This window comes from Nyctereutes procyonoides, unplaced genomic scaffold (genome assembly GCF_905146905.1).
Source record: "Nyctereutes procyonoides isolate TBG_1078 unplaced genomic scaffold, NYPRO_anot_genome, whole genome shotgun sequence".
Lineage (NCBI taxonomy): Eukaryota > Metazoa > Chordata > Mammalia > Carnivora > Canidae > Nyctereutes > Nyctereutes procyonoides.
The window spans coordinates 20,411,636-20,483,724 of NW_026575034.1; the positions used below are offsets into that span (position 1 = coordinate 20,411,636).

Sequence of the window (72,089 nt, forward strand, 5' to 3'; positions counted from 1 at the left end):
AGCCAATTCACAGAAGAAACGCAAATGTCCAAGAATTAGATAAAGAATGTTCATCCTAGCTTACAGAAATAGGAAGTAAAATAGTAGCTGTTGTATCTCTCAAGTTAGATTAGCAAAGGTGAAATAGATTGAAATCATCCACTGTATTTTTGGAATGGGACAAACAAGTGTGAAAAAATATAGGCAGGTCACATTTATAAAATCTCTCTAGAAGGTGATCTGAAAATATTAAAAATTTACAAAATGGACTTGCCTTTTTTTCTAAAAATGCTAATTTTAGGACTTTACATTTTAGAAATAATTACAGGTATGCATGAAACTTTGCTTTAAAGGATATTCACAAAAAACTTTGCTTTACAGGGTATTCCAGGATAAAAGAACTTACAGTCTAACAGTAGGTGATATGCTAAAGAAATTATTGTTTTCCTATAGAATATAATCTAAACCATATAGAGAAATGGGTAACAGTAAAGAATTGTGAGTAATACAGACATAGGTTGAATCCTTTCCCACTATTTCTTAGCTCTGTGGCCTTGGCCAGTTGATTTAATTCCTTTATTCCTCTTTTCCTAGTGTTAAATGGACATAATCACTGAAGTATTTAATATTCTTATATATATACCCTCATGGCCACCATATCTTTCACAACAACCAAAGATGTCCCAGAGTGGGTACTGAGCCAACTGGATACTGACCAAAGTTGTGGGAACCCACAAGACTGACTTGTATGTGCAAGATATCACACTATGGGATGTTTGCGCGAGGGCACCTGTAGTGGGCGCCAGTATCCTCTTCAGGGCTAGAAGGCCAGCACTGCCTGTAACTGGACTCACACCCTACTGTCTACCCTAACTCACCAGAGGCTTGGAGGCAGCAGTGCTGGCCTTCCTAGAACGCTGTACCACACAGTCCTGCTTCCTTCACATCTCCTAGACCCGGAGAAGATGCAAGAGCAAGGAGCTCTTGACGGGATTTTTTGAAGCAAGATTCCTGTTTCCTTCTAGCCTCTTGCCTGTTCAATGGGAGAGGGTGGGATAAATGCAAGTTGAGGCAAACATGATGCTGAAGGCCTGACCAAGGAGGCAAAGGGAGTATCAGGCAGTTGTTTTTCAACAGCAAGAAGCACAACCTCTGTGATCTATCTGGTAGGAGCCCCATACCTGAAGAAGAAAGTCTGGGAAAGCATTTTTGGGCTGGGATCCTGGAGAAGAGTGGGAATAGAATTGTTGTCTCTGGGTGTCCAGCAAGGAACATTGATGTGCAAGAAAGCAAATGTCAAAATTTACCTTTCCCAATGCCATGCCCACCTCCCAACCCCCAACGGGTACTAAGATTCCTACAGCCTGAGGCCCATCACCAGCTTGTCTACTCTCACCTGGGGGCAGAGAGGAGGCAGAAACTGGGATGCAGGGTCCCTAGTGAAGGATCAAGGATCAAGTGTGGGAGGCAATGATATCTCCAGCCTCCAGATCCAGTCTGGAAGGACAGCACCGGTTGTGTGTTGGCTCCTGAGCAATGCCTCCCGGGGCTGCACTCCAGTCATCCTAGGAGTCTGACTCCACTCCAAGCCTTTCTGCCTTACTGAATTCCAGGTACAAACTCCAATTCTCCTAGGTCCCACTCCTGAACAGGGAGCATTTTTCCTTCAAGGATCTATTTAAAGCTGAGGTCCTGAGAGTATGTAAACAGGGCATTCCCTGGAGCTTGAGAAGCCCTCAACCTGATTACCTTTCCATCCTCTGAGACATCCTAGGGCACTTGTTGTTCTATTTGAGGTCACAGACTGAAGTCTCCTACTCATGCTACTGACACCCTTCATTCAAACCTTACACCAATACATGATCCCAGGGTCCTGGGATCGAGCCCCGCATCGGGCTCCCAGCTCTGGGCGGGGAGCCTGCTTGTCTCTCCTCTACCTCTGCTTGCTTGCTCACTCTCTCTGTCAAATAAATAAAATCTTAAAAAAAAACCTTACACCAATAGCATTCCAGATAGCATCAGCAGATATATCTCGGGGTTCTCAAGTCATCAAACTTTTGTTTTCACATTTATGGTAATTACACATAGAAATGAAAATAAACAGATATTGGATTGTTCGGATCTATCTCTCTGAGTACTACAAGCTTAATTAATTGCAGGGCTGGTGCTTTCATTTTGGTTTTTAGTTGCTTTGTACCATGTGATCACCCTAACATGGTGGAGTTAATTTGGTTAGCAAAGTCTTAATATCAACACGATAGCAGAGGTTTTAGGTGGGCTCTCTTATTAAAGTTGTTAATTTACTGTACATAAAGTCAAAGCTTTCCTTTTGTGGGAACAATTCAAAAAGGACAGTCTTAAAGAATGAGACTTATAAACTATTAAATTAAGACTTTGGCTACATGAAAAAGGAACTACTATAACTCTCTCAAGCTAATGAAAACATTTTTTATTTCAACTACAGTTGTTCACAGGAGAGGACAGCAAGTATACCTTTTCCTCCTCTCATCTTAAAATCACTCTTGTAAACAGACCATCACTCACTGCTTGTGATGATCTATAAAGCATTAGGAGTAAAATCTGGTGAAAAACACAGAGAAATTGAAAATCCAATTGGAGTAGGTCTAACATTTGTGCTCTATGTTAAAAATAAAGGCACTTTACCACTAGGCAAGACTATATCTGTGACCAGTAAAATTTAGTTGGTTAGTATCAGACATGTGACAGTCCACCCTTTATTGAGTCCTTGTGACATGTTAGGCACTGTGCTTAGCCCGAGACAGAGCAGTGACCTCAAGGATCCCACAGTCTGCAAAAAGTGCTGAGTAAGAGACTTACCAGCTTCTGATCTTACAAATTGAACAAGAAAATATAGGGTACATGATATCACTTTCATTTTCATCTACAACATATGTATTATACAGTTTTCCGAGGACCTTCCACATACCACCACCCCCAAGGACCTTCTTTACCGGGAACTTACTAAGAATCCGCCAGTGAATAGCCTGCTTTCTTACAAGTATGAATCATTTAACCTGTTGATAACTTAAAGAACACCTTATGTAAGGAGTCATGTATTCTACTCTATAGAGTTTTTTTCCCATAGGTTAGCCAGGTAGATATTACTAAAAGTTCTTTTAGATTGCTAAATTGTACACAGTTTTGGACACCTTCTGCTCCACTACATGGAGCAAGGAAGAAAGTATTAAAGCTCACTTCATCCTTCTGTATGTTTTTCAAAAGCCTGTGTAAACATGTCTTAATAAATGTTGTTGAAAGCAGTGTAAATAGTTGAAAATATAAATTTCTTTTTTTTAATATTTTTTTTACTTATGATAGTCACAGAGAGAGAGAGAGGCAGAGACACAGGCAGAGAGAGAAGCAGGCTCCATGCACCGGGAGCCCGACGTGGGATTCGAACCCGGGTCTCCAGGATCGCGCCCTGGGCCAAAGGCAGGCGCCAAACCACTGCGCCACCCAGGGATCCCGAAAATATAAATTTCTATTACAGTTTAAGAAAACCTTATGAATCATCACTAGCCACTGTTAATATCTATTTGTATTCTTATACCTTTTTCAATATATTTGAACAAATATATAGTTTCTGGCACTATTTTTGTACTAGGATAATATATTATGTTTAGCTTTTAAGTCATTTTAACTAATTGTGAATGTTGATTTCTTGTCTTTCCTCTCCCCCACCATGAGAACCATTTCAGATGACTCTTCTATTACAAAATCACTTTCAAGGAACACTTTCCCACCTATCATGCTCATAATATCAAGATATGGTCAGGGTGGTCTGTTGTGCAAACTCTTTACCTGTCCGTTGTTTACTCATTTTGCTATGCTTTGTAAAAATAAAAAGAATGAACAAAAAAAACCCACATTTTTAAAGGTATATTTCAGATCCAAAAGATGCATTCATATTAGGCAAAGGTCAAAAATTGTAAGAGAAAAAAGTAAAAGAGTCAGGTTATTATATGATAGTATGGCCTTGTAGGATGCAGGAAAATGCCCCGAGGCTGTTAATCTCCAATCATATTTCCAGTGGCAATTTTATTTCAGCAAAACATCATTCATCACATTAAGGAAATGCTAGTAATTTGAATTTTATTGTTGGGATCCCTGGGTGGCGCAGCGGTTTGGCGCCTGCCTTTGGCCCAGGGCGCGATCCTGGAGACCCGGGATCGAATCCCACATCGGGCTCCCGGTGCATGGAGCCTGCTTCTCCCTCTGCCTGTGTCTCTGCCTCTCTCTCTCTCTGTGACTATCATAAATAAATAAAAAAACTGAATTTTATTGTTTTATTGGTTTTGTGGCTTGGCTTACACATTAGTCATAGTTTAGTTTTGATTTCACAGCACATATCAATCTAAACCATTAAAACTAAATGATTATGTTGCATGGTACAAATATGCTGTAACATCTCATCATATCCATACTAAAGGACATATGATTTTTTCCCCAATCTTCAGATATTAAAACAGTGCTACTTCATTGGACAAATATCTTTGTGTCCTTGCCAACTCTATTTGAAATATATATTCCTGAAGTTTAATCGCAGGATCTAATGGTATATTTATTTAAATGTCAATAGATACTGTCAATTGTCCTCTCACAAATTTGTGTCATCTTATGCATCAATATTGCATAAAAGTTCCTATTTAGTTAGAACTCTACTACCATTTGGTAGTGTGAAACTCTTCAATTTGGTTATTTTGTTAATCCATTAGATCAAAAAATGGTATCTCCCTGTTAATTTATGATACTTTAATTATAGTTGAGGATGAACATAATTTTATATGTTTACAGATCATTTTCATTTCCTATTTCTTCTGTGATGTTCTGAGTATTTCCTTTGCTACTTTTATTGGGCTCTTCAACCTTCTTTCACTGCTGTATAAAACCCTTGAATATTTTGATGAATGGGATCTTTGATTTTGCATTAAAAATAAGTCTTTTTCAACTTTGCAAGTTGACTTTATGGATTTTTATATCACACATGTATAATTAATCATCCTTTTACCTTATCACTTGATTTTGTGTTAAGATTTGAAAAGTCTCTGTTGTTAAAAGGTAATGCTTTTTTAAAAATCATCTTTTTCTACAATTTTTAGTTTTGCTTACATGCATGACTTCATTTACATTTTGATACATCTACAATTTTTTCTGATGTAAGGAATGCTGCAGAGATCCGACTTTTTTCCTCACAATGGTCACGTAGCACCATTTATGGGAAAATTCTTATCAATTTTAAGTGTCCTTTAGAGGAGATAGTAAACTCTTGCTAAATTTGATCAGTTTTGCACTCTGTAGATGGTTCCTTTACTGACTTTGTATTTCTGTACAAGTACCATGCAAGCTTAATTTCTCCTGGTTTTTGTGCCTGTTCTCAGGTGTGGAGAATGGAGTTAATTATATTCCTGGGGAGGACGGAGCAACATGGCAGAGGAGTAGGGTCCCCAAGTTACCTGTCCCCATCAACTACCTAGATAACTTTCTTATCATCCTGAAAACTTACGAATTTGGCCTGAGATTTAAAGAGAGAATAGCTGGAACGCTACAGACAGAAGAATTCGTGCTTCTAACAAGGTAGGAAGGTGGAAAAAAAAACAAAATAAAAAAGAATCCAATGGGGGCGGGGTCCCCGTGAGGAGCCGGGCTAAGGCCAGGCGGGGAGAGCCTCCAGGACAGGAAAGCCCAGCCCCAGAGAAGCAGGAACTTTAAATATCTGTGCCGGATTCTTCCCGGAGGGAACGGCCTCGCAGGGAACTCGGGCAGAACTGCAGGAGGGGCAGTGGAGCCCCCAGGTCCCCGGGTTCACCAACAGAGAAAGTGCTCCTGGGGGAGAGCGCGCCACACACCGTGGGCAGAGCAGGTAAAGCGCTGGAGTGTGCGCCACGCGGGGCCTCGGGAGCAGCTCAGGCGGGGGCTCCAGGCGGAGAGGGCTGTGCCCTGCTGCCTTGGGGAGCTGCAGCCCAGGAGTGGGATTCCAGCAGCACAGGCCCCGGACCCCAGGGTGTGGGGGACACAGCCCAAGATCCTGCGCTGCCCGCGGGACAGGCTGAGGCAAGGAGGGCACAGGACAGTGAGGATGCTCCTGCCATCCGGCAGCCCCAAGCTGTGCAGTCCAGTGCCCACCCTCCCCCCCACAAACATCCAGGCCAGTGTGGACTGGAAGACTGTGGGTGCTTACTGGGGTAGCTGATTCCAGGGCAGAGAGCTGGCCGAGGCCAGTGTTGTTGTTCCTCCTGGTGTCACACTGTACCTGGGATGGAGGGGGGGGACCAGGGAACAAGGGCCTCACAGGATAAACAGCTTCCCCTGGGCCCTGCACCTGGCAGGGGGCGGGGAGGCACACCCAGATGCACACACCTGAGAATCAGCACAGCAGTCCCCTCCCCCAGAAGATTAGCCGGAAGGACAGGAGAAGAGCAAGTTCTTGGCCAGGTAGTGCCAGAAAGCTCCAGCGGAGTTGAGGGATTTACAGTATATAGAACCAGAAGGTACCCCTCCTTATTTTCTGTTCTTGTTTTTTTTTCTTTGTTTCTTCCTTTTTTCCAATACAACTCATTTTTAGCCGTTCTGCACTGAGCAAAATGACTAGAAGGAAAACCTCACCTCAAAAGAAAGAATCAGGGATCCCTGGGTGGCGCAGCGGTTTGGCGCCTGTCTTTGGCCCGGGGCGCGATCCTGGAGACCCGGGATCGAATCCCACATCGGGCTCCCGGTGCATGGAGCCTGCTTCTCCCTCTGCCTGTGTCTCTGCCTCTCTCTCTCTCTCTCTGTGACTATCATAAGTAAATAAAAAAAAAAAAGAAAGAAAGAATCAGAAACAGTACTCTCTGCCACAGAGTTACAGAATTTGGATTACAATTCGATGTCAGAAAACCAATTGAGAAGCACAATTACAAAGCTACTGGTGGCTCTGTAAAAAAGCATAAAGGAATCAAGAGACTTCATGACTGCAGAATTTAGATATAATCAGGCCAAAATTAAAAATCAATTAAATGAGATGCAATCCAAACTGAAGGTCCTAACGATGAAGGTTAATGAGGGGGAAGAAAGAGTGAGCGACATAGAAGACAAGTTGATGGCAAGGAAGGAAGCTGAGGAAAAAAGAGAAGAGAGAACAATTAAAAGACCATTAGGAAATGTTAAGGGAAATAAATGATAGCCTCAGTAGGAAAAATCTATGTTTAATTGGGGTTCCAGAGGACGCCGAATGAGACAGAGGACCAGAAAGTGTACTTGAACAAATCATAGCTAAGAACTTCCCTAACTTGGGGAGGGAAACCAGCATTCAGATCCAGGAGATAGAGAGGTCCCCCCCTAAAATCAATAAAAACCATTCAACACCTCAACATTTAGTAGTGAAACTTGCAAATTCCAAAGATAAAGAGAAAATCCTTAAAGCAGCAAGAGACAAGAGATCCCTAACCTTGATAGGGAGAAATATGAGATTAACAGCAGACCTCTACACAGAGACTTGGAAGGTCAGAAAGGGCTGGCAGGATATATTCAGAGTCCTAAATGAGAAGAACATGCAGCCAAGAATACTCTATCCAGCAAGGCTCTCATTCAGAATAGAAGGAGAGAAAAAGAGCTTCCAAAATAGGCAGAAACTGAAAGAATATGTGGCCACCAAACAAGCTCTGCAGGAAATATTAAGTGGGACTCTGTAAAAGGAAGAGGAAGCCCAGGGAAATAGTCCACAAAAAAACAGGACCTGAATAGGTATTACTATGACACTAAATTCATATATTTCAATAGTAACTCTGAACATGAATGGGCTTAATGACCCCATCAAAAGGCACAGGGTATAAGACTGGATAAAAAGCAAGACCCATCTATTTGCTGTCTACAAGAGACTCATTTTAGACTAAGGACACCTAAAGAGTGAAAACAAAAGGTTGGAAAACCATGTACCATTCAAATGGTCCTGAAAAGAAAGCAGGGGTAGCCATGCTTATATCAGATAAATTATAGTTTATCCCAAGGACTGTAGTAAGAGATGAAGAGGGTCACTCTATCATACTTAAAGGATCTATCCAACAAGAGGACCTAACAATCATGAATATTTATGCCACAAATGTGGGAGCTGCCAAGTATATCAATCAATTAATAACCAAAATTGAGACATACTTAGATAATAATACACTTATACTGGGAGACTTCAACAGGATGCTTTCTGCAGATGACAGCTCTTCTAATCACAACATCTCCAAAGAAACAAGAGCTTTAAATGATACACTGCACTAGATGGATGTCACAGATATTTACAGAACTTTACATCCAAATGAAACTGAATGCACATTCTTCTCAAGTGCACATGGAACTTTCTACAGAATAGACCATAAAGGGTCAGAAATCAGGTCTTAACCGATACCAAAAGATTGGGATTGTCCCCTGCATAGTTTTAGACCATAATGCTTTGAAACTAGAGCTAAATCACAAGAAGAAGTTTGGAAGAAATTCAAACACGTGGAGGTTAAAGACCATCCTGCTTTAGAATGGAGGGTCAACCAGGAAATTAGAGAATTAAAAAGATTCATGGAAACTATTGAGAATGAAGATAAAACCTTCAAAATCTTTGGGATACAGCAAAAGCAGTCCTGAGAGGGAAATACATCACAATACAAGCATCCCTCAAAAGATTGGAAAGAACTCAAATACACAAGCTCACCTTGCACCTAAAGGAAGTAGAGAAAAGACAACAAATAGATCCTACACTCAGCAGAAGAAGAGAGTTAATAAAGATTCAAGCAGAACTCAATGAAATAGAGACCAGAAGAACTGTATAACAGATCAACTAAATCAAGAGTTGGTTCTTTGAAAGAATTAATAAGATAGATAAACCATTAGGCAGCCTTATTAAAAAAGAAGAGAGAAAATACACAACTAATAAAATCATGAATGAAAAAGGAGATATCACCACCAATACCAAGGAAATACAAATGATTTTAAAAACTTATTATGATCAGCTATGTTCCAATAAATTAAGCAATCTAGAAGAAATGGACTCATTTCTGGGAAACCACAAACTACCAATACTGGAACAGGAAGAATAGAAAACCAGGGAGAAAATTGAAGCAGTCATCAAAACTTCCCAAGACACAAAAGTCCAGGGTCAGATGGCTTCCCAGGGGAATTCTATCAAATGTTTAAAGAAACAATACTATTCTACCAAAGCTGTTCCAACAGACAGAAAGGGATGGAATACTTCCAAACTCGTTCTATGAAGCCAGCATCACCTTAATTCCAAAATCAAAGACCCCACCAAAAAGGAGAATTATAAATCAATATCCCTGAAGAACATGGATGCAAAAATTCTCAACAAGATACTAGCCAATAGGATACAACAATACATTAAGAAGATTATTCACCATGACTAAGTGGGATTTATCTCTGGGATGCAAGACTGGTTCAACATTCATAAAGCAATCAATGGGATAGATCATATCAGCAAGAGAAAAACCAAGAACCATAAGATCCTCCCAATAGATGCAGAGAAAGCATTTGACAAAATACAGCAACCATTCTTTATCAAAACTTTCAGAGTGTAGGGATAGAGGGAACTTTCCTCAGCATCTTAAAATCCATCTATGAAAAACCCACAGTAAATCTCATTGTCAATGGGGAAGCACTGGGAGCCTTTCCCCTAAGATCAGGAACAAGACAAGTATGTCCACTCTCAAAACTGCTATGCAACATAGTACTAGAAGTCCTAGCCACAGCAATCAGACAGCAAAACGACATTAAGGGCATTCAAATTGGCAAATAAGAAGTCAAACTCTCCCTCTTTGCAGAGGACATGATACTGTACATAGGAAACCCAAAAGACTCCACCCCAAGATTGCTAGAATTCATACAGCAAATCAGCAGTGTAGCAGGATACAAAATCAACGCCCAGGAATCAGTGGCATTTCTATACACTAACAATGAAACTGAAGAGAGAGAAATTAAGGGGTCAATCCCATTTACAGTTGCACCCAAAAGCACGAGATACCTAGGAATAAACCTAACCAAAGAGGTAAAGGATCTATACCCTAAAAACTATAGAACACTTCTGAAAGAAATTGAGGAAGACACAAAGAGATGGAAAAATATTCCATGCTCATGGATTGGCAGAATTAATATTGTGAACATGTCAATGTTACCCAGGGCAATTTACACGTTTATTGCAATCCCTATCAAAATACCATGGACTTTATTCAGAGAGTTAGAACAAATTATTTTAAGATTTGTGTGGAATCAGAAAAGACCCCGAATAGCCAGGGGAATTTTATTTTATTTTTTTATTTACTTATGATAGCCAGAGAGAGAGAGAGAGAGGCAGAGACACAGGCAGAGGGAGAAGCAGGCTCCATGCACCGGGAGCCCGATGTGGGATTCAATCCCGGGTCTCCAGGATCCCGCCCCGGGCCAAAGACAGGTGCCAAACCGCTGTGCCACCCAGGGATCCCTAGCCAGGGGAATTTTAAAAAGGAAAACCGTAGCTGGGGGCATCACAATGCCAGATTTTAGGTTGTACTCCAAAGCTGTGATCATCAAGACACTGTGGAACTGGCACAAAAACAGACACATAGATCAATGGAACAGATTAGAGAATTCAGAAGTGAACCCTCATGTCTATGGCCAACTGCTATTTGACAAAGCTGGAAATACTATTCACTGGAAAAAAAGGACAGTTTCTTCAATAAATGGTTTTGGGAAAACTGGACAGCCACATGCGGAAGAATGAAACTAGACCATTCTCTGACACCATACACAAAGATAAACTCAAAATGGATGAAAGATCTAAATGTGAGACAAGATTCCATCAAAATCCTAGAAGAGAACAGAGGCAACACCCTTTTGGAACTTGGCCGCAGTAACTTCTTGCAAGACATCCATGAAGGCAAATGAAACAAAAGCAAAAATGAACTATTGGGACTTCATCAAGATAAAAAGCTTCTGCACAGCAAAAGAAACAGTCAACAAAACTAAAAGACAACCTACAGAATGGGAGAAGTTTGCAAATGACCTATCAGATAAAGGGCTAGTATCCAAGATCTATAAAGAACTTATTAAACTCAACAGGAAAGAAACAATCCAATCATGAAATGGGCAAAAGACATGAACAGAAATTTCACAGAGGAAGACATAGACATGGCCAGCAAGCACATGAGAAAATGCTCCGCATCCCTTGCCATCAAGGAAATACAAATCAAAACCTCAATGAGATACCACCTCAAACCAGTGACAACGGGGAAAATTAACAAGGCAGGATCAACAAATGTTGGAGAGGATGTGGAGAAAGGGGAACCCTCTTGCACTGTTGGTGGGAATGTGAACTGGTGTGGCCACTGTGGAAGACTGTGTGGAGTTTCTTCAAAGAATTAAAAATAGATCTGCCCTGCTGGGGGATTTACCCCAAAGATACAGATGCAATGAAACGTCAGGACACCTGCATCCCGATGTTTCTAGCAGCAATGTCCACAATAGCCAAACTGTGGAAGGAGCCTCGGTGTCCATTGAAAGATGAATGGATAAAGAAGATGTGATTTATGTATACAATGAATATTACTAAGCCATTGGAAATGACAAATACCCACCATTTTCTTCAACATGGATGGAACTGGAGGGTATTATGCTGAGTGAAGTAAGTCAACTGGAGAAGGAAAAACATTATATGGTCTCATTCATTTGGGGAATATAAAAAAATAGTGAAAGGGAATAAAGGAGGAAAGTAGAGAAAATGAGTGGGAAATATCAGTGAGGGTGAGAGAACATGAGAGACTCCTAACTCTGGGAAACAAACAAGGGGTGGTAGAAGGGAAAGTGGGTGGGTGGTTGGGGTGACTGGGTGATGCACACTGAGGTGGGCATTTGATGGGATGAGCACCGGTGATATGTTATATGTTGACAAATTGAACTGCAATAAAAAATATACAGCAAATAAATAAATATAAATAAATAAATAAAATTACATTCCTCAGTATATGATATCTTGCATGATTAATCATTTTAAAGCACTCCTTTTGTTTATTTATGCATTTATTTGCATAAGATACACCCATATATTATTCCCAATGACTTCATAACCATTCTAGCTTATGTGATGTGTTTATTTTCATCAAAAAATGATTTTAAGTTTGTGCATATATTTTTACTTTACATAAGTGATATTGTGTTGTATGCCTCTTTGTTTACCTTTTTCACTTAACTCTGTCTTTAAGGTCATTTACAATGCCAGGTGTTCATCTAATCCTTGTCCTAACTGCGCTGCAATATCCTTGGTGCACATCCCTGCCATTTCCATTTCTCTCTTCTCCCAGTGAAGGATATCCAAATCACACAACACCTTGCCAACACAAATAACTGAACCACACACATTACAGGAATATACCATATGACTGTGAGCTCTCTATTTAAAATAATTCTTATATCATAGAAAATGCACTGGCATAAGGTGACCTAGTAATATCAGATACCTTCCCAGGATGGCTGTACTTCTCTACATTTTACCAAATGTAAATGAGTATTCCTCTCTTTTCTACTTTTTGCCAACACTTTACACTATCTGACTTTCTAATATCTGTATGCTTAATAGAGGTAAATAGATATCTCTGTTGTTTCAATTTGTATTCAATACGAATGAATTTCAGTATCACCTTCTATTCTTATAGGCCTTTAATGTTAATTTTCATGAATTCCCTTCTATATACTCTGTGGTTTCTTTTTTCTATTGGAGGTTTCTTTCTTTTCTTATTTCTAGTTAATGAATGCCTGATATTAAGGTCTTATTTCTTATTTCTTTCACATATTGCAAATATCTCCTCCATTTTCTCCTTTTTTTTTACTTTGTTCATAATGTTCTTCATTGAAGACAGGTCTCAATTTTTGAGGAAATCAAATTCATCAATTTTTTCATTATGGTCTGTGCTTTGAAGGTTCCTTGCTCTAGGTCAGAAAGATGTTACCTTATGTTTTCTTGCCTAATGTCACTGTTTTATTTTAAATTTTAGTTATTTAATCCATTTAGAGTCTACCTTCTGTGTCATACTAGGTAGAAATCTAGTTTTATTTTTCTCTAGATAGTAAGCTAGCATTTAGCAACACTTTTTACTACACTATTTGTCCTCTTCCCAAGGATTATTGGAATTACCTTTGTTGGACATTAAATTTCACATAAGTCTATCTATGAACTCTCAATTCTGTTCCACTTATTAGTCTTTTGTTGTTGTTTTTCCCCAGAACCATCTGGTTTTTATTTCCGAGGCTTGGCAATATTGCCAATAGAAAAGGTAGACGTTCTATTTCTAACTGTGGTTTTAATTTGCAATTCCCGAAATGCCTGGTGATGTGCAGCATCCTTTCCTGTTCCTGTCAGCCATTTGTTTATATTCCTTGGAGATATGCCTTTTCAAGTCCTTTGTTCATTTTTAAATTGTGTTGTTCATCTTTTTTGTTTTTGAGTTGCAGTTCTTTATATATTCTGGATACTAGATCCTTCTCAGATATATGATTTGCAAATATTTTCCCCTATTCTGTGAGAAGTCACTTCAACTTCATGAGGAAACTAAGGTAAACACAAACATGGTTTCAGTAGTCTTTTTCTTGATTAAACATTCAGTTGGTTGCTGTAAACTTCTATTTTCCAAAAACATGATAAAGTTAGTACTGACAGTATTTGTCATGTTTTTTGTATTTCTTTGGAGGGAGGGCCACTTGCAGTTCCCTACTTTAGCATTTTCCCTCTTATATAGAATTTTTGATATGGTTTGACTATGTTGGTGATTATTATAAAGAAATATTTGGTATTGTGTTAAAACTATCATATTTATATTTTGGTTTTTTTTTATTTCATTGATTTCTACCTTTGATCTTTATTATTTACCTGTTTGTGCCTCTGGATTAGCTCTGCTTTTTCACGCTCCTGTCCCCAGAAGTTTGAATTAAATGCCTAGCTTCAGTTTTTCAAAACTTTATCTCCCTCTTTTAATGAGGTATTACTGATATACAGAATGTGCACCAATCTACAGTATAGCTCAACAAAATCTTATGTATGTATATATGTGTAACTATTATATACATCAGAATGTAGAACCCTCACAGCCACCAAAAGGCTCTCAGTCAACTCCAAATCAAAATCTCTTAAAGGTAACCATTATTTGGAATTCTAAAATTATAAATTAAAAATAAATAAATAAATAAATAAATAAATAAATAAATAAATAAAATAAAATTATAAATTAATTTTGTCTGTACTTTAACTTCAAAGAAATGGAATCCAAAGGATATACTTCTTAGTGGCACCTGAGTGGCTCAGTGGGTTAAGCATCTGCCTTCTGCTCAGGGTCCTGGGATGTAATTCCACATAGGGCTCCCTGCTTAGCAGGGAGAATGCTTTTCCATCTCCCTCTGCCCCTCCCCTACTTATGCAATCTCTCAAAAAATAAATAAATATAATGTTTTTAGAAAAAGAATATACTCCTTAATGTCTGGTTTCTTCTACAAAATATCTTTATATCTACCTGGTTGCAAATAGTAGCATATTCTTTGAAGAATATTCAATGGTATGGCACTACATGACTGTATTCACAATTTTACCTTCTTTTTGTCGTGGAAATTTATATTGTTTCCACATCCACCTATTATGAGTAATACGGCTGTTATAAAAATCCTTGTACATACTTCTGGTGGACATAAATACTCATATCCACAGGCATGTATATCACAGAGGAGTGAAAAAACAGGGTTGTAGGATGAAAACCATATATTTAAGGTAAGTTTTTAGATGCCTGCAAATGGAATTTTTGAAATGATTGCACCAAGTTAAGTTCCCATCAGCAATGAAAAGTATTACAAATCCTCAGACACTTTAATCCATCCTTATTAGCCTTAGTGTTATTTCATGATGGTTTTAATTTATGTATTCTGGTGGCTAATTCTGTTGTGTAACCTTTTATATGCTTATTAGCTATTTGTATTCAATATGCAGTAAAGACATGTTCTAGGCATTTGCCCATTTTATTTATTTATTTTTAAAAAATTTATTTATTTATTCATAAGAGACACAGAGATAGAGAGGCAGAGACACAGGCAGAGGGAGAAGCAGGCTCCATGCAGGGAGCCCAACGTGGGACTCGATCCCAGGTCTCCAGGATCACACGCTGGGCTGAAGGCAGCGCTAAGCCGCTGAGCCCCCCAGCTGCCCCTTTTACCCATTTTAAATCTGGAATTATCTGACCATTCCTACTTGTGGCAGTTCCTTATTTATTTTGGGCAGTAAGTTTACAATTTAGCATCAAGTTATTAAAATAACTACGGGTATAAGGAGAGACAAAGAAAATAGGGTTAAATGTTAATGATTGAAGAATCTATTATTATTGAAGAATCTAATAGATCTTATCATATTCACATTCTACAAATTATGAATTTCTTAAAAATCATATGTAGAATATGTAATACAAGTGAGTTGCAACGTAGAACCTAGAAACCCAGTACTTAATTTCAACAATACAACACCTTTCAAAAAAGAAGACAGGTAAGCAGAACTGATAATGGGGCCCATAAATGGAGATGTGAGTGCTAACTGCATGTTATTTTATGTTCTCCTTCTAATCATTTGGGAACCTCTGAAAAGAAACAGAGCTTGAGATCTACCCTAATGATTCAGAATTCTCCTGAGCACTTCACCCACTTCAGAGACTGCTCCAGTATCCTTCTGGTAACATCATTTAAAGGGAACTATTCTTGCACAGTATGCCTTGATGTCAGTAACACCTTTGGAAGCAACAGGACAGCAGAGTTGTGGGGATTCCCCTTTCTGTCTTGTCTTTGATCTTGGCTTCAGAGATTTTATACAGAATTCTTTGACTGAGATGACTTAAGACAAGATGCTCACACTCTTGCACTCTCCTCCACTCTGCCCACTAACATGCTAATGTGATCTTTTTTCCTTCCTCAGATGAGAAAATGGTGGTAAGATTATTAAAGGGATGGAAAGAGAAGGCACAGGGTGAACAAAGGTAATAACCTGGCATATATTGGGAGAGAACTAGAATTTGGCCTTTAAAATTCAACTAATTTTGTCCAAACAATCAGATCCTTACAGGTAAATCTCTCTCATAGATCTAGCCAAGGTGTTTTCCACAGTGGATCTTCCTTATCAAACCACAACTACAATGCCAAATTCCTTGTGAAGAGGAACGATGGTCCTCACCTAGAGTGGACATAAGCAGAACTTCCATGGAATCAGTATTGATCCTCTGAGTGGTGACGTTGATGCCTTTTTGGGCTGGGCTTGAAAGTGGGTATGGAAGATAGCAACTAGGTGATTTTGAGCACAAAAGATCTTGAAATTAGAACTGAAATTTAGTATTTTCTCTTGATTCCTATGGATTCCCTCAGAATCTTCTTCCTAAAAGAAACATCAGATGAGAATGTGCATGGCTCCATGACCCTATCATCTTGTTTGATCATCATCTAATGCATTTTTAGAGAAATGAACTTAAAGTTGATGTTCAAGCTAGGGTAAGGGCAGAATGATGGGAGAGAAAGGTTGGCAGTGCACATGATTTCCTTTCAGAAGCTTCCTGACTCTGGGGGCAGGTTCACAGTCACTTGGGGGAACATTTTCTCCTCCACATTTGCATTAGTGAATAATATGGTTTTAAAAACAAATCAGGAGAGGCCAGGGGTGTAGTCTTCACTATTGTGCCAGAGTTGGTGAGAGCTCCTATCATCTGACAGATCACAAGTCACACTCATCTCTGATTCACATTGATCTCTCTGTCTTCGGTATTCTGGCTCAGGTCAAATCAGTTCAAAAACCATGTATTGTACACTTATTCTGTCTCTGCTTATTCTATTTGCTGAATTAAATTTGAGTCAGATGCAGTTCTTACCCTTGAAAATCTTACTGTCATGGAAAAAGAAAATAATTTCAATGTAATGTTATCAGGTATAATAAAATCAGGTACACAATGCTGAAGGTACACTAATGTATCTAGTCTCTAGATGTGTGCGAATGTGTTGACTTGTATATGTCTATATGTATTGGATGGATGGGAGTGGGGAATGGGAAACATGTGGGGTCAGGAAAGAAAGTGTTCCTGGCAATATATTTCCTAAATGGAATCTTTAAAAACCTGTAGTTATTTGTCAGTTGAAGGTATAGAAATCAGCAAAATCCTCAGCTGCCCTTCATTAAGTTAGCCACTGATTATAGGCATCACTTAAAACTTTGAGACAAGTGTTCAGTTTTATATTTTCTATTTCTTGTCATCAAAACATGCATTCATTTCTACTCTGGATAGGGTGTGAACTGTGGTAGGTTAGTAGCAAAGTCTCAAGGACTTGGGGATACTCTAAGAACTAACCAGGTAATACCTTCTGCTAGATGGATGGTAATTCCCAAAGTACCTATATTAAAATAGAATGTGGTCTCAAAATTTATTTTTATGTCAGGTTTTGAGCAATAGACTATATTTTTCTTTAGAAACTATTCTTTTTTAGTTTTATTTAAGTAATTGTTAGGTCATATGGACTCACTTGACTCAATACATTCATTAATTTACCATTATTTGCCTTGAATCTATGATGTTCTTGGAACCACACTGATACGGAGGATCAAACATAACTATAGTTTAGTTTTTCCTTGAGATCCTTTGGTCTCAGTAGCTGGGTCTTTTTTCTATATCTCTAGTACCAAACACATGCTTGGCCAATGACATTTGATCCACCAATAAGCCAAGTGAATATTCAAAGTGTCATGAATGTTCAAGAAATTGATACCAAATCTAGTAATGGGCACATCTCTGAATAAAGGGATTTTGCCCAGCAAAAATCAGTGGAATATAAAAATACAATGTGTCCTAGCTATGTGAAAATGGCTGGAAAGGTGGCCTGCAGTCAGATAAGAGAACCATCAATGATGGTTGGCCAGAGGTATGATTGATTATAGTAATATTTTATTTAGTCATGCATTCTTTCATAATGAATTGGAACCTTTCATCACTTTAACTCATAGACCTATCAGGTGACTAAGACTCCATTATCAGATTACATAGAATGTGACAATGTCTTTTGGAGAAAAGTGGGCATTTCTTTAGCCTAGGAGTTCTTTTTTTCAGATTTTATTTATTTGAGAAAGAGAGAGAAAGAGCTAGTAAGAGAGCAGGGGAAGGAAAGAGAGGAGAAGCAGGCTCCTTGATCAGCATGGAGCCTGATGTGGGGCTGGATCTCATGACCCTGGATCATGACATGAGCTAAGGCAGACGCTTAACTGACCGAGCCACCGAGGTCCCCCTAGCCTAGGAGTCTTAAGTTGAACTTCAGAGTGCTCTTCAATTAAGTTGTGAATGCCACTTTTTTATTTCTTCTTTACTCTAATTGGAATTCAAAATATTCTTCTTGTTTGAATGTTGGTAGCCAAGCCAAACTATCATTAGCAGTGTCTATGACTTTATCATATCACCAACAGAAATCACGGGCATTTTTATATCATATTGTAGTTGTTGAAGATATCTAAAAAATATCCCTTAAGCTAATTAATTTTCCAATCAAGGTGGTTATTAGGCCTGCCACAACATTTTGAAATTTAGTGTGTTACTAAAGAATCACATGTCATTATACATATCTGCTTCCTAAAACTATTGTAATAAACTGTGTGTTAATATGACTGGTCTCCTTGGTAATCCTGTACATTCTATATGCTGCATTTAAACCATTATTTTGAGGCAACTTTACCAAGCAGATAAAAGCTCAAATGCCTAAACTTTGCATAGGGCCTTAATCTTTAGACTTTAAATTTTTCTCCCTTCTTTTTGAACGAAATTTTATTATTACTCTCAGAGTCTTGCAAATCTTTCTAGGCATAATGACAGTCTTCCATCCTCTACCCACTCAGTTTTATTGAGAAATGATTGACATACATCACTATATAAGTTCAAGGAATATAGCATGATGGCCTGATTTACATATATTGTGATATGATTACCATTACCATAATAGGTTCAACTAATATCCATCTTCTCTTACAGAAACAAGAAAAAAAGGAAAAACAAAAAATTTTCCTTCTGGTGAGAACTTAGAATGTACTGTCTTAACAACTTTCTAAGATACTATAACAGTCTAGCTATAGCCATGTTCTATATTCTATCCCTAGTATAGATCTATCTTATAACTGGAAGTTGTACCTTCTGGTCCCCTTCCGCCAAATTTCCTCCCCACACCCTCTGCCTCTGGTAACAAGTTTAATCACTTTTTTAAATTATTTTTTTTGTTTTTTATTTGTTGTGTTTCAGGAAACATTTAAGTCTAATCCATTGGAAGTTAATTTTTGATAGTGGCATAAAAGATGAGTCTGGTTTCAGTCTATTGCATGTGACTATCAAATACGCCCACACCATTTATTGAACAGACCATCTTTCCTCCATTGAGCATTCTTTGTTCCCCTGTCCGATATTATTTGTCTCTATATGTTCGAATTTATTTATGCTTTCTCCATTCTGTTCCATTGGTTTATTTGTTTGTATTTATGCCAATATCATACTGTTTTGATGACTATAGCTTTATAATATAGCTAGAAACCAGGAAGTGTGATGCCTCCCACTTTGTTCTTTCTCAGATTTCTTTGGCTATTTGTGGTTTTTCATGGTTCGATATAAACTTTAGGAGTGTTTCATTCACTTTTGTAAAAATACCATTGGACTCTTGATAAGGATAGTTATGAATCTATAGCCAGCATTTGGTGGTATTGACATTCTAACAGTGTTAAAATTCTTCTAAACATGAACATAACATAGCTTTCCATTTCTTTGTGTCTTGGATTTCTTTCATCAATGTCTTGTAGTTTTCATCGTAGAGAACTTACATCTCCTTAAATTTATTCCAAAGTATTTATTGTTTTTGATGCTACTACAAATGGGATTGATTTGTTTTTTGGAAACTGTTATGATGGTGTATAGAAATGCTACTGATTTTGTATGTTGATTTTGGATCCTGCAACTGTACTGAATCCATTAATTAGATCTAACAGGTTTTCTTCTTTTGATTGAGTCTTTAGGATTTGCTATTTATAAAACCATATCACATGTAAATACAATTTACTTCTTCCTTTCCAATTGTGATATATTTTATTTATTTTTCTTGCCTGGTTACTCTAGTTAGGACTTCGAATATTATGTTGACTAGCAGTGGTTAAAGTGGGCACTTTTGTCTTGTTCTTGATCCTAGAGGAATAGCGTTCAACTGTTCGCCGTTAACTATGACAATAATTGTCTGCTTATCACATATGGCCTTTATACTGAGATATGTTCCTTCTATGCATGACATGTTGAATTTTTATCACAAATGGGTGTTGGATTTGGTCAAATCTTTATTTTTTCTGTGCCTATTGAGATGATCATATGATTCTTTTCTTTCATTCTATTTATGTGATGGGAGGTGTGCCATTGGCCAAGAACAGTTGGGTAGGACATCTATCTGTCTTAGTTCCATACCGAAGTGAGGTTGTAGGATGGGCTCTGTGGCTGCCTGGATTCTCTGGTCAGGCTTATTAGAGGATCAAGACTGGGTACTATATTTAGTAATAATATATGAAATTATTATTAAAATTAAATTATTCCTCTGGCAGGACAGCAAGACAGAACACAAAGCCTGTACAGATCATTGTTTAAGGACCCCAATCCATCCTTCAGAGGGTTCACTGAGTTCCCTGGCCAAGTGATGTCATCAGTTTTGCTCTGCAGATGAGGGACGCTACAGTTGTGCTCTCTGCTCTAGTGCCACCATACATAGGGCCATTGGATGGGCTGGGCAGCTTTCAGTGTTCTCTGGTTAGGTTCTTTGGTTGCACAAGCTGAAGGCTGTATTCAGTGATGAGTAGAGCTACACAAGATTTCTTGCCTGAGCACAGTGAGAAAGCAGCTCTAAAGCTGGCTAATCTCTTTGCTGTTTTGTCTTGACACACCCCAAGTTTCCTGACAGAACAGAGCCACTGGCTTTGCTCTGCAAACTTTCAGTTCTGTGCACCTGCTTCTTAGCTTGAATGTCCCTGGGATGCACTACTTCTAGGAGCTGTCACCAGCCCTTCTAATCAGATGGGGCCAGGAGACACTCCTGATAGTAGGTGGAGCTACTATGCCCTAGCTTCCTTGCCTGGGTGGGAGGGAGTTGAGTCACTTCAGGCTACTCTCAATTTCCCAGGCAGGTTCTCCAGTTGGGAGGGGCTGGGATTTACCTTCAGTCTAGGCTATGAATTATTGCCTCTGCCTGTATGTAGCACAGGAATGTTCCTCTGGTACTGGCTTTGCTCTGGGTGCAATCAGCTCTGCCCACTGACCTATCAGCTAGAGCTCTGCTGGGCTGTCCTCTTCCAGAAGTTGTCCTCAGCCCTCTGGTCAGATGGGGCCAGAAGACACTCTTCACAGCACGCAGGGTTGTGATTCACCCCCCTGCCTGAGCCTGAGCAAACCAGTCTCTGAGGTCAGCAAAACTCCTTTGAAGATCTGAATCAAGCATCTCTGCACCCCATCTGTTCCCTGGCCATAGTACATCTGATTTAGTCCTGCAGATGAGCAAAGCTACAGTTTGGGATTAGTCCTTGGGCACAGCAGGTATGAATTTGGTCTGCCAAGATCTGTGTACTGATTGTTGCAAGCCTCTCTCCCTTCTCTATCAAAACCAGATTCCAGTGGTAGAGCCCCATTGTTTCCCCTGCAGTCCCTATGGTATGGGATCAGAGCAGGGGCTCCTGCAAAGCACCCACAATGTTGGGGCAGTACAGATCATCTCTCCCTGGGTTTTCTTTTCCTATTAGAGGAATAGGAAGCTCAGGGCAGACCTCACCACATGGTGTTGCTCTGGTCTGGGGGAAGGACAATGCATTCAACATGTAGCTACTTCTTTTACCTTTCTAATGCCATCTCTCTTGGTCTCTGTAGTACAGGTTGCTTCTCAGTGATGTTTTATTCTGGAATAGTTGTTGGTTGTTCTTGTGAGGGAGAACAAAGTCAGAAACAACCAATGTTGCCTCCTTAGTGACATCAGAATCTGGTAGGCTTTTTAAGCAACTCTACTAAACCGTATGATCAAATTGTTTTTTTAATTTGACTTAGTTAATGATAATTGATCAAATAACTTCCCGTACCATGTTTATAAAAGGTCACAAAAAGGAAAAAGATATAGATTTCAAGAGTTTTTTAATCTCTGGCAAGAATAGACAAATAATGCAAGGCAGTGAGAGACAATGAGCTAGAGGTGGTGGATTAGTGCTGTGTAATCTGCACACAGAAAATTAGTCAAAGTATACTGAAGAACTGACATTTTTGCTGGAGAAAATAACCTGCTAATTCTCCAAGACCCTTTTTGATTTCTTATATCTTAATGACTGTCTTTTCAGGGAAGAGACAACAGTCATATGCCCAAAGAATAGAAAAAAAAAATCTATGCCATTATAAAATGTGGAGATGCGGCAAAAGCAGCGTAAGACTCAAGAATTTTAGTTGATAATAAAGTGAAATAAATACCATGATTTATAGATTAATTGAATCTTTTTTATTATTAGATGTTTGGTATTTGGATTAAGGAAGATGACACTTTTGATCTACTCTACACTTACAGATGACACTAAAAATGAAGGTGCCATCTTAAAAGTATGAAGTTTTACAACACTGAAAATGCTCCAACTAAAGCAGCATATCATCTTTTATATAAAGGGGAATTTTGAAATGGTTGATAGTGATTGAGAGCAATTCAAAAGGCCTCCAAGGAATCCCTGGATGGCTCAGCGGTTGAGTGCCTGCCTTCAGCCCAGGGCATGATCCTGGAGTCCCGGGATCGAGTCCCACATCGGACTCCTGCATGGAGCCTGCTTCTGCCTCTGCCTATGTCTCTGCCTCTCTCTCTTTGTCTCTCATTAATAAATGAGTGAAATCTTAAAAAAGAAAAAAAGAAAGCCCTCCAAATCTGAGGTTCTATGGACCTATGTTTAACATGTTGATTTCTTCCACAAACAACAAAGTATGAGAGAAGCAAATCAGACACAGGTGACAGAGTTCCTCCTCCTGGGACTCTCTGATGACCCCCATACTCAGAAGCTCCTATTTATTTTATTCCTGGGTGTCTACCTGGTTACTGTGCTTGCAAATCTGCTTCTCATGCACCTTGTTCAGGCTGACTCTCGGCTTCACACACCCATGTATTTTTTCCTCTGCAACTTATCTTTGGCTGACCTCTGTTTTTCTACCAACATCGTTCCTCAGGCGCTGGTTCATCTGCTATCCAGGAAGAAGATCATTTCATTCACACGTTGTGCAGCTCAGCTTTTACTCTTCCTCATTTTTGGGGGTACACAGTGTGCCTTTCTGGCGGTGATGTCCTATGATCGATACGTGGCCATCTGCAACCCTTTGCATTACCCTAGAATCATGACTTGGAGGGTGTGTGTTCAGCTGGCTGCAGGATCATGGACCAGCGGCATTCTGGTGTCTGTGGTAGATACCACTTTTACACTAAGGCTACCCTACCGAGGCAGCAATAGTATCGCTCATTTCTTTTGTGAGGCCCCTGCACTATTGATCCTGGCATCCACAGACACCCACACTTCAGAGATGGCCATTTTCCTCATGGGTGTAGTGATTCTCCTCATACCTGTATCCCTAATTCTGGTATCCTATGGCCACATCATAGTGACTGTGTTCAAGATGAAGTCAGCCATTGGTAGGCGCAAGGCATTCTCTACCTGTGGTTCCCACCTCATGGTGGTCATCCTCTTTTATGGGTCAGCAATTTCCACTTACATGACACCAAAGCCTTCCAAAGAACAGGAAAAACTGGTGTCTGTGTTCTATGCGATGATGACACCCATGCTCAATCCCCTCATCTATAGCTTGAGGAACAAGGATGTGAAGGGAGCTCTGAGGAAAGTGGCCACAAGGAATTTCCCATGCAGGCTTGAAATCTGCCACTGACTGTGAGACTTTAGCTCCCTGCATATAAGATTTGCTGAGTAATTTTCCTCAGCAAGGTTGGAATATGGTAAGATCCTCATCTTGGGACCTTGTTGAGACCTACCCTCCATCCTTCATCCAACACTTCCTTTGTAAAAGAAGAAGGATAATAATTCATGGACCAATAGAAGGAGGGTCTGCTTCCTTCTTGTTGGTTTTTTGGCACCTAAGAGTTTGGAAATCCTGAAAAAACATTTACATTTCAAAAACCCTGGAGTCTGTAAAATCTATCTTTTTTTTTTACCATGTTATGTATTATAATCAATCTATCCCAGATCCTACTCTTTTATCTTTTTGTATTTCTGAATCTCTTTGCAACATTAAATAATCAATAAATTAACAAACATTACTTAATCACTTAGGTGAGCAAGGTGCTACATGCGTGTTTACTGGCATATGCATTCTGTATATGTATTTGAAGTGGGTAATGAAGGGCGTGGGTACAATGAAGATGTATAAATGGTTTCTGCTGTCCTTCTCACACTCTTATTAGGGACATGGATATTTTATCTATCAGATAAGAGTAAAGACTGTATTTTGGAAAGTAAGAACAAATAGTGACATTCCAGGGCTAGCAAGAGTGAGGAAAATGCTGATATTAAGCCTGGGCCTAGAGGACAACTAGGACTTGGAGAGGGTAGGTGTATATAGAAAGCAGAAGACAGTAGTTGTGGACTTAGGTGTGTAGAGGCAAGAAAGCTACAGAAATAAATATTTCAGGTTCATTCTGTACCTACTTTCTGATTACCTATTACTGTATTAAAAAACAATCAAGGATAACCTCCCCATCTGAAGATATTTATTTTAATTCTGTCTACAAAGTCCTCTTTCCTGTGTAAGGTAACGTATTTATTGGTCCTGTGGATTAGGACATGGACATCTTTATTCTGCCTACCATATAAAGACAAGTAAAATGAATGTGAAGGAGTGATTAAATTTGTCTAAAATTGGAGATTATAAATGTATAATGGTGCCAATACAGTTAGTTGTGTGATTGCTATCACTGAAACAGAACCTCATGATCTACCTTTTAATATGTAAATTCTTCTAGTGATAATTAGAATGTGCTGCCTTTCTAGGTCCTTGGTATAGGAGAGCTGAAGGATACACTGTGTGGGAGACTGAACTGGTCCTGAGAACTCCATGGCACACAGAGAGTTATTTATAGAGTTTGTGGAGAAAACATGCCTATGCAGTAGATGTGATGTTACTCTGTTAATTATCAATAAATTCTTATGAATAGTTTACACAAAGCTATGGTGCCCACATCCCAAGTCTGCTATTTTTTCAAGAGTCCAGAGTTGGTCTATATTCACTGGACAAAATTCTAAAGATGGGCTACTACACTGGTTGAGCGATAGACAAAATTATAAGAACAGTTGATATCATCTAGTCACAATATGATTACATAAAAATCTAGTAAACAAAGAATCTTGTATTATTTACAGCCATTTCCTATATTTTTGTCCACTTAACTTAGGACACTCTTTCTGTCAAACAACTCTCAGATCCAACGTGACTAATTTGAGATTGAGGCAGTGTCCATGTGGAGTAGTCATTCTCCATATGAGGCACAGACCAATTATAGTAGCAGAGGAAGAAGTTATCATTTGCCAACCTAATAGTACATGGGTACTTTATAAGCCAGTGGAAGTTTTTAAGTATTGCTTTATTATTTCTCTTCTTCACTAGAATATATATTCCACAGGGAAAGAAATCACCTATTATATTCAGCACTGTGTCAAAATGTGTTGAAATTTCGAGTTCCAAAAAAAAAATGAGTGAAGAATGAAACAAAACTCTGCTATTTATTTTCGCCATCATCAAAACTTTACTTTGAAAGGAGAAAGATCCTGGAAAGTTGCAGCCAGAGTTTTTGGACAAACAGAAAATATAAAGGAGGAGATCATAAAAAGATATGGATGAAGAAGTTCAAGAAAAGTTAAAATAAGTAAAGAATGGTGAGTTGTAGTGTTGTTACTACAACAATTATAAACTTTCCCAATCTGTGTAATCTAGCAGCATCCTCAGATACATTGGGCCCACAGAATCCTGGGCCTACAGAAGTTCTCCTTTATCACTCATGTTCTTTCATTCAGAAACAGACCCTACTAAGTCCAAAATCCTAGTGGGTATATCACAGCTTTTAGATTAAGTAGGGACCAAAACCCATGGGAGGAGTTATTTTTTCTTTCCTTTGTCCTTGCATTTCATCCCTTAGGTTTGCATCTCACTCAGTCAGATTTTCTGAGGGCCCAGAGTCCTGTGGAGGACTCGCCTCAATGCAGCCTTCACTTCACTATTCCTTAAGCTGTAGATGATGGGGTTCAACATGGGAGTCACCACGGTGTAGGAGAGGGATAGCAGTTTCTTGCTCTCAGGAGAGGTACTCGATCGGGGTCGGAAGTATGTGAGGATGGCGGTGCTGTAGAAGAGAGAGACAACCAGGAGGTGGGAGGAACAGGTAGAGAAGGCCTTACGTTTCCCCTCAGCTGAGGGCATCCTGAAGATAGTGGAGAGGATGCGGACATAGGACCCCAGGATCAGCAAGAATGGGAAGAGGATAAATAGGACAGTGGCTGTCAGAGCCTCCAGTTCAAACAGAGAGGTATCAGCACAGACCAGTGCAATGACAGGGGGGCTGTCACAGAAAAAGTGGTTCACTCTGTTGGGGCCACAAAAAGGAAAGCTAAAAATCCATGTGGTTTGCACAGTGGCCACTGGAAATCCTGAGAACCAAGAGGCAGCTGCTAGCTGGGCACAGGCTCTGCGGTTCATAATGATTGGGTAACGCAAAGGGTCACAGATGGCCACATAGCGGTCATATGCCATTGTGGCCAGGAGACAACACTCAGCAGCCCCAAAGAAGAAGAAGAAATACATCTGAGTGGCACAGCCAAGGAAGGAGATGGTTGTGTCTTGGATGATCAGAGTATCCAGCATCTTGGGCACAATGACTAAGTTGAAGCCTATCTCCAAGAAGGACAAGTTCCTGAGGAAGAAGTACATAGGATTTTGTAGAGCAGAGTCAGCTGTAGTGACCAGGATGATGAGAACATTTCCCATTAGAGTAACCAAGTAAATAGTCAAAAACAGGAAAAACAGCAGAGCTTGAATCTCAGAGGACAAAGTTGAAAAGCTCACAAGAACAAACTCACTGACAACTGTCCAGTTACCCCACATCATTCTTCTGCCCAGGATTTCACTGAGCATTCATGTTCCAGGAAGGCAGAAGGCTCCATATGTTATTTAGACCTCTAATACACACTGGGAAAGAAAAGCCCCTATGGACTCATTCTCCACCTTTTTTATTCTAGTTGTTGCAAATCAGAAGCTGTACCTTCCAAAATGTAAAACAAAAAAACAAGAACAAAACAAACAAACATTGTGTCTAAGGGATTCACAATTTTGGGGAAGAATACTAACCTATTTTTTTCAGACTGAAATGAGGCACATCATATATATCTATACATCATCCCTTGACTTTTCTTTGCTCTATAGATAATGTTCAGTATCACATCTTCATTTATGGACTTCTACTCTCTTTCTTAGTACCAGTCATTGGTACTAAAAAAGAAGCCAGGTCAAACATTTCTGAAAAGAGGGTTCTCAATGCACAATGAAAGGTGGTGAGGTCAGTCATCATATGATTTCTGCAAAATGAAAGAGCAGGAAAGGGAAAATCAAGGAAAGTGAACCAGCAGTTACCAATGATCCCTGAGGAAGAGACCTGAATATGTCTTAACCTCAAGCAGCCCACACTCACGATGATTTTAGTAGATGCCAGGAGGAAAACCTATTCAGTCATTATTGTATCTTTTGCAGCTAGCAGAATGCTTAACTCCAAGTGCTTGGTAATTGATGTAGCCTAAGGTTTTATTTTTACAGCAGTTTGATGATGCTATACAGTCTATATAGTTAAGCTTACAGTTAAGTAAAACCTCTAATATATGTGTTTTTGCATTTGTGCATATTATAGGTGGTACATTCAGTTTTGTCTTCCAATATATATTTATTTTAAGTGTTTTGCTATGTTCTGAGAAGATATTTTAAAAGCTCTGTTATAAAAGCTCTGTCACTCACTATGCCACAGATGTCCATTCCCCTCAAATATTTAATCAATGTTTCCTAGGACAGAGCCTTGACTCTGGGGCAGATCACTTAAGCCATATCCCAAAATGAGTTGGAATCAATTTTTTAATCTCTAATTTTTTGGGCTCTTTAGTAAAGTGATTTATTTTTTTTATCTGTGACTTTAAATCATTTGAGACCTGGGTTGTGTATCAATAAACAGTTATATGTACTATTACATGGAATATATCTTAATGTAATAACAAATATCTCAGGAAAGTGTTCATTAAATGCCTTAGTGAAAGGCCAATAAACCATATCAAATGCTCATTCTTTTATCTAAGATCTAATGTCAACTTCCTTGTGAAGCTTTTTCTATCTCCAACCCCAATCAGGTTAAGTTACTTTCTCCATTGTGTTCCCCATAGCATATTTTTTAAGAGAGAGAGAGAAAGCACACGCAAGTGGGTGAGGGATAGAGGGGAAGAGAGAAAGAGAATCTTAAGCCATCTCCATTCCATACTCAGCAAGGAGCCCAATGCCAGGTTAACAGAGGGCTCAGTCTCAGAACCCTGACATCATGACCTGAGACACAATCGAGTCAGAAGCTTAATCGAGTCAGAAGCTTAACTGACTGAGCCTCCCACGTGCCCTATTCCTCATAGCATTTTAAAATATCCTTATTGTAATAATGGTTTTATCATAGTTATTTTTATATTTGTCCTCTCCTACAAATTGTGTATTCCTTGAAGACACAAACCAAATGATATACATCATTCTATCCATATTATATTGCCTGCTGCTTATGAAGTAACAATAAATGTTTGTTGAATTACTAACATTTATCTCAACAACATCAGTTAATTGACTTAACATGCTAATATTTATCTTTAAAAAGTAATGAAGTTCTTGTTCATGAAATTCTTAGTGAATCCATGATGGGGTCATCACTATTATTTTTTAAGTGTTTGTTAAAAAATTTAAACATTGTCTCTACCAACAAACAAATGTTTTAAATGATCATCTGCTAAATGATGTGGAAATAAATGTACAATTGTAAAACATGGCACAAATTTAAATTCTCCTTGTTATTGTTATTATCATCAATATTATTATAGCTTTTATAGTTTCAAAAAGACTCTAAACCAAACCTTTTGGTAAAGCAGTAGATAGAAAAGAATCCAATAAAGTGTAGCTGAGACCCATGATAGTTGAAACTAGAGGAACACCATGTAACAAAAGTCTAGGACAGAAAAGATTCCTTTTTTAATAAATTTATTTTTTTGTGGTGTTCAATTTGCCAACATACGGAATAACACCCAGTGCTCATCCCGTCAAGTGCCCACCTCAGTGCCGGTCACCCAGTTACCACCACCACCACCCCCCGCCCACCTCCCCTTCCACCACCCCTAGTTCGTTTCCCAGAGTTAGGAGTCTTTCATGTTATGTCTCCATTTCTGATGTTTCCCACTTATTTTTTCTCCTTTCCCCTTTATTCCCTTTCACTATTTTTTATATTCCCCAAATGAATGAGACCATATAATGTTTGTCCTTCTCCGATTGACTTATTACCCTCCAGTTCCATCCATGTCGAAGGGACAGAAAAGATTCTTGGGCAAAAAGTTCAGATGTTATCAAAGAAAATCTCAGCTAAGGAAGCAGAGATGACTTTCCCTTTTCTTTCAAACCACATCCTGCAGAGTCTCCACACTAAGTCCAATGAAGATGAATAAGGGGATGGGCAGAGGCTCAGATTCCCACTTACTTGTCTTTCACTTTTCTCCTGTCCCCTTAAACTGCCCCTTCATGCTTCTTAGGGTCCTAGGGCTACACAAAAAACAACTTGCCCCCTCCCACAGTTGTAATTCCATATTTTCCATCATCTGTCTTGATCCTTCTCCAATCATCCCTTTATATTGCCATCTTTGTTCTAGACTTTCTTGTTTTTTTCTTCCATCTTTCACCTTTCCCTTTGGTTTTTTAATTTTGTTTTTTTAATAATAAATTTATTTTTTATTGGTGTTCAATTTGCCAACATACAGAATAACACCTAGTGCTCATCTCGTCAAGTGCCCCCCTCCGTGCCCGTCACCCATTCTCCCCCACCCCCCGCCCTCCTCCCCTTCCACCACCCCTTGTTCGTTTCCGAGAGTTAGGAGTCTTCATGTTCTGTCTCCCTTTCTGATATTTCCTACCCATTTCTTCTCCCTTCTCTTCTATTCCCTTTCAATATTATTACTCAGCCATTAGAAATGACAAATACCCACCATTTGCTTCAACGTGGATGGAACTGGAGGGTATTATGCTGAGTGAAATAAGTCAATCGGAGAAGGACAAACATTATAAGGTCTCATTCATTTGGGGAATATAAATATAAATAATGGTTTTTTAATTTTGATAAGTTTTCCTCTCCTAAGCAAGGAAGAGATGGTGGAGGGGATGTTGCTAGGATGATATTCTGAAGAACTGATCTTCCTGTAGCTGCATGCATGCAGTTGTGGTTATCAGGATGTTATGGATGAATATAATTCAGCTGCTTTTTTACTACTGGTCTTGCAAGCACAGAGCCTCAGATAAATGGAGTTGTGTTTGCAGCCATCAGAGTAGGAGAGAATCTTATGGAAGGGGAACTTATGCAGAAACTTAGCTGAGGTAGTCTGCTCAGCTACACTTCTACCCAGAGTATCTCCTTTCTGAGGTAACATCTTAGAGATTCCATGCACTGTTTGAACAAGAAAGAACTAGGTAACATACTTAAGAAAACTTTGTGAAACTGGGGGGCGGGGTGTGTCTAGGTGGCGCAGTGTGTTGAGCTTCTAACTCTTTGGTTTCAGCTCAGGTGGTGATTTCAGGATTGTGGGATGGAGTTTGGTTTTGGGCTCCCTGCTCAGTAGTCAGTCTGCTTAAGATTGTCCCCTTCTCAGTCTGCCCCTCCTCATTCTTCTCTCGCTCTCTCTCAAATAAATAAATAAATAAATAAATAAATAAATAAATAAATAGAAAACTTTGTTATACTCTCACATGAATAATAGTTTCAGGCCACATAGTTATAAGGCAAAGACTTCAGAGTCATAAAATCAGAGTTAAAGTACTGATTATTTTTTAGCTGTGAGAAACAGAGCTACTGACATGATATTTTCTGAATTATGGTTTTTCTCAACTATAAAATGACTATGATTATGGTGCCCAAATCATGTGAAATGAGATAATACATATGTAAATGCTTCAAATATTCTAAAGCCCAGTACATACATTATCATTGTTTTCATCCTTTCCCAGATTAGTTAATTTGTCAAGTCTTATAAAACTACATGGTTTTTTTGTTTGAGACCTCTGATATCCCTTCTTATTTCCTAGAAATGTGTCAGAGAAAACATGTTTTCATGGTAATAAGCCATCATCCTCTTTACAAATGAGTTCACATCTGTGCTCTGTCCACTTTGCTCTTTACTTACCTCCTGTGAGTGATATTTGTATCACATTCCAGAGAATCCCTGGTCTGTGTTAGCTGCTCTAGAGTACCCTGACACTCTGTCCAAATGAGTGACTCCAGGGGAGTTCTAAAATATGACTATTTCTGTGCAAATCCTTTCATAAAAGCCCTGAATGTATCTGTTCCAGTCATTTCAAAGGTACTCTCAGTCTTCATTGCTGGTGAACTCTGGGTTTCCACCTTGTCACATTCTCAAAGAAGCTTTGTCCAGGGTTGTGCCAGACACCCTGGGTAAAACCTAAACTGTGGCTGAGTCAGTCCCTGTAAAGGAGCTCTGAGCTGGGCAATCACTCTAGAGGAGTGTCAGTCACTCTAGAGGATTCCAGGCTGAGTCTCAGGACTGTTTTTGGTCCCTGCTGTTTACTGTAAGGGAATGATTCTCCCAATGCTTCCTCTTCCTCAAGTCAAGTCATAAATTCACTTTCTGACAGGTGTGAGTTTTGAGGAATTCCTAAAAGTGCAGAAATTCATAAAGATTCTGCAATCTCATAAATGGAGGAGATCTTTGCTGCAGCTCCAACTTTTCCTGCACTCATGAGGCTACAAGAGCAAAGGGGGGGAAAAAAAACCCTAGCAGTCTGTCTATTCTCCAAGGTTTGCACCAGAGAGGGATTAGAAGAACATGCTAGCATTCTTTTTTCCCTCGGCTTTATTGAGACAAAATTGACATCTAACATTGTGTAAATTTAAGGTGTGTAATGTGATGATTCGATACATGTATTTATATTCAACTAATTAGCACAATAGTTAACATGTCTATTACTGCACATAATTACCTTTTTGTATAAGTGTGTGGTGAAAACACTTAAAATCTACTCTTTTAGCAATTTTAAAGTATATAACACAATATTGTTAATGATAGTCACTATGTTGTACATTTGATCCCCAGAACGTATTCATCTTATAACTGAGTTCGTACCCTATGACGAATATTACTCTACCCCAGCCCCCAATAACCACTATTCCACTCTCTTTTTCTTTGATTCCACATATAAATAAAATTCCACAAATAAGTGAGATCAAACAGTATTTGTCTTTCACTGTCTGACTTATTTCACTTAGCATAATGCCCTTGAGGTCCATCCATGTCGTCAAAATGGCAGAATTTCCTTTTTTGTTATGGCTGATTAATATCTCATTGTATGTATCTGTACAAATGCCACATTTTCTTTATCCATTCATCTGTAAATGGATACTTAGGTTGTTCCCATGTCTTGGCTATTGTGAAAAATGCTACAATGAACTTGGAAGTGCAAGCATCTCTTTAAGTCAGTGATTTCACTTGTATCATGTCAGTATCCTTTTACATCTCCCCTCCCTTTTGATTCTCATTGGGCTGGTTCTTTGGGAGTGTTTCTAGCCTGGGCTCAGAAGTTTTCAGGCATGGAGAGGAGAACTCATTAATTATTGTCTAAGCCAACTGAAGAATATTAATGAAAAGCACAAGCAATTGGTTGGGGATGCTGTTGGTTGGGGAGCTAGCAACTCCTGGTTATGATGAAAAGAAGAAAATCTGACTAACAGTCTCAGAATGCTAACCCTTCTGGAATAAGAATTGATGTGGAGGGAGTAAGATGATGTCTATGCTTGTCTATGCTTTGAGATAAATTTCTCCAAGCTGATTCTAATGTACATCTGAACATTTCTTATAGAGCTTCTGAAACAGGAATTTTATTGCATGTTTCTTTTTTCTTTTTTTAAATAATAAATGTATTTTTTATTGGTGTTCAATTTGCCAACATACAGAATAACACCCAGTGCTCATCCCGTCAAGTGCCCCCCTCAGTGCCCGTCACCCATTCACCCCCAGCCTCTGCCCTCCTCCCCTTCCACCACCCCTAGGTTCATTTCCCAGAGTTAGGAGTCTTCATGTTCTGTCTCCCTTTCTGATATTTCCTACCCATTTCTTCTACCTTCCTATTCTTCCCCTTGAGAATAATTCTTCAAACTTTTCTCTTTGTTTAGTATATAATATAAATTCCTGTTCCCATGTTTACTTGGGATTATAACCAAAAGTAGTGAGAGGATAGAAATAGCTACATGACCTCTCTCTGCTATTCTTCCTCTCATCCTTTCTCTTCTCAAATGCTGCATACTTGCATTTGGAAGAGGAACAATTGTATTACGGGCTCCAATGGCCAATGAACAAATGCACAAGATCCACTTGAATGTTCATTCATTCATTTAACAAATAATTCTTGAATACCTAACATGATCCAGGCACTAAAGTTTCAGTAGGAAATTTTATAAACATTGTTCTTGGCCTCATAGAACATACAGTTTAAGTGGGAAGACAAATATTAAAGAATTATATAAAAATGTGAAATTACAACTGTAATGGATATGTAATTGGAAGAAAATGATGTAGCTGCAAAAATAGTACCACCATTTCCCATTTCTTTGGACGTAATTGACTTGGATTACAATTTAATAAAGTTAAATAAAGCAGCAATCCCAAAGTTTCAGCCATGTTTTGCCAAAAACAAAAGCCTTTCAAATATAAATTAATCATCTCGAGCTATTTTCTCAGTCCCAGCAATCTCAAAGGGGCCCCTGTATAAATGGGAGATGAAGTAAAGGTACTATCATTGCCCTATATAATGATTTGTGGTTCTGAGTCCATTGTGAAAAACAAAGATGCCTTTATGCATTAAAAAAGAAAATATTTATTTCATACTTCTGTGTTTAGCTCCTTTGTTTCTGATGATCAATGCTTTTGGATTTGTGTGTTTGATTCAAACTACTCCTCTGGAAAAATAAATTATCAGAACTCACACTGCTGGGCAGGTGTTGAACTTGGAGAGATTGCGGTATGTTGAACTGAGCTCTAGATTTAGAGTTTCAGCAGTTATTTTTTTCAATGACCACTTTTTAATGTTCTGATTAAAGACTTGGAGGTTTTTCTTGACTCAAACACTCCAATGATGAAAAGCACTTCTGAAGGGCAGACTGTAGTAGAGACTATTGAAGTTTTTCCTCAATCCTCCTCAGTCATTTTGACTAGCTTTGAGCATCCTTTGTCAGTTTCTGCAAGGTTTACTTCTAATAGCTTGGACCAGAGAACTTCAGAAGAATGCCCTAGGGCACTGGGAGACAATGGTGCCTGGGAGTTTTAATTCCCCTTCTTCTCTACCCCACAGTCTGCCAATAGCCAGTGGATGAATGAAAGGGAAATACAAAAGCCTACTTTTTATGAATTAAGCAGAACAACCTAAGCTTTATGCTCTGGAGTTTCCTGCTGGATCAAGCTGAGTCTGGGATTGTACCCCAAATTATATTTTTGCTTAGCTTCTCCTCCATTCCAACTCTACTTTGATCATTCATTTAATGGTTCTCCTTAATAATTCACTTGCACTTGAGTCCTTGGCTCCATATCCAGTTCTGGGATAACCTAATGAAAGTGGCTGGTCCCAAGGCAAGGTCAGTTACTCCAAGTTTGGGAAGATGTTTTCCCAAATGATAAAAAGAGATTCATAACAGGGATGTGAAGGAAAAGGCTTGACCTTTCTAAAAAAAAGTCTCTTTCATACCTCTTTTACGGATCTCCTCCAGAATTTCAGAACACCTACACTCTACTACAGGAATTGGTTTTGCTCAAGAATCAAGTGCTCTCTCTTGAGCACAAGCAATCTACCATCAAGTCCTATCAATTCTTCCTCTAAAAATTATTTAAAATTAATTTCTACTGATACTTGATAAATTACTCTCTATTCCAAGTCACCAGCATTTCTCAATTGGATTATCCATTCATTTATTCATCTTTCATATACTATTGAAAAACTGGAGAATAATTTCATTATAATGTAAAGTCTGTATCAGGCAAAGCAAACCAGAATAGATAAAGTGATAACTTTCAACACTGAAGTAAACATCATAAGACCTTGGCACTTCTTAGCTGTTTTAAAGAAATTTCAGAAATATGCCTTTACTTGAGGTTCCATTCACAAAGAGAAGCATCACTTGTATTGTGCAGCTTTTGGCTCCAGTAAAGTGTCACTGACTCTCATGACCAGATAAGGGCTGCTCCATCCGGTTCAGAGCATCACATCCTCTGCATCATCTCAGCACCACATACCCATTTACTAAATAAGCCATTATTAACATTTTCATTCTACTGTTACTATGCATGTTTAATACTTACTCTGGCAACCTCTGCTATCACCAGACTGCATGTCTGAGCTCTGGCTTCAGATTTGCATATATTCTGGGTAGTCTGCCCTAACCCTATTTTCCCATAGTATTTTCAGTGCAGAGTTTTTCAGAACATGTTTTTAAGGAATGCTCATGTCATATAAAACAGAAATACTTGTGCAGCTTCCATTTTCAAAGAGTTACAGATACATTGGGGGGAGAAAACATGTAAAAGCAAGTACAGCATAGTATATACAAAAATTAACTTATCTGTTGATAAAATTGGAATAGATACATATAGAAAATAATAATTTATGCTGCTTGAGGGATCATAGTGGGACCTTGAAAGATGAGATGGATCTGTCTAAAATAAAGATGGAAAGAACCTCTCAAGTAGAGAAAACAAAGTATCAAGCATCACCAGCTGCTAATCATCTAAACTATTAACTCCAAAGCCTCAATGAAACTTACAATTTTCTTTAATTTACTCAATTATTTTTCCATATTCTTCAAAATTTATTTCCTTCAAATTAAAATTTAATTTATTTTTCTACCTATTAGTTAAGCAAAATTTCAAACGTTTGATTTCAAATCTTATTGATGTAGCTGTGAGGAAACAAGAACCCTTGTAAACTGCGGGTGGGAATGTAAAATGGTACAATCAATTTGGAGGGAAGTTTGCCAATATATAACAACATGTTACACATATTTACCCTTCGCCCAATTTCTAGATTTCCATTTGTCAGATATCCTGGCAAAAATATGAAAATGCTGATATATAAAGCTATTTTTATAGCATGATTTGTAATTGTAAAGACTTGTTAAGTAAGCTATGGTATACCTAGAAAAAGAGTACTATGAAATTATAAAAAGAATAAGAAATATTTTTGTGGTTAAAGAAGAGCTATGCTGAAGTTAGCTAGATCCATTTTAAATTTTGATGAAAACAGAATCACAATAGAAATGTATAATATTATCCCAATGAAGTTTAAGAACCTGAATATGGGATAGAGAGGGAGCCCAAGAAACCTCATCTCATTCTTCCTGGAAAACATTGAGTAAGGAATAAAATAATTGTAGGGGTTATAAAGGTGTAAGTATGGGAATTATCAATACACTTTTCTATATTCATACCACATACCAGTGAGCTTCCAAGAACTGCTTTAAGGCCATGTAAACAGAGGTAAGACAGTGATGAAAGTTGTGCATTGGGAGGGGTCAAAGGATTTTCTATCTGATAAATAGAGTTAGATCTGCCCAAAGGAAGAAAAAGTGAATGAGGATTTTTGCTGATTTTGCTCTGTTATTAAATGTATTCCCACATTAGGATTATAAGCAGTTTCATGCTGTTCATAATGTAGACACAGGGATGCAAATACCTGGAATTACTTGGCACAAAATTGTGAAATACTAATACAAATTATTTTATTTTTCATAAAATAAGCCTACAATGAGCACAGGAGTTTTTCAGGTGGTAGCAATAGTTCTAATCTACTTCTGTGCTCTATTCCCACCACTGAGTTTTTCCAGTAGTCATTTCAGCAACTGGGTTTCATCCCAACAGAGATGAGAAGAGAATCAGAGGAAGCCTAGATAGGAAACTGATTGCTCCCCATTCAGTACACTTTATTCTCATTTCTTAATGCCTATGGGATGCAGTTTCTAAGGCCTAAAGCCTTACGGAAGGTCCGGCCAAGGGCATTCTTCACTTCATTATTTCTCAGGCTATAAATGATGGGGTTCAACATGGGAGTCACAACAGTGTAGGACAATGACAGCAGCTTTTTGCTTTCAGGAGAATTATTGGATTTAGGCCGGAAGTAGGTGAGGCTTAAAGATACATAGAACAGGGACACAACAAGGAGGTGAGAGGAACACGTAGAGAAGGCTTTATGCTTCCCTTTAGCTGATGGAATTTTGAGGATGGCAGCAGCAATGCGAGTATAGGAGCACAGGATCAGCAAGCAGGGTGTCATGACGACCAGAATAGTTCCAACAATTGCATAGATCTCAAACAGTGCTGTGTCTGCACAGACCAGCCTCAGCACAGGTGGACTGTCACAGAAGAAGTGGTTCACCTTGTTGGTGCCACAGAATGGAAAACTGAAGAGCCACGTGGTCTGCACGGTAGCAACAGGAAAGCCTGGTAACCAAGAAGCGACAGCCAATTTGGCACGTGTCCTTTGGTTCATGATGACTGGGTAGTGCAAGGGGCTACAGATGGCTACACAGCGGTCATATGCCATGGTGGCCAGGAGGAAGCATTCATCAACTCCAAAGAAGAAGGAGAAATACATCTGCGTGGCACAGCCAAGAAAGGAGATGGTTGTGTCCCAGGCAAGCAGGGTCCCCAGCATCTTGGGCACAATGACTAGGTTGAGGCCAATCTCCAAGAAGGACAAGTTCCTGAGGAAGAAGTACATGGGACTGTGCAGCATGGGATCAGCCAAAGTAACCAGAATGATGAGGGTGTTTCCCATCAGGGTGGCCAGGTAGATGATTAAGAATGTCAGGAAGAGCAAGGACTGTATTTCAGTAGGTAGAGAAGAAAAGCTTATGAGGATAAACTCCTCCACTTTTGTCCAGTTTCCTCCAGCCATAGATATAGAAGTGAATCCCAGCTGTGGGTATGGAGAGAGATTTTTGTTTGGAAGTGTCAGAATCTGGGTTTGTTTTTCAGACTCCTTTTTAGTGTCAGGAAAAAAGGCAAGGTCTGGATCTCAGTTGGAAGAGGAAGGGCCTGTGTTGTCTAAAAGTAAAGACACAAAGAATAGCCAGAGATTAAACTCAGAGATTGAGCATGGGCCAGCTTCTAGAGGATTTGATATTTCTCTATTTGTACATTAACATATCTGGAAAAGTCATACCAAATCAGAACCATAAGTCCCTGAAGGGGCCACCAAATGTCACATTTTGGGAGGGAGAAGTAATATTCATGAAAACACCTAAACTTTTGAGAAACAAGCCCAATGTTCATGATTTCATTAAACACACATACATGTGAATTTATCAAAGTTTAGAAATATACTGATTATAATGCAGAATGATGCATCTAATAATTTTTCTACTCATCATGAATCTTTCTTACTCGTTAAAATTTGGGAGGTGAGTATGTACTGAGGACAGTTAACACATGCCTGTGTTTTGTCCTTTTACAATGCATTTTATAGGTGAGGAAACTGATCTTTAAGAAGTAAAAGAACATGAATTAAAGCGGTAAATCTCAAAAGCAAACAAATTTGTTGGATTCCAGAGTTCTCAGATTCCCACTGGACCATGCTTCATCAGACTAGTCTACCTTGATCTGAGGACTAACTCAATGCTTAAGAAAATTAAAACACGAATTTCTGCAAAATCATGTTTTGTATTATTTGTTTCTAATTTGCAACTTACTTTCATATGCACTTCTTGTTATCTTGGTAATCAGAATATTGAATTCTAATGGAAGAATTATTAGATAAAATTGGAAAATAAATTAAAAAGGAATTGGATGTGGGTAGGGAATTACTGTACAAAAAATACAAGCTTTACAACAGAAATAAAAACATTTATTAAGAGCAGTAGAAACCAGAATTAAAACAAAGTAGAAGAGAAACAAACATGTGGTCCTTGTTTTGGATACATTCCATCAATAGACTTTTATTCTATACTGAGGAATTTGGACCTTATCCTATAAAGACAGCCACTTGAATATTGGAAGAACAGGAGTGAGATTGTTATATATGTCATGTAGAAAGATTACTCTGACATTGAGAATGGATGGTATATCAAAATCCTAGAGGAGAACACAGGCAACACCCTTTTTGAACTTGGCCACAGTAACTTCTTGCAAGATACATCCATAAAGGCAAGGGAAACAAAAGCAAAAATGAATTATTGGGGCCTCATCAAGATAAGTAGATTCTGTACAGCAAAAGAAACAGTCAACAAAACCAAAAGGCAGCCTACAGAATGGGAGAAGTTATTTGCAAAAATCAGATAAAGGGCTAGTTTCCAAGATCTATAAATAACTTATTAAACTCCACAGCAAAGAAACAAACAATCCAATCATGAAATGGGCAAAAGACATGAACAGAAATCTCACAGAGGAAGACATAGACATGGCCAACATGCACATGAGAAAATGCTCTGCATCACTTGCCATCAGGGAAATACAAATCGAAACCACAATGAGATACCACCTCACACCAGTGAGAATGGGGGAAATTAACAAGGCAGGAAACCACAAATGTTGGAGAGGATGTGGAGAAAGGGGAACCTTCTTGCACTGTTGGTGGGAATGCAATCTCATACAGCCACTCTGGAAAACTGTGTGGAGGTTCCTCAAAGAGTTCAAATAGAACTACCCTACAACCTAGCAACTGCACTGCTGGGGATTTACCCCAAAGATATTGATGCAGTGAAATGCCGGGACACCTGCACCGCGATGTTTATAGCAGCAATGTCCGCAATAGCCAAACTGTGGAAGGAGCCTCGGGGTCCATCGAAAGATGAATGGATAAAGAAGATGTGGTGTATGTATACAGTGGAATATTACTCAGCCATTAGAAATGATAAATACCCACCATTTGCTTCAACGTGGATGGAACTGGAGGGTATTATGCTGGTGAAATAAGTCAGTCTGAGAAGGACAAACATTGTATGGTCTCATTCATTTGGGGAATATAAAAATTAATGAAGTGAAATAAAGGGAAAGGACAGAAAATGAGTGAAAATATCAGTGAGGGTGACAAAACATGAGAGATACCTAACTCTGGGAAACAAGTGGTAGTGGAAGGGGAGGTGGGCAGAGGGTTGGGGTGACTGGGTGATGGGCGTTGAGGGGGGCACTTGGCGGGATGAGCACTGGGTGTTATGCTATATGTTGGCAAATTGAACTCCAGTAAAAAAAAGGACAAAAAACAAAGAGAATGGATGGTATAGGGTGTAATTAGTGGAGCTATCAAATCTGTATACTTGGGATAAAAAAAAACAAGTGGTATGCTCATCTTTCTTTTGCATATACAATCCATTTTAAGAAGTAGACAAACTAATGAAGAGAGGCTCAATATTAGTCAGGTCATGGTGAGTAATTTGTATTTCAAGGATGTATTTAAAACCCCGAAGTATCTATTTAAGAAGAGAAAATCATTCTTGACAAAGAATAATGATCAGACCAATCTAAGATTTCTCTGAAACACTAAAAATTAAATGAAGCAATGTCTACAGTTTTGAGCTCAATTTCAGAAAACCAAACTCACCTTTCAAATAAAAAAAAAGCCAACATGAAAGGATCATCGATGCAGCGAACATAGAATCTTAAGTAGAAACACCTACTGTCATTTAATACAACCCAGCCCTGTGCTTTTAAAAAAAGTAAATTGAGAAAGTCATTAGAGCTATGAAGACAATTCAAATTAATGGGATAAATCCAAGACATCAGAACAGTTGTTTCCTTTCTTTAAAAAGAATCTGAAACAAATGGAAGACACATTGAATTATTTTTAATATGTACTCTCAAAAAGGCTCTATGAAATATTAAACAGTGAACAAGTATTTATAAAAATGACAGTATTAGGTCAGAAAAGACCATGGTGGCTGGGGTGGGGTGTGAGTGAGTATAGCGACCATGATTATCAAATTAAAAGGCAGTGGAGCATAGTGTTAGAAACTTAAGAAAACCGATTTGGTGAATTAGAGTACAAGTTTGAGAATTATACTCATATTACTGAGACAAATTTTGAAAATATGAAAATAATAATAAGAATAATAAAGTACAGGAAATAAAATCAATTTGTTAGGCATTCCAGAATGACATGGCAAAGAAAAGAGGGACAATACTCAAAGAATTACCAGGGAAAGAACAAACATCTCTGAGCTAAAGGAAGGCAAAGCTTTTTTAACTGAAAGAATCTCCACATACAAAGCAAAATAAATTTTAAAAGTATACACAAACCTTTCTTTATATTAGTGAAAGTTTTTTTTTAAAGAAACAAATGCTGTTAATTGGACTGGAAAATGATGAAAATAAAACAAAATGAATCTTAAACACCCCTATAAACCACAACCAAACAAAACTTTAACCCAACTGCAAAGGAAAAAAATACATCAGAGAACTCTATTTCTATAAAGATGGGAGAGATGTACTTTTCCTTATTCCTTCCTCTAAGTATAACTAAAACCCCTAGATATTATATGTAAAGAAGCACAAGAACATTCTGAAAGATGAACAGAAGTTAGAGGAGCTAGGTATTTCAGAACCCAAGGAAGGTCATGGTAGTAAGTCCCTTGGGATTTCATTTTGCTTCATATAACTCAGACTACTTTCTCAGTACAACCTGAATATCTATGTAAAAATAACAGCCAATACTACACTTACAAGTAAAACATTAGAGCAGAGATTCTTAAATTTGGGGGATCATGCGATCTTTTGAGAATCTGACAAAAATTATGAATTCTTTGTCCTTTAAAAATTATATAATATTGATGAACCACCTGTGGATCCCTCACACAAGGAGCTCATGTCTAGAGCAGGATAAACAGTTGACTATCCACATGGTGATATATACTGCAGTAAAACTGGACCTGAATGGGCACACTCCAAGCCAGGAAGTGACAGAGAAGTCACCGTGCTTGGCAGCAGGAGGATGGAGGTTTGGGTCTCAGAAAGAAGGAGCTGGGGAGGCGCCTGAACCCAAGCTGGCATGGCTGCACTGAGCTGCACCTGTATGTTTAGGTCTGCGATGAACATGATAGAGGTGAGAGAGATTGGGGATCTCTCGGTAAAGGAGTTGCCCATAAGCTAGAGAAGGAGAACAATCTACGTTCTTTCTATACTGTGTCTCTCATAGAACCCTAAATTTCCTTTCCTCAGATGATCCTTCTCAGCACTCACCCTTGATGGCCCCAGTTTCATGGGGGCTCAGGAGGCTCATCAAAGTGTAGAGTCCCAGGACCAGCCCCCTACTGAGGACCATTGCCCTGGTGCTTTAACCAAATAAGTCTCTCACTGTGGGGCCAAGGCAGAAGGTAAAGAAAAGAGGAAGGAAACAGACTCTAGGATGGGGAAGACCCCTGCTGCAGAGTAGGAGTGATGAGGGGATGAGGTTTTGGGGAGGTGGGCGATCAGAGATAGGATCCCAGCATTGTGAACTTGATCATATGCTTTTTACCACTTTAGGTAATGAGCCTTCCGAGAAAGGATTGTGGGAGATGCTCTATGGATTCCTTGCAAGTTTCTGACAGCCTTTGCATACTCAGTGCCTCAGTCTACTAAGCCTCAGTCTACTGTGCTGACTTGGGATAGGATCAAATCTGTGCTATAGGTCTCCTCTCTTAGACCTGGTACTCACTGCAGGACTGGTGGGGCAGCAGCTAGCTCCCCTTCCCACCCCCAACACGTACACACACTTACACACACACCTCTTTCTTGCTCTACCCAAAGCTCTGGTTAGTGGCAATAAATTTTTAAATGGTGAAAAAAATTATATAATATTATGCGTATTTTGGAAGAAGTCACAGATTCCCTGAAGTCCTTCTGGAGACTCCAATCTTAGTTTCATAGTAAGTTTTGGAGATTTTGGCCAATGTAATAAGAAGCAAATAATGTAAAGGAAAATATAACATTTTATTAGAAGAAGATGAGAAACTATCAACATTAAGAAATTAAATTGGTTGGCTAGTTCTAGGAATGATATATCAAATAAGTGGTTTTCCAATATTCATTTTAAAAGAGCTAACAAGGGGAAAGTTTCATTAAAATATACTTTAGAATAAGCATGTTAAAAATAGGCCTTTAGGGAATATAATGCACTTAAATAATGTTAGAATAATGCCTTGGACAAATTGAGTGCCATATTGTATTTACAAAGAAAACAATAGTATTGTAAAGATGTTAATTACCAACAAATTAAAAAGTAAATTTAATGTAATTCCAAAAACATTAAGAAAAGTAGAACAAGAAGTATATACAGCATCAGATTTTTAAACATGTTATAATTCTACTTTATAATGCTTTATTATATTGTCTCAATATTAAAATGTATTATTATATTTATTTGTATTTTCTTTGAAGTATTGTACTTTAGGCAAATAATTGAAACTGAATCCTAGCAGCAGTGCATATATAAGACAAATTCAATAATCAGCTCTGGAGCAACCTGAGAGGAAAATAAATGTTACATTCTCAACTTAAATAATACAACAAAATACATCAAATATGGATGATTTAAATGTAAATAGGGAGTGGTAATTGAGTTTGAAAAAATGTATGTTAATATTACATTAGCTTTCAGAAGGTCCTTCTCAGCATAAACTCTAAAACAGAATCTAAAAAAGATTAATTGATTTTGAACATATGAAATTAAATGTTTGAACATTAAAAGTCTAACATAGAAATTATAAATTTCTCTTTTTTGTTGTTTTTTTGTTTTGTTTTCAATTGATTGTTGCAGTTTATCCAAGAAAAAACTAGGTAAAGCTATAATAATTCAATTCATATCAGAAATCAAATGCCAAAAAAACCATGAAAATTTTTCAAAGTCATCAGAAATCAAATACAATTTTTTTAAAAAAAGATTATTTTCTTAAAAATTTAAATTATTATGTATTTATTTTGGGAAAAGTGAAAGAATATAAACATTTGAACACCGTAGGTCCAAATGATAGGTGGATTTCACAGTATGTATCAGAGACTCTTTGAACTAGGAATTCAATGTCTACAACTATAGATGAGGATTATGTGTAAATTTTATCTACTCAACTGAGATGCTCCTTTCAGTTCTATTTACAATAGAGTAATTGAAACAAACAATAAAGGTTAGTCTAACTATATAAAACTGTATCAGTGAAATAAATTGTACTACATCTGTACTATGGAATGATATGAAGTATTTTTTTCATTAGTTTCAGAAGTAGAATTTAGTGACTCATTAGTTGCATATAACCCTCAGCACAAGTGCCCTCCTTAAAGCCCATCTCATAATACCTTCCTGATCTCCGCCACCATCTTCCCCTCTAGCAACCCTGTTTGTTTCCTAGAGTTCAGCATCTCTTATGGTTTGCTCCCCTCTCAATTTTCATTTTATTTTGCTTTTCCTTCCCTTCCTCTATGCTCATTTGTTTTGTTTTTAAATTCCACATATGAGTGAAATCATATGATAAGATGTAATTTTAAAGTATGTTGTAAGAATATCAAATGGCATAGGAATATATTCAGTATGTTTTGCTAAGTTGATAAATTAGGCTACAAAATAGTATGCTAAATGTAAGATATTTACTTCAAAATGAAAATTTATATATATACATAATACATGCATGCATAAATATACATATAGAAACCTTCAGTCTTATTCCTCTGTTAATATCTTAGTGGTACAATTACAAGTGCTTCAAATTTATTCTTTGTATTTATATTTTTTATACTCTCTACAGTGAAATATATATATTTTTAAAATTTTAATTTATTTATTCATGAGAGATGCAGAGAGAGAGAGAGAGAGAGAGAGAGAGAGGCAGAGACATAGGAAGAGGGAGAAGCAGGCTCCCCTGCAGGGAGCCTGATGCGGAACTTGATCCCAAGACCCTGAGATCACGACCTGAGCCAAAGGCAGACGCTCAACCACTGAGCCACCCAGGTGCCCCCAAAATATATTGGCTTTTATTTGCAGAACAAATACTTGGACATAATAAAGAATAAAATACTTATAATACAAAATAACCCATAAACAAAAGGGAAAGATAAGTGAAAAATAGGAAAATATTTGTAATAATGGCAACAAATAAAAAGCATTTGACTACTTAATAAATAAATGAGTCATACAAATAATTTTTTTAAAAGACATGATCTCCCCAAAAGATAAATAGAATACACAAAAATTTATTTCACCAAAAGGTGTCAAAGGCCAATAAACATATAAAAATAGTCATATTTTGCTTGTAATAAAATTAAAAATTAACATTGAAATTCAATTTTTTCATCAAATTTGAAAAACTGAAAAATATTCAGTGCTAGTCAGGGGTGATGTAGTAAGCAATATCTTATTTTGTTTAGGGCTGTGTAAATTTGTATAACGTCTCTAAAAATCAACCTGGCGCAATTGTGTGAGAATCCTTTACTATTCATACATTTTGATGCAAGAACTCCTCTGCTAGAAGAGATGGAGACACAGATTTTACATGTAAGTTTGTTGAGTGCCAATCATTATAGTGATAACTTGAAAATAACCATTAATAGGTAAATGAATGAATGGCTCAGTTATAAAGAATGAATTTAAGGAAACATCATACAATCATTTAAGTAATTTTGAAGACTAATGCTGTCGTGCAATAATCACCATATAATATTAAATGAAAAAAAGTCAGTGCTGCACACATATGATTAATTTCTAATTTTGTAATATAGGCCTATAGAAAGAGGCTGAAAGGGTATATGCAAAATTTAAGTTATCTACTTCAACTGGTAAGAAGTGAGCATTTATTTTATTTTTATTTCTTGTATTTCTAAATTTTCTACAGTGATTTACATTTGTCATATAACAGCAATAAAAACATTACAAATGAAAGTGTTGATAATCATACTGATGACCAATTCAGAAATGTTGACTGAGCATCTAATAGATTCATGCTTTGTGCTTTACATTCATTCTCTCATTTACTTTTTACAACTATGATTTAAATACCATCATTATCCTTCTCATATCAGAGATGAGAAAATGTAAATTTAAAAACAGATTACTAATTTTGTAGTTAGGAAACTTTGTAATTGTGTGGAAATTAAGCAACAGAGCCACAATCAGAAAAATTTATGATGGAGCAACGATGGGGTTTTCAACAAAGCATACAGAATGAATATAACCTGAACTTTAAGTGTCACCTCTGGTCCCTCATATCCATCCATCCTTCCTCTGCTTTGCATCCATCCTTCCTCTGCTTTGCTACCACTTATTTGACAAGTCAATTCCCTCTGTCTCTGTGCCTTTGCATGTGACATCATTTCTGCCCACACACAGTCCCTTCTCCACCTGGATGAACTTCCTTCTGATCCTCAAAATTCAGCTCTGTCTTTTGTGTGATGCTTACAAAGGAACTAGTCATCTTCTCTACTTCCCTATGCCCTCTAAAAAATTTCAATTATTCAGATATTATAATTACCTATTTACATCTCTATCTGTAAACTCCTTCAGAAAATTAACTGTCTTAGTCATCAATACAGGAAGAAGTCCAGTGTCTAGCCAGGTACACTATTAATATGTGCTTTAGGATGACTGAATGAATGAAAACCTGAATCTGACACAGTTCATTCTCCCCAGAGTTTCCATTCATCATTGGAATTCCTACTTTTCTCGATGACTCTTCTCCCTTTAGTCAGAACTCTACTTTCATTAGAAGCTCTATTTCAGGACAAAGTGTAGTGTTTGGTGCTGGTAAAGAGGTTTGGAAAGGTAGAGGGAGGAGAGATGAAAAGGCCATTAGGTTCCCATAGAAATTCTGGAAACTACTAAAGAAAAAGAGATGGCACCCTGGCTCAAGAGTAGGAGACATCAGAGAACCTGGTGGCTCATGGTTGGCCCACAGCTCTGTCCCACCCAGTGCCTCCAGAACTTGTGCAGGTACATCACCCTGTTAATCATTTGACTGAGTGCAGAAGAGTAGAAACCCACTCTTCCAGGCCTTCTGCACCCATAAAATTGCCCTAAATAAGTAGCGTACTGTGATGTGCTCTGCTTCATGTATGTTCCATTAAGACAAGTCTTCCTTGAGTTAGAGGAAAGTCAAACTTGGAGGTATATATGTCCTGTTGAGGCTGCAGGGCTGGGTCAGAAAGCTTTAGAGGATAGAACTAGGGGGAAAAAACTAGTAACTTCAATCTTTTTTGTGGTCTCAGATCTCATTTATGACATTAGCAAGAGAGGAACTGATGAGATCTTCCCAATGTGGACACAGGAATAGAATGAGGTGTCCCCCCAACCCTGCTATATACATGGTCCAGTTGAGCACCGGTTGGAGAGGGGTCCTTGGCTAATCTGACCCTTGGTAGAAACCTTACCTGTGTCCAGTAGGGAGATCTGCCTTGTTCAGCTCTGCCTGACACCCATACTTCATGCCTGCCCTTGAGTTTTGGAAAGCTCTGGCTCTGTTGTTAGAAGAAACAGAAGAGGAACCAGGAAAGTCTTATTCTCTATCTTGGATGAACCATTAGTGGCTGGACTCAACACCAGGTCCCTACTACTTTCTTTGTCGGACACAAGTGAGCCCACTACATGAGTTGGCCATATACCCAGTCCTGATTTAGGAGAATTATTCCCAGCTATGCCTCTTTTGTCCTCAGAGCCAGGTAAAGGGCTGGCACTTGTATTTTCCCCTAGGTGTTATTGGGCTCACCTTAGTTCCTCTTTCTTCCCTTCCTCAGCAGTGCCTGACCTTTCTTGAATCTATTGTCCTTTGAGACCACAATGAATTTTAGATGACAACAGGATGAATTTCAAGAAAAAAAAAAACCCAAAAGCCCAAAATCTCTTGGTTAGAGGAAGCAGCATTTTGTAGAATAAAGCACTAAATTTGAAGTCAGAATGACCTAAATTTAATCCTAGCACTGGAGCTCTCTGGTTTATGATGCTTAGCAATTTTTATTTATTTATTTATTTATTTATTTTTAAAAGATTTTATTTTTAAGCAATCTCTGCACCCAACTTGGGGCTCAAACCCACAACCCCAAGATCAAGAGTTGTAAGCTCCACAGAGTGAGCTGGTCAGGCTCCCTGATACTAAGCAGTTTTTAAAGTGTATTTTAAAAATTAACATGAAGAATATAATATACACATGAAACTGCATATATTTTATAAAAAGAAAATTTCAAATTTATAAATAAAATTTATCATAGAAATTTTCTATAAAGATATACAGAAAATTGATAGTAGTTGCCTCTTAGCAGGGAAATAGGGTACCAGAGGTCAGTATTGAGACAAATATCTCGTTCTGATTGTATATAATTTTATACTGGTTGAATTTTTCACTTAAAGAGTTGCAAAGATAGTAAGAATTCTTTTTTATACGCCATACAGACTTCTTTAGTTTTAACATCTTAAATGACCATGGATCATTTCTCAGAACTTAAAAAATTACATTGGTACAATACTATTTAGTGGACTACAGCCCTTATTTGAATTTGATCAGTTTCCCACAAATGTTTCTTTTCTTTACCAGGATTCATTCTGGGATACTACGTTGCATTTATTTGTCATATCTGTGTTATCCTCCTGTTTTTTCATGATTATATATATATTTTTTGTTTGTTTGTTTTTTGGTTTCATTGGGTTGGGTCAGGTTGGGTTTGGAGAAGTGGGAATAATACACAGAGTGAACTGCCTTTCTCATCACATCACATCACATTGGAATGTGCACGATATAAACATGACTTATCACTACCGCTTTTCCACAGTCTATTCCTTAGAAGTGAGTTGCTAAGTCTGAGCCACATGCAAGAAAGGGAAATTTATCTCCACCTATAAAAGGAAGAAATCTGGTTGACTTTTTATTATGTTCAAGTATGTTTTTTTTTAATAGAAAAGAGATATCTGAAACAAAGCAAAACTGTTTCCTCCACTGATTCCTAACCTTGTGACCTGGAGAAATTTATTCTATGTCTCAGTTTCATATGTATAAGATGCCCAGTAACTGTTGTGAGAAGGAAATGAGATAAAGTATACAAAATATGGTAAGCCCTGACAAATGTCATATTATGGTAAGATTCCATTAAGATGCTATTGGACCTGGGACTTGAAAGTTGCCATCAAAGACGGGAAGGAGCATTCCAATCGACTATATGATGAACGTCACTACTAATATTGCCACTAACACCATTTCTGCAATTACTGACTTAGATTTTGTAAATACAAACCATTTTGCTTTGCGTATTAGTCCTCTTTATTTTTACTTGGTTAACTCCTATACACCCTCTTGGTACCAGTTTAAATGGTACCAAGAGGGTGTGTGATAACATGGATGGAAATAAAGAATATTCTTCTAATTGAAAATCTAATCTTAAAGCAAACCCAAACTGTTAACCACTGATGGCTAGCCACTAACCCTTAACCCTGATCATAACCCTTGCCCTAAATGTATCCCTCTGGAGAGGCTCTGAACTGTAGGATAACACGCCTATTATCCTACTGGCAATAACCCTAACCCTAACCCTATTCTAGCCATAAACTGAACTCTAATCCTAGATCTGAGGGGGGGGAATATATATATATATATATATATACAATGGAATATTAATTAGCTATAAAAAAGAATGAAATCTTTCCATTTACAATGACAGAGATAGAGCAAAAGAATATTATTCTAAGTAGAATAGGTCTGTCAGAGAAAGACAAATACCATATGATTTCACTCACATGTGGGATTTAAGAAACAAACCAGCAAAAGGGGAAAAAAGGGAGAGAGGCCAATCAAGAAACAGACTCTGAACTGTAGAGAACACATCGATGATTACCAGAGGGAGGGAGAGGGAGAATCAGTTAAATAGGTGATAGGGACTAAGAAATACACTTGTGAGGAGCACTGGGCATTGTATGGAGGTGCTGAATTACTATATTGCACACCAGAATCTAATATTACTATATATTAACTAACTGGAATTAAAATAAAAACTTAAGAAAAAGTCACTTTCTTGCCACAGTCTCTAATACAAATCCAAATTAGGACTCCTTCCTTTTATTCTTTCTCAGAGCACTGTGTTCTTTTCCTTCATAGTAATGATATCAATTTGTAATTATATACTTATTTGTGCATTGCTTTGTTTGATATCTCTCCTCTCCATTGGACTATAATGTCCCCAAAGGCAAGGATTCTGTTTTGCTCATCCTTGTAAATCCTGTACTTAGCAGTGGATGTAAAGGAGGATTAGGAAGTGAGGATGGGAGCAATGAGAGCAATGATAAGACTCATAATAATAGTTTAGAATTAAGGGCCTGGCTTATGATATGTAATGGCAGGGACAATGAACATGGAAATTGAGCTAAGGTTCGAATAAGAATTTTGCCAAGAAAGAGTGAGCATGATTAGGAGACCAGTTGAACATTTCTATAATAGCATTTATCAAAGTGAAGAATTATGTCATAATGCACTTTCCATTTCATTGTATTTTTGTTTTACAGCTGTTTGTATATTTGTCTACTTCTATATAGCTGTGTTATGTAGTTGTCAAGAGCTCTGTGAGGGAAGCACCTTGTTCATTCTTTTATATTTTCAAGATTCAGCAGGTAAAAATTCACTGATTAAATGAAAGAATGTCAACGAATAGTGGGGTTAAAAGGAAGAAGAAGTAACAAGAATTTTTTTTCAAGATTTGAAGATTGAGAGAATAAGTTTGTCTAGAATCATAATGCTAGACATATGCCTTGATACCCAGGCATAAGTGTCTCAGAAGAAGCAGTTGGAAATATGGAACTCACATTTCAGTGAGAGGAGAGGGTTATGGAAATCATTTAGGGATTGTGCATTCATGTGTTCATTTATTTTGCACTTACTGTACACCAGGCACTGAATTAGGCCTCAGAAATACAAACATGAATGATAAATTGTCCTTGCTGTGGAAAATACAATTTCACTGCCTTTAATGCTAAACGGTGATATATGCAAGACACCATATGTGTACAAAGGGGAATGAACTTGGATTTGCCTGGAGGAATCAGGGAGAGACTCATAGAAGAGGAAATGTCCAAGCTGAATCTTAAATGTACATAGAAGCTAACTTAGTATGAGAAGTAGGGGGTGAGGGGCAAGAATTGTAGACAGAGAAAGTGAGTAGAGATATAAAGATATAATAATAATATCTACCTTTACTTGAAGACTTACTTCCAAGTAGCTTTCTTTAGAGAATAAAAATAACTTCATTAGTGCTTTCAGTGAGTTCAAAGAAATAGTTCACCATATACATAGTAGATCCTCTATTTATATATATTGGACTCAAAGGTTTTTTTCTCTTATGATCTTGGAACCTCTTGGCTTTCCATGTTATATATTATTCTTTTCTTTCCTACTAACTTCTGTATAGTTTCTGCCTTTATATTTTGGAGAAGGCATACGCTATACTGAAAAGAACATGACATTTTGGGTACAGGTAAACCTGGATTCACACATAAGCTCCAACACTTATTAGTTGTTCCTTTGTGCTAAGTTGGTCCGAGGGCTGTGGGTTATTGTTAAGTTGTTCCTTTGTGCTATTCTATATATCCTGATAATACCTGTGAAGAGTAAATGATATTTTATTTATAAATAGGTAACTCATATTTGACAGTAAATACATGGTAATTCCTTTCTTTGCTTTCTGGGAAAAGGAGGGAACCTAACAATTTACCTATGCTACAATTAGTAGCAAACTAATTAAGAATTCTGCATGATTGATATCCTACTTTAAACTGCAAGAAATACTAAGGAATAAACTCATAAACTTATACAAGTAGATTTGGTTGCCTGCATGATGCCTCTGCTGCCACAGGATGATTGGTTTTAACACCTTCACATAGGTTTCATTGTTCTCATTGTCATCTTTGTATCAAATCCATGTCTTAGGTATTATCACATCATTCACAAATGAGGAAGCAATGGGATAGAAATTTAGAGTGATTTGCATAAACAGACAGCTGGTAAATAGCAGACATGAAATTTGAACTGAGGTTTTTCAAAATGCAAATTCTTGGGAATAGACTAAATTTAGAGAAAGTAGAAACACATTGTGTAGGGGGAAGAGAAAATATTTCAAGAGGGCAGTAGTTGACTATCCATGCAACTATGTGGTTGAGTATGGTAAGAACCAAAATGGAAAAATAAGCTAGAGCTGAACTATGTAAAGCTGAAATATAAGGGGGCTTGTATGATAAAAAAATTAATTTAATTCTAATGATGAGGGCGAATTGTTGGGATTTTAAGCATGAAAATGACAAGTTTTCACATGTACACTTAGAACTCTAGAGACAGTAAGAAGGATGAATTACAATGAGGTGCATATATGAGTCTGCAGTATAACTAGAGACTGGGTGATCAGTTAGGAGGCTCCAGCAATAATCCCAATGGGAGATGTAAGCCACTACCCAAGCTTCATCTCCACAAGGAGGCTTCATCTCCACAGGATTTGTTGAAACCCCGGCAATGGATGGGATGTCTAAGATAGTACACAAGGAAGACAGAAGAAGAGGGCCAACCTCTGAACTCCCAAAGTATAGTTCAAAAGGACTTGAGAAATAATAGGAAAGAGTCTGCACTTGGATATGGGGGGGGGGGTGTTGGTGGGACAGCAAGGAAATTCATGGTTATGGAAAGCAAGAGGACAAAAAATTCCAAGGACAATATTCCATTTACACAAGCATCAAAGAAAACCTGAAGAGCATTTGATTTCCTCAAGAATCTCTGGCCTGAGTCTGGGATCACTGGACTCTGTTGTCATTCTTCCTCTCTAAGGCCTGGGTCCCTCTGGACCTCTATCAGCAGAATCAGTCTCTGAGGGCCAGAGGAGACCCTGGGGACCTGAGAGTGAAAGCCCAGGAGTCTCTGCTAAAGAGGGTTAGCTCTCCCTCCCTCTGATGCAGCTCTGATGCAGGCTGAGCTCTGTTCTCCCTGGCTTCCATCCTCACTCTCCCCCACCCCTGGGGTTGCAGACTAACCAGCCTATTAATGAGCAGTCACAGCCTGTGACTCATTAAAAAGTTATTAATGAGGCACACTGCAGCTCAGGAAGCACAACTGACTGAGGCTCCCAGTGGCCTGCCCTGGGGCCTGGAGGGAAAGCTTAAGTGAATAGGTAGCATCAGATCCAGGGAGAGGGCTAATGAACTCAGGCTGCAGAGCCACACCTCCTAATGAACTCCTCTGGGCAAGCAGGTCAGCTTTGAAGCTCAAATCCCTGTTGGCCTGCCAGCTAACAGGAGTGGATGCAGTCCAGAGCAGCAGTGATTTCATTCTGATCTTTCAGCTCTGCTGCATGCCTGCTCTGCGAACCATTGATGGAGGACTTCTAGTCCTGAGATGAAGAGGTGGTTTTCCTTGCGCTGAATTTTGGTTTTATAATCTCTTTAGTCCCCAGTTACAGAGGTCTTTTGACTGATGTCTCTTTTATAGGTTGTGTTCCTTTACTACCCATTTTCCTCACCACTGCCAAGTAATATTTCCAAAGTACAGAGTTGACTGTTTCTTCATGCTGAGAACCATTCAACAGATCTATATTGTGCATAAAATAGTGTTCAAACTCTTTGGCATGGAAGACTTTTCAAGGTTTGACTCTTACTAACACCTCCACCCTCATCTTCCTCCAGTTTTTCCTACATATCATAATTTCTATTATTCTCATCATCATCATCATCACTACCCAGCCCAATAATCAGATCATTATAATGGCTAACCTTTCTATAGAAACTACTATGTGTCCAGGACTCTTCCACAGTAATTTACATATATTAACTCATTTAATCCTCTCAACTAAAATGAAAAAGGAGAAATAGGTGTTATGATGATCTTCACTTTACGGAAGAGGCAAGTAAAGCACACAGGTGAACAATAACCTGACCAATATTATCAAGCTATCAAGTGACAGAACCAGAATAAAATGTAGGCATTTTAGCTTCAGAGTTTATGCTTTTACCCACATGTCAGCAAACTATAACCTATGGGCGAAATACCTCTCCACTGATCTTTATATAGTTCATGAGTTAAGAATGGTTTTTATATTTTTAAATGGTTAGAAAAAAAACAGAAGAATATTCCTTGACACATGAAAAGTATATGAAATTCAAATTCCGATATCCGAATTGTTTTACAAAACACAGCCATGCAAATTCATTTACCTGTTATGGCTGTTTTCATACTACAACAGCAAAGCTAAGAAGCTATGTAGAACTCGTACATTAGTTGTACTTTCATCTGCTGCTTGGGGGTATTAAAAATCACAGTGATGCCCAAGAAGAAAACATTGTAACAATGTGAAGTAATGGGTGGTAACTGAACTTATTGTGGTAATTATTTTGAAATATATATATAGAGGGAGTCATTACATTGTACACTTGAAGTATATAATGTTCTGTGCCAGTTACAAACCAATAAAACTGAAAAAAGAAATTTCCAGGAGTCAGGATTAGTGAATATCGAAGAGAAATGGTCACAATTTTATCAGCCAGTCTTGTTGTAGCTTTCTTCAGGTTAGGAGTGTGGACATGGCCCTGCCTGATGCTAAGAATAGGTATTAAATTTAAAAATGTTACAATAATGCAGTTATTACTTGACAGCAATTAGAGTGTCATGGGTATCTCTGCACTTCGATATTTTATTCATTTATTTTATTACCAGTACATGGCCATCATATTAAAGTGGGAAAAGGAACTAAACTTCAAACATCACATTTTAGAATATTTTCAAAAGATTTTATTATTTATTTTGAGAGACAGTGTGCAAGTGGAGGCAGGGGACAGAGACAGAGGGAGAAAGATAATCTCCAACAGACTCCATGCTGAGCATAGAGCCTGACTGGGGGCTTGATCTTTTTTTTTTAATAAATTAAATTTTTATTGGTGTTCAATTTACCAACATACAGAATAACACCCAGTGCTCATCCCGTCAAGTGCCCCCCTCAGTGCCAGTCACCCATTCACCCCACCCCCCGCCCTCCTCCCCTTCCACCACCCCTAGTTCGTTAGGGGGCTTGATCTCACGACCCTGAGATCATGACCTGAAGCAAAATCCGAGTGGATACCCAACCAACTGAGCCTCCCAGGTGCTTCACATTGTATTTTATTTTTTTAATTTTAAAAAACTTTTATCTCTATCTTTGCTTCGACGTGGATGGAACTGGAGGGTATTATGCTGAGTGAAATAAGTCAATCAGAGAAGGACAAACATTATATGGTCTCATTCATTTGGGGAGTATAAAAAAGTGAAAGTGAATAAAAGGGAAAGGAGAAAAAAGGAGTGGGAAATATCAGAAAGGGAGACAGAACATGAAAGACTCCTAACTCTGGGAAACGAACTAGGAGTGGTGGAAGGGGAGGTGGGCAGGGGTGGTGGTGACTGGGTGACAGGCACTGAGGTGGGCACTTGAAGGGATGAGCACTGGGTGTTATTCTGTATGTTGGTAAATTGAACACCAATAAAAAATAAATTTACAAAAAAAATTTTAAGAGAGAGAGAGCTAACACATGATCAGAGGGCAGGGTGGAGGGAGAGGGAGAGGGAAAGAGAGAATCTCTTTTTTTGTTAAAGATTTTATTTATTTATTTATTTATTTATTTATTTATTTATTTATTTATTTAGAGTGCACAAAAGTTGGGGGAGGGACAAAGGGAGCTGGAGAAAGGAAATCTCAAGCTGACCCTGTGCTAAGCATGGAGGCTGATGTGGGTCTCCATCACATGACCCTAAGGCCATGAACTGAGCTAAATCAAGAGTTGGACGTTTAACTGAGTCACTGAGGAGGCTCTCAAAAGTCACATTTTAAAGTAGACTGGAGTGTTACTAAGTATTTATTCAAATAATACAAAAAAATAGTTTATAGGGATTTGTACCCCTATGTTTACAGCAGCGTTGTTTACAATAGCCAAGTTATAGAAGCAGCCCAAGTGTTCACAACTGATGAATGAATAAAGAAGATATATAATTACACACACACATCTTCACACACATAAAATATATAGATAATTATTATAATTATTAATAATATATTATACTATATATTTTTATATGTAATATATTATACAATAATCTTCCATTTTCACCATATCAGTGAGAGCTTTTCAATATAATATTTTTCTTCATTTTCAGCATCCAGCACTGAAAATATGCTTGACTCCGATTCTGTCATTCCACGATGATGTCTGTGATGTTCTTCAGAACTATGGTCATGTTCTTCATGGCAATGGTTGCAGTGGTAGAAGATAAATGTCAGCAAACAAATGAGGCAAAATTTTGTGTGCATATATGTACCTTCATTTCTATTTTTCCTCACACTCGAGTGCCATGTGCATCTTCTCTCTGCTCGGTACCAAACCCATGTATTCACCAAAGCTGCATAAATATATATGTAATTCAGCCACAGAAAAGAACTAAATCATCTTGTCATTTGCAATGACATGGATGGAACAAGAAAATATAATGCTAAGTGAAATAAGTTAGTCAGAGAGACAAATACCATGTGGTTTAACCATATATGAAATTTAAGAAACAAAACAAATGTGCAAAGGGGAAAAAAGAGAGACACATAACTAAGTACCAGAATTTGAATTATAGAGAACCATTTGATGGTTACTGAAGGGGAGGAGCGGGGAGGGAGATGGGTTAAACAGGTGATGGGGATTAGGAAGCTCACTTGTTATGAGCACCAAAGGATCTATAGAATTGTTGAATCACTATATTGTACACCTGCAATTAATATAAAACTATATGTTAACTAAATGAAATTAAAATTAAAAACTTTTAAAAAGTGCAGTGGAGTGTAGCTCACTCTATTATCAAATTAGATGGTAAATCATTGTGTTTATTATTTTACGATACTCCATGCTAAAGAATACGATATATGTAGACTTCTCTAGGTTAAATACTTATCAAAATTATCTCCAACTCACAAAAAAGCAACAGAAAAATCTGAAAATATTAAATGGAATATCTCAAGTAGAATTTCTTCACAAAAATAAAAAATGACTATGAGGCTTCAAGCAAAGTATGTTTCTAAGTAGATTATTTGTCAGCCAAATAAGGAAAGTCTTTACTGGTGTTGAGTTGATAATATTGAGTATAATTTGTTGCAATACAATATTACCTGGGAAAAATAGCCTGAGGAAGGGACTGATTAAGGTTCTTGGGGTTATAAAGGAATATGCATGGAGATTACTTTCCACTTTCCACTATGCATGTTAAATACCAACTAGCCTTAAATACCAGTACGGCCTCAGAAGTGGACAAAATGAAATGAATACATTATGTAAACAGGACTATAGGTTTTTTTTCCAAAGGAATGAAATTGAACTGATCCAAAACAACATAAAGTTCCAAAATGACCTTACTGTCTCCAAGTTCATACCATAAGCAGTTTCATTTTATCCCAGTGTATGTCATATTGGCACATATTAACAAGGAAAAAATATGTAGAATGGATTGCTGATAGAAATGTCAAAACGTCACTGTATCAATAAGAAATCTAATGCACAGGAGTTTTTCAGATGGTAGCAATAGTTCTAATCTACTTCTGTGCTCTCTTCGCCCCCACTGAGATTCAGCAGCTGAGTTTCATCCCAACAGAGATGGGAAGACAGACGGAGGAAGCCCAGATAGGAAACAGATTGCTCCCCATTCAGTACACTTTATTCTCATTTCTCAATGCCTATGGGATGCAGTTTCTAAGGCCTAAAGCCTTACGGAAGGTCCGGCCAAAGGCATTCTTCACTTCATTATTTCTCAGGCTATAAATGATGGGGTTCAACATGGGAGTCACAACAGTGTAGGACAATGACAGCAGCTTTTTGCTTTCAGGAGAATTATTGGATTTAGGCCGGAAGTAGGTGAGGCTTAAAGATACATAGAACAGGGACACAACAAGGAGGTGAGAGGAGCATGTAGAGAAGGCTTTATGCTTCCCTTTAGCTGATGGAATTTTGAGGATGGCAGCAGCAATGCGAGTATAGGAGCACAGGATCAGCAAGCAGGGTGTCATGACAAACAGAATGGTTCCAACAATTGCATAGATCTCAAACAGTGTTGTGTCTGCACAGACCAGCCTCAGCACAGGTGGACTGTCACAGAAGAAGTGGTTCACCTTGTTGGTGCCACAGAATGGAAAACTGAAGAGCCACGTGGTCTGCACGGTAGCAACAGGAAAGCCTGGAAACCAAGAAGCAACAGCCAATTTGGCACGTGTCCTTTGGTTCATGATGACTGGGTAGTGCAAGGGACTACAGATGGCTACAAAGCGGTCATATGCCATGGTGGCCAGGAGGAAGCATTCATCAACTCCAAAGAAGAAGAAGAAATACATCTGTGTGGCACAGCCAAGAAAGGAGATGGTTGTGTCCCAGGCAAGCAGGGTCCCCAGCATCTTGGGCACAATGACTAGGTTGAAGCCAATCTCCAAGAAGGACAAGTTCCTGAGGAAGAAGTACATGGGACTGTGCAGCATGGGGTCAGTTAAAGTAACCAGAATGATGAGGGTGTTTCCCATCAGGGTGACCAGGTAGATGATTAGGAATGTCAGGAAGAGTAACGACTGTATTTCAGTAGGTAGAGAAGAGAAGCTCATGAGGATAAATTCCTCAACTCTTGTCCAGTTTCCTCCAGCCATAGAAATGAATCCCGGCTGTGGTCTTGGAGGGAGATTCTTGATTGTGTCAGAATCTGGGTTTGTTTTTCAGACTCCCTTTTAGTGTCAGGAAAAGAGGCAAGGTCAGGATCTTAGCTGGAAGGTGAAGGGCCTTGTGTTGTCTAAGAATAAAGACACTAGGAAGAATGGCCAGAGCCTGAGTCTGGAATGTGTAATAGTTCATCACTTCCTACTGTTACTCTTTTTATGACATATTTTCTGTTTTTTTTTTACCATATTTGTTGAAACAAATCAGACTATATCTACTCACACCCATTTACTACTGCACACTTAATAACTTTGCGGTGGGGTTGATATCTACTCTCTCATGTTCATTGTGGCATTATTCACCATAGCTAAGTCATGGAAACAACTTAAATGTATCAGTGGATGAATGGATAAAGAAAATGTCACAAACACACACACACACACACGCACACACACAGAGGAATATTTTTCACCACAACAAAGGAGATGATCCTGTCATTTGCAGCAAACAACATGGATAGACCTTGAAGGCATTATGCTAAGTAAAATAAGTGAGACAAAGAAAGATACTATATGATCTCACTATATGTAGAGTCTAAGAGCCAAACTAATTGAAACAGAGAATGAATTCATGGTGGTCAGGGGCTAGGAGTTGGGGGAAATGGTGATTATTACTAAAAGGCACAAATTTCCAGTTATAAAACAAATAAGGGGATATATGTACACCATGATGACAGTAGTTAGCAATATTGCAGTATATACTTGAAAGTTGCCAAGAGTAGATTTTAAATGTCTTTACACACACACATACGCACTCAGAAGGTAATTATGTGAAGCGAAGGATATGTTAATTAATCTTAATGTGGTAATCATTTCACAATACATTCATGTATCAAATCATCATATTGTATACCTTACACAATGTTAAGTATAAGTTATATCCTGATGAAGCAATAAATACAGAATTTGGAAAAACAGCAGATTCTTGCTGACAACAAACATGACAAAACACAGTATATGCAGTTTAAAAATTTTTGGAGGGGAAAATTAAGACTTATTATTATACCATAATAAATAACTAAAATAAATTTACTGGGTTTTCAAATAAGCTAGAAAGCAAAATAAATACAGAAGGGAGGAAATTGAATTAAAAGCAGAAATTAATTTAGAGATTGTAAATTAGTAAATAGACCAAAGTGTGTCATTTGAAAAGTTAAAAAGTGGTGATAAACTGTTGAAAAATCTAATAAAGAGAGGAGACAGAAATATGCAATCTTTTTTTTAATTTTTTTATGATAGTCACAGAGAGAGAGAGAGAGAGAGAGAGAGAGAGAGAGGCAGAGACACAGGCAGAGGGAGAAGCAGGCTCCATGCACCAGGAGCCCGACGTGGGATTTGATCCCGGGTCTCCAGGATCGCGCCCTGGGCCAAAGGCAGGCGCCAAACCGCTGCGCCACCCAGGGATCCCCAGAAATATGCAATCTTAAGATTATGAAAAATACCCTTAGAAACAGAATAACAATGTTTAGAATATAAGAATATATTCACCCAGGGAGCTCAGCAGTTTGGCACCTGCCTTTGGCCCAGAGCCTGAGTCCCGGGATCGAGTCCCACCTAGGGCTCCCAGCATGGAGCCTGATTTTTCCTCTGCCTGTGTCTCTGCCTCTCTCTCTCTCTCTCTCTCTCATTAATAAATAAATAAAATCTTTTTTTAAAAAAAGAATATAAGAACACAAAAATGCAGATTTTAAAATGAAATTAGTGGTTTTCTACTGATAGGTAAAGTTCACTTTGATTTTTAAAAAAGAGATAAAATATGAGTGGGTTAATTAATTTTACCAAAACTTTACCAAATAGGCCATGAACTGGGATAGTTTAATGGATATAGTAATTGAGTCCTCAAGGACAGATAAGTCTTGTGATTTATCAGAATGAAGAAAAAGATGCTGGTGTGGTGTTTCCCAACTAACATTATGACAATTACATATACCTGTTTTCAAATGTTGCAAGTATAATACACACTCAAAAAAGCCCAAAGATCAATCTTACTTAATTACTTACAGTGCAAAAATATCGAATAAATTGAGATATTTGTTAATCAAAAATTATCTGTAGGGCCAAGTAGCATTTATTCTAGGAATGCAATTTGCTTTGTAATTTTAAAATAATCAAATATAATTAATACCATCAACATTCAAGTGAGAGGGATGCCCAGGTGGCTCAGTGGTTGAACATCTGCCTTCTGCTCAGGGCCTGTTCCCAGAGTCCAGGCATTGGGCTCCTGGTGAGGAGCCTGCTTCTCCCTCTGCCTGTGTCTCAGCCTCTCTTTTTGTGTCTCTCATGAATAAATGAATAAAATCTCTTTTAAAAATTCAATTAAGAAAAATATATTAATCTCAGTAGATCCTGAAAATATTTGATGAATTCATTTCTTGGTATATTTTACTAACTCATAGATAGAAGACTACTTCTTTTTAGATTTTATTTATTTATTCGTGAAAGACACAGAGAAGTCAGAGACATAGGCAGAGGGGGAAGCAGGCTCCCTACAGGGACCCTGATACAGGACTTGATCCAGGACCCCAGGATCACGACCTGAGCCAAAGGCAGATACTCAACCACTGAGCCACCGAGGTGCCCCAGAAGGCTACTTTCTTAATGCAACCTGAATATTTATTTAAAATAATAGGTGACAAAACATGAGAGACTCCTAACTCTGGGAGGCGAACAAAGGATAGTGGAAGGGAAGGCGGGCAGGGGAATGGGATAACCGGGTGACAGGCGCTGAGGAGGACACTTGATGGGATGAGCACTAGGTGTTATACTATATGTGGGAAATTGAACTCCAATAAAAAAATAATTATAAGGACAAAAAAATGTTTAATAAATAAATTAATAAAAATAATTCTTCAGTTAATAAAAATAATAGCTAATTCTGAGCATAAGGATATATTAGAGTGATATTCTAGACATCTGCTTTACAATGTGTCTTGTAGTTACTAATACTGTACTGTGTAAATAAAAAAATAAAGGTATATCTCATATTAAGTGTTTTTATCATGATAAAAAATGTTTTTAATACATGGGGGGAAAAGTAGGCAAAGGATATAATTATACCTTTAAAATCAGAGTGTCTATAAACATGGTAAAAATGTTAGAAGTTACCAGAAAGTGAATGGAAATTAAAAACAGGATTTTTAGTCAGACTGAGAAAGACAAATACCATATGATTCCACTCATAAATGGAATCTAAAAAAAGTGAATAAACAAAAAGTAGAATCAGAACTATAAATTCAGAGAACAAATTGATGGTTGTCAGAGGGGAGGGGATGGGGTGTTGGGCAAATGGGTGAAGGGGGAGTGGGAAATATAGGCCTCCAATGATGGAATGAGTAAATCATGGGGATAACAGGCAGAGCATGAGTAATACAGTCAATGAAATGGTAATAGTGATATAATGGGACAGATGTAGCTACACTTGTGTTGAAGATAGCATAATGTATACTATGTACTTGTCAAGTCACTAACTTGTAGCCCTCAACCTAACAGCATTGTGTGTCAACTATACTCAAACTTAAAAAAATAAGATGTGTGTCTTACGGGTGTCTGGGTGGCTCAGTGGGTTAAGCATCTGCCTTCAGCTCAGGTCATCATCCTGGGATCCTGGGATTGAGCCCCATGTCCTGGAGGGGGGTTTCCTCTGCAGTGGGGAGCTAGCTTCTTCCTCTGCCCCACCCTACCTGCCCAGTTTGTGCCCCTCTTGCCCTCTCTCTCTCAGAGAAGAAATAAATTTAAAACTTTCTAAAAAAATAAGATTCTAGGTTCATCCATGTCATATAATTCTCTGATAACTCATTTCTCTTTATCATTGAATAGATGTACCACATTGATTTACCTATTCATCTTTTAACTTGTACTTTCTTCTAGTTTGGGGTTATTATAAATATAACTTCTATAAACATTTGAGTCCAGGATTTGTGTAGACATATGTTTTTAATCAATTAGGCAAATGATAGGGATGTGATTGCTGAATCATATGGTAACATTATGTTTATTTCTGCAGAAAAACTGTTAAACCACGTCCCAAAGTGGTTAATTTTGCACTTCTCACTATCAACGAATGAGAGTTCCTGCTGCTTCATACTTTGTCAGGTTTTTTGTTTGTTTGGTTGGTTGGTTTTTGGCTTTTGGTTTTGGAGTTTGGCCATTCTTATCAGTGTATCTCATTCTGGTTTTAATTTGAAATTTTCTAGTGACAAGTGAGGTTGATCATCTTTTCATATGCTTACTTGCCATTGATACATCATCTTTGTTGAGATGTCTATACAGATGTTCCGCCCATTTTTTTACTGAGTTCATTTGTTATTGTTGACTTCTAAGGTGTTCTTTGCATATTTTGGATACAAATCCTTTGTCACATATGTGTTTTGCAAATATTTCTCCCAGTCTGTATCTTGTATTTTCATCACATTAACGGTGTCTCACAGAGTAGAAGTTTTAAATTTATTAACTAATCTAGTTTTTTATAAAGTAAATAAATCAGATTTTTAAAAATTATGGTACCCATTTATGTTAAAAGTGAAGGGAGGGGCACATGGGTAGCTCAGATGGTTAAGTGTATGCCTTCTGCTCGGGTCATGAACCCAGAGTCCCTGGATGGAGACACAAGTCAGGCTCTCTACTTAGCAGGGAGTCTGCCTCTCCCTCTATATCTCCCTTTGCCTCTCCTCCCCACTCATGCTCTTTCTCGCTCTCTCTCTCTCAAAAAGATAAATAAAATCTTTTTTAAAAAGTGAAGGAAAATATACATGATAAGCCAAAACGACACATAGACTTCACAAAATATATCAAAGATACTTGCACAATACCCAATCTATGATTTTAGATTAAGTTTGAGTGCAAATTGTATTTAACAGAATGCTCCTCTCAACTTTATGGTAACGTAGCAGGAAACAAATGAACAAAAAAGAATGAAAATTAAAAATTAGTTAAATAGTGTTCTATCTCTGCTATGGAGTTCTGCAGTGAGCATGAGAAATATTCAATATACTTAGCTAGGTAGATGGTGTAATTTACAAAATAGTATGTTCAGTGGGAAGATATTTACTTTAAAATATTACATTATATCCATACATAGAAAAACTGAAGCTGTTTTCATATAAATGTCACAGTCTTAGTACTGTGATGATAACTGTTTCAAATCTCTTCTTTGTATTTCATATATTCCACATTATTCATCTTGATGATGTATTATTTTGTATGGAGATAAACACATATATGATTGAGAATACAATACTTTTGTAACTCAAACAACTCTTTCTTTAGGTTTCTTTCTTTCTTTCTTTTTAATTTTATGATAGTCACAGAGAGAGAGAGAGAGAGAGAGAGAGAGAGAGAGAGGCAGAGACACAGGCAGAGGGAGAAGCAGGCTCCATGCACCGGGAGCCCGACGTGGGACTCGATCCCGGGTCTCCAGGATCGCGCCCTGGGCCAAAGGCAGGCGCCAAACCGCTGCGCCACCCAGGGATCCCTCTTTCTTTTTTTTGAAGTACACTCTATGCCCAACATGGGGTTTGAAATTATGAACCCGAGATCAAGAGCACATGCTTTCCCAACTGAACCACCCAAGTGCCCCTGTAACTCAAAATGAACTCTTAAAATGTTTAAATACAAATGATAAACTTGGAATGGTATATGTAGTTATTCAACAACAAATTAAAAACTTCTAGTGATTTATAAAGAAGTCATACACTTCATTAAAGAAAAACATTATCTCAGGATGCCTGGGTGGCTCAGTGGTTAAACGTCTGCCTTCAGCTCAGGGCGTGATCCTGAAGTCCCAGGATTTAGTCCCACCTCCAGCTCCCTGCATGGAGCCTGCTTCTCCCTCTGCCTATGTCTATGCCTCTCTCTCTCTGTTATCTCTCATGAATAAATAAATAAAATCTTAAAAAAAAACATTATTGCTGGCCACAAAAACTAGAGGCCACAAAGATTCAGTTTGCCAATCATGCCAATAAGGAAGAAGCATATAGGGATGCCTGGGGTGGCTCAGTGGTTAAGACTGCCTTAGGCTCAGGGCGTGACCCTGGAGTTCCAGGATTGAGTCCCACATCGGGCTCCCTACATAGAGCCTGCTTCTACTTCTGCCTGTGTCTCTGCCTCTCTTTTTCTGTGTCTCTCATGAATAAATAAATAAAATCTTTTTTAACTCTGGGAAATTAACTAGGGGTGGTGGAAGGGGAGGAGGGCAGGGGGTGGGGGTGAATGGGTGACGGGCACTGAACGGGGCACTTAAGGGAATGAGCACTGGGTGTTATTCTGTATGTTGGCAAATTGAACACCAATAAAAAATAAATTTATTATTAAAAAATAAAAATAAAAAAGGAAGAAGCATATAAAGTAATTCAATTTTCCCAGTAGTAGAAAGAAATAAAAATTAAACAATTCTGTGAATAACACAGAAATTCAGTTTTTCTCATCAAACTTAGAAGACGTGAAAATAATCATAAAGCTCAATGCTAAGGAGAGGGATAGTATAGATTTGGCTGTAAATCAACATAGTTTTTTTCTAAAAAGCAACAGTTGGATTTTCAGCAAGACACACAATACAAATACAGAACAGTTCTTAGCTCTTACCTTTTTGCCTCCTCATCATCCAGGTACCTTGATCTCCACCAATGCTGAGTTTCTTATCATTTGTTGATAACTACTTTGCTTCATGATTCTACACCAGAGGTCAACAAAGTTTTTCTGTAAAGGGCCAGATATAAAATATTTTAGGCTTTGTGGATCATGTATTCTCTGTGGCAGCTGCTCAATATCTAAACAAATGCACGCACACCCGCACACACACACACACACACATGCCTAAAATACCTAATCTACAGGTAAACAAAAAAGCATTGGGCATACTAATATTCGCAATACCCAAGCAAATGAGCATACCTGAATTCTAATAAATTAGATTTATAGTCATCAAATTTTGAATTTCATGTAATTTTCAGATGTTATACGCTATTCTTTATTTCACCACTTAATAAATGTGAGTGTCCAAGGGCATCTGAGTGGCTTAGGGGGTTGAGTCTGCCTTCAATGTACATCATGATTCCAGGGTCCTGGGACCAAACCCCACATCGACTCCCTGCTCTGCAGGGAACTTGCTTCTCCCTCTCCCTCTGCCTACAACTCCCCCTGCTTATGCTCTATCTCTGTCAAATAAATAAATGAAACGTTTAAAAACAATGTAAAAGTCCATTTTAGCTCTGCGCCATGTAAAACAGGGGACTAGTTGGATTTTGCCCATGGGTTGTAGTTGGCCAATCTCTGCTCTAATGTCTCTGAATATAACATCATCTGGGTTTGTTCATGCCACCTCTTCTACCAAGCAAACTTCTTCCTTCCCATTGTCAAAACTCAGATACATTTCCTCTGTGATGTTTCCAAATAGGCTTATCCCTGGGTACTTTTTAAAATATTTGTTATTCAGTATGTTTTAATTAGCTATTGATACCAGAATTTCCCAGTTTAATCTGCAAGGTCCTTCTGGCCAGAAACTGCTCGCTCTGTATAGGCATAAGCCCAATGCATATCCAGATTTAGCTATTCACATGTACTTTGGGATAAATGGATGGAAACATGAATACAAGAATATCAGAAAGTTTATTATTCCTGGACTTTCCATTGGATTCCACATCTACTCACACTCTACACTAAAACTGCTTTCATTAGAAACTCCATTTCAGGACAAAGTGGAGTGTTTGGTGCTGGTGAAGAGGATTTGAAAGATGAGGGAGGAGAGGTGGAATGGCCCATTGGATTCCCATAGAACTTTTGGAAACTACTAGTAAGAAGAGATGGCACACTGGCTCTTGACTGCAAGGCATCAGAGAACCTGGTGGCTCATGATCAGCCCACAGGCTCCATCACACCCATTCCCTCCAGGACTTCTTCAGGTACATCACCCTGCTATTCATTTGAGTGCCCAAGGATAGGAATCCACTCCTCCAGGCCTTTTGCACCCATAAAGTCGCCCTAAGTAAGTAGTATACACTGATGTGCTCTGCTTAATGAATGTTCCATTGAGGCAAGTCTTCCATGAGTTAATCAGAGGAGAGTCAAATTTGGAGGAATTATATGTCCTGTGGAGGCTTCAGGGTTTGGAACCTTTCTGACCCAGAAAGTTTTAGAGGGAATATTTGGAAAACTGGTAATCTCAATCTTTTTGTAGTCTCTCATCTCACTTATGATGTAGAAAAAGGAAATTGAGGCTAAGGAAGAGAGAAACGGATGAGATCTTACCAGTGTGGATGCAGGAATAGAATGAGGTGTCCCTCCAAACCTTGCCAAACTTGGTCCAGGTGAACATCTGAACTTGGAGAAGAGCCCTTGACCGACCTGGTCCTTGAAGGGAGGCTTACCTGTACCCACCCATCTCTAGGGAGATCTGCTGTGTTCAGCTCTGCCTGACATGCATACTTCATGCTTGACCTTGACTATTTGAAGAGCTCTGGTTCTGCTGTCAGAAGAACCAGAAGAAGAACCAGGAAAATCATATTCTCTATCTGGGAGGAGCCATTAATGGCTGGACCTGAAGCCAGATCCCTACTGACTTCTTTGTCAGGCCCAAGTGAACCCATTACGTGGGTTGGCCATACTCCCAGTCCTGACTTCGGGGAGTTATTCCCAGTTGTGTCTATTTTGTACTCAGGGCTAGCTGAAGGGCTGGCATCTGTATTTCCCCCCAGGTATAATTGGGCTCACTTTGGCTCCTCTTCCTTCCCTTCCTCAAGGGTACATGACCTTTCTTGGATCCACTGTCCTTTGGGGCCCTAAGGAATATCAGATGCCAATAGGATAAAGTGCAGGAAATAATACCTATACTCTGGGAATGCAGCATTGTGTAGAGAAAAGAAGAAAAGTTTTGGATTCTGAGCAACTTCAGTTTAATTCAGGCACTACATCTCTCTGTTTTGTGATGCTTACCAATTTTGTTAAGCTCTCTAAATTTCACTTTCTATATTGATAAGACAAAGATAATATGTTATTTTATAGCATTGAAGTGATTAGATGGATATATTATTAGCTTTAATGCTAGCAAATTATACTACAGCGTATTCATATCTTCTATGAATATAATGTTACAACAGCCTATCATATAGCCAATAATTGTTCATCAGCAAATATTTATTGAGTGGTTACTACATGCTGGAATTGTTCTAGACACTGAGAAAGAGAAATGAACAAAACAACATCTCTATGCTCATAAAGTTTTCATTGGAATGGGGGAAGCCGGGATCCCTGGGTGGCGCAGCGGTTTGGCGCCTGCCTTTGGCCCAGGGCGCGATCCTGGAGACCCGGGATCGAATCCCACATCAGGCTCCCGGTGCATGGAGCCTGCTTCTCCCTCTGCCTATGTCTCTGCCTCTCTCTCTCTCTCTCTCTCTCTGTGTGTGTGTGTGTGTGTGTGTGTGTGACTGACATAAATAAATTTAAAAAATATATAAAAAAAGGAATGGGGGAAGCCAGGCATTGAACAAATAAACAAGTAAGCATAAAAGAATAAGTAGTTGTAAAAAACAAGATCCAGGTGGGAAGAAATAAGAAACTGCTGAGAAAAGGGACTCAGTCAAGTAGACTGCCTTTATTATTTTTTTAGACCTCCTGTAATATAACATGTTTTTGTTTGTATATTTTTGTTTTGCTTTTGTTGTTTTTGCTAATACTAGGCTTGGTAAGGAAGATGAAAAAACTGAGGATGTATCCTTTGTCCAAAGACTGATCAAGTGAATTGAAGCTATTTGTTTTTGAAAGGGCCAGTGAGCAAAATAAGATAGACATAGTGGTCCAAACAGTTTTAGGCACGAGAAAGTTTATAACTTTTATTGTAGCACAAGTTTTAGCATTAAAATTATGAGAAAATTATCTTAATTCTACCAATAGGGGGTTGATTAAAAATAAAAAATCTAGCTTGGTAATGGTGAATAATCTTCTTAATGTACTGTTGGATCCTATTAAATAGTATCTTGGTGAGAATTTTTGCATCTGTGCTCATCAGGAATATTGGTCTATAATTCCCCTTTTTGGTGAGATCTATGTCTGGTTTTGGAAGAAAGGTGATGCTGGCCTCATAGAACCAGTTTGGAAGTATTCCATCCTTTTCTATCTGTTGGAACAGCTTTAGTAGAATAGGTATTGTTTCTTCTTTAAACGTATGATAGATTTCCTCGGGGAAGCCATCTGGCCCTAGAGTTTTGTGTTTTGGGAGGTTTTTCATGACTTCTTCAATTTCTTCCCTGCTTATTGGCCTGTTCAGGTTTTCTATTTCTTCCTGTTCCAGTTTTGGTAATTTGTGGTTTTCCAGAAATGCGCCCATTTCTTCTAGATTGCCTAATTGATTGGCGTATAGCCGCTCATATTATGTCTTAAAAGTTGTTGATAGCTCCTTGGTATTGGTTGCGATCTCTCCTTTTTCATTTGTGATTTTATTAATTATAGTCTTTTCTCTTTTGCTTTTAATAAGGCTGGCTAATAGTTTATCTATCTTATTAATTATTTCAAAGAACCAACTCATGGTTTTGTTGATCTGTTCCACAGTTCTTCTGGTCTCCATTTCATTGAGTTCTGCCGGAATCTTTATTAATTCTCTTCTTCTGCTGGGTGTAAGATCTATTTGCTTTTCTTTCTCCAGTTCCTTTAGGTGCAAGATTACCTTGTGCACTTGAGTTATTTCCAATTTTTTGAGGGATGCTTGTATTGTGATGTATTTCCCTCTCAGGGCTGTTTTTGCAGTATCCCAAAGATTTTGAATGGCTGTATCTTCATTCTCATGAGTGTTCATGAATCTTTTTAATTCCTCTCCAATTACCTGGTTGACTCTTTCATCTTTTGGCAGGATGGTCTTTAACCTCCACGTGTTTGAATTTCTTCTAAATTTCTTCTTGTGATTGAGTTCAAGTTTCAAAGCATTATGGTCTAAATATATGCAGGGGACAATCCCAATCTTTTGGTATTGGTTAAGACCTGATTTGTGACCCAGTATGTGGTCTCTTCCAGAGAAAGTTTCATGTGCACTTGAGAAGAATGTGTATTCAGTAGCATTTGGAGGTAAATTTCTGTAAATATCTGTGACATCCATCTGGTCCAGTGTATCCTCTAAAGCTCTTGTTTCTTTGGAGATGTTGTATTTAGAAGATCTGTCATTTGCAGAAAGCACCGTGAAGTCTCCCAGTATAAGTGTATTATTATCTAAGTGTATCTTTACTTTGATTATTAATTGATTGATATACTTGGCAGCTCCCACATTCGGGCATAAATATTCATGATTGTTAGGTCCTCTTGTTGGATAGACCCTTTAAGTATGATATAGTGTCCCTCTTATCCCTTACTACAGTCTTTGGGATAAACTTTAAGTTATCTGATATGAGGATTGCTACCCCTGCTTTATTTGAGGACCATTTGAATGGTCAATGGTCCTCCAACCTTTTGTTTTCAGCCTGTTTATCCTTAGGTCTAAAATGAGTTTCTTATAGACAGCAAATAGGTGGGTCTTGCTTTTTTATCCAATCTGAAACCCTGCACCTTTTGATGGGATCATTAAGCCCATTCATGTTCAGAGTTACTATTGAAAGATATGAATTTAGTGTCATCATAATACCTATTCATTCCCTGTCTTTGTGGATTCTTTCTTGGACTTCGTCTTTCTTTTATGCAGACTCCCTTAATATTTCTTGCAGAGCTGGTTTGGTGGTCACATATTCTTTCGGTTTCTGCCTATCTTGGAAGCTCTTTATCTCTCCTATTCTGAATGAGAGCCTTGCTGGATAGAGTATTCTTGGCTGCATGTTCTTCTCATTTAGGACCCTGAATATATCCTGCCAGCCCTTTCTGGCCTGCCAGCCAGGTCTCTGTGGAGAGGTCTGCTGTTAATCTCATATTTCTCCCTATATACGTTAGGGATTTCTTGCCTCTTGCTGCTTTAAGGATTTTCTCTTTATCTTTGGGCCTATTTTTTTTAATTTTTTTAATAAATTTATTTTTTATTGGTGTTCTCTTTATCTTTGGAATTTGCAAGTTTCACTATTAAATGTCGGGGTGTAGAGTGGCTTTTATTGATTTGGGGGGGGGAATCTCTCTATCTCCGGGATCTGAATGCCTGTTCCCTCCCCAAGTTAGGGAAGTTCTCAGCTATGATTTGTTCAAATATGCTTTCTGGTCTTCTGTCCTTTTGGCGCCTTCTGGAACCCCAATTAAACATAGATTTTTCCTTCTGAGGCTTCATTTATTTCCCTTAACCTCTACTAATGGTCTTTTAATTGTTTTTCTCTTTTTTCCTCAGCTTCCTTCCTTGCCATCAACTTGTCTTCTATGTCTCTCACTCTTTCATCTACGTCATTAACCCTCATTGTTAGGACCTCCAGGTTGGACTGCATCTCATTTAATTGATTTTTAATTTTGGCCTGATTTGATCTAAATTCTGCAGTCATGATGTCTCTTGAATCCTTTATGATTTTTTTTAGAGCCACCAGTAGGTTTATAATTATGCTTTTGAACTGCCTCTCGGACATCAAGTTGTAAATCAAATTTTGTAACTCTGTCACAAAGAGTTATTATTCTCAGTGCAGAGTGGCTAAAAACAAGTTGTAATGGAAAAATGAAGAAAAATAAAGAAAAATAAACATGGAGGGGTATCCTCTGATTTCATATACTGTAAATTCCTTGACTTCCGCTGGAGCTTTCCAGAACTGCTTGACCAAGACTTGCTCTTCCCCTGTCCTTCCAGCTGGTCTTCTGGGAGAGGGGCTGCTGTGTTGATTTTCAGGTGTGTGCCCAGCTCAGTGGGAGCTGTTTTTCCTGTGAGGCCCCTGTTCCCTGGCTGCCGAGCTCCATCCCAGGTACAGGGTGACACCAGGAGGAACAACACCACTGGCGGTGGCCTGCTCTCCAGCCCTCGATTCAGCTCCCACAGTGACTACCACAGTGTCCCAGTCCACAACGGCCTGGATGCTCTGGGGGTGGAGGGTGCCTATCTGCACAGCTTGGGGCTTCCACTGGATTCTTTTTTATTTTATTATTTTTTTGCTTCCGTCTTCCCACCTTGATAGAAGCACAA

General features: G+C 38.2%; 4 protein-coding genes across 5 annotated transcripts; 1 reads left to right on the forward strand and 3 right to left on the reverse strand.

The window, feature by feature from the left end:
- The first annotated feature begins 22,997 nt into the window (after positions 1-22,997).
- On the forward strand, positions 22,998-23,945 carry LOC129505040 (olfactory receptor 2D2). Its single transcript, XM_055317969.1, has one exon. The coding sequence runs from the start codon at positions 22,998-23,000 to the stop codon at positions 23,943-23,945; it is 948 nt and encodes a 315-aa protein (XP_055173944.1).
- Positions 23,946-26,222: 2,277 nt separating this feature from the next.
- On the reverse strand, positions 26,223-27,170 carry LOC129505003 (olfactory receptor 10A4). The gene has a single exon (XM_055317929.1). It carries the CDS (start codon positions 27,168-27,170, stop codon positions 26,223-26,225), a length of 948 nt encoding a protein of 315 aa, XP_055173904.1.
- An 8,036-nt stretch (positions 27,171-35,206) lies between these two features.
- LOC129505005 (olfactory receptor 10A2-like) lies at positions 35,207-38,279 on the reverse strand. Of its 2 annotated transcripts, XM_055317932.1 has the most exons (2): positions 37,356-38,279; positions 35,207-35,230 (listed from the first exon to the last, which is right to left on the reverse strand). In XM_055317932.1, the coding sequence occupies exons 1-2, from the start codon at positions 38,277-38,279 to the stop codon at positions 35,207-35,209; spliced, it is 948 nt and encodes a 315-aa protein (XP_055173907.1). The 2 variants fall into 2 exon arrangements, with proteins under 2 accessions (XP_055173907.1, XP_055173906.1); XM_055317931.1 differs by lacking the exon at positions 35,207-35,230 and having other exon boundaries at positions 37,326-38,279.
- A 19,739-nt stretch (positions 38,280-58,018) lies between these two features.
- On the reverse strand, positions 58,019-58,972 carry LOC129505007 (olfactory receptor 10A2-like). The gene has a single exon (XM_055317934.1). It carries the CDS (start codon positions 58,970-58,972, stop codon positions 58,019-58,021), a length of 954 nt encoding a protein of 317 aa, XP_055173909.1.
- Between the last annotated feature and the right edge of the window lie 13,117 nt (positions 58,973-72,089).

Bases quoted from the DNA above. Each gene is read 5' to 3' on its own strand.
- LOC129505040 (XM_055317969.1), top strand. From the start codon at position 22,998: ATGAGAGAAGCAAATCAGACACAGGTGACAGAGTTCCTCCTCCTGGGA.
- LOC129505003 (XM_055317929.1), bottom strand. From the start codon at position 27,170: ATGATGTGGGGTAACTGGACAGTTGTCAGTGAGTTTGTTCTTGTGAGC.
- LOC129505005 (XM_055317931.1), bottom strand. From the start codon at position 38,279: ATGGCTGGAGGAAACTGGACAAAAGTGGAGGAGTTTATCCTCATAAGC.
- LOC129505007 (XM_055317934.1), bottom strand. From the start codon at position 58,972: ATGGCTGGAGGAAACTGGACAAGAGTTGAGGAATTTATCCTCATGAGC.